General features: G+C 39.0%; 4 protein-coding genes across 4 annotated transcripts; all 4 read right to left on the bottom strand.

The window, feature by feature from the left end:
- Positions 1 to 5,658: 5,658 nt before the first annotated feature.
- On the bottom strand, positions 5,659 to 7,530 carry LOC110759371 (uncharacterized). The gene is made up of 4 exons (XM_088248279.1): positions 7,346 to 7,530; positions 7,085 to 7,211; positions 6,647 to 6,837; positions 5,659 to 6,454 (listed from the first exon to the last, which is right to left on the bottom strand). Exons 1-4 carry the CDS (start codon positions 7,352 to 7,354, stop codon positions 6,077 to 6,079), a joined length of 705 nt encoding a protein of 234 aa, XP_088104405.1. The 5' UTR covers positions 7,355 to 7,530; the 3' UTR covers positions 5,659 to 6,076.
- Positions 7,531 to 25,772: 18,242 nt separating this feature from the next.
- On the bottom strand, positions 25,773 to 33,977 carry LOC148296330 (uncharacterized). The gene is made up of 6 exons (XM_088248487.1): positions 33,968 to 33,977; positions 33,658 to 33,771; positions 33,049 to 33,144; positions 32,721 to 32,762; positions 32,155 to 32,585; positions 25,773 to 26,381 (listed from the first exon to the last, which is right to left on the bottom strand). The coding sequence occupies exons 1-6, from the start codon at positions 33,975 to 33,977 to the stop codon at positions 25,773 to 25,775; spliced, it is 1,302 nt and encodes a 433-aa protein (XP_088104613.1).
- A 2,188-nt stretch (positions 33,978 to 36,165) lies between these two features.
- On the bottom strand, positions 36,166 to 36,982 carry LOC148296329 (uncharacterized). The gene is made up of 3 exons (XM_088248486.1): positions 36,965 to 36,982; positions 36,790 to 36,870; positions 36,166 to 36,693 (listed from the first exon to the last, which is right to left on the bottom strand). Exons 1-3 carry the CDS (start codon positions 36,980 to 36,982, stop codon positions 36,166 to 36,168), a joined length of 627 nt encoding a protein of 208 aa, XP_088104612.1.
- Positions 36,983 to 43,267: 6,285 nt separating this feature from the next.
- Positions 43,268 to 44,673, bottom strand: LOC148296328 (uncharacterized). The gene is made up of 2 exons (XM_088248485.1): positions 43,448 to 44,673; positions 43,268 to 43,331 (listed from the first exon to the last, which is right to left on the bottom strand). Exons 1-2 carry the CDS (start codon positions 44,671 to 44,673, stop codon positions 43,268 to 43,270), a joined length of 1,290 nt encoding a protein of 429 aa, XP_088104611.1.
- Between the last annotated feature and the right edge of the window lie 19,580 nt (positions 44,674 to 64,253).

Raw genomic sequence — 64,253 nt, 5'->3', positions numbered from 1 at the left:
GTAGGGCTATATTTTAAGGTCATATCCATATTTTATTATTTTGAGAAAAACTACGGTAAAATCGTCATACATTCGACTACAATGTGAATAACAAAATAAGTAAAGAGAATAAAATTGTAGGAAATGGTTGAATGAAATGAGTGGGGAAAACATTTGACAAAAAAAACGACAGGGAAAAGTTGTGAATAAGTAGAGAATTTAAATATATTTAAAAGGTTAAAAGCAACAAAATAATAATAATTACGACTAGCAGACATCAGCATGCCTTTAATATCTACCTTTGGATCACAATGCACAAGATGTTCCCCTTCTCACGCCAACGCGTGATACTTTCTCGTATTTGGGCAACACGTGTTGGGTCTGCACACAAATTTGGCATGGGCGACAAGTGGCTTGGGAGGATGGCTAAAGGACTAAATATAGCTCTCAAAATTTGGCCAAAATTTTTTTGGCCCATAATTGAAGATGAATTTTGCATGTTTTGAGGGCTACATATGGCCATGGCTAGAGATGGCCTAACAAAGAAATTGTAATTCCTCTCCTAAGGCCCAATTTGGGATTTCTGTCACTTAAAAAAAAAAAAAAAAAAGAGTTTCTTTTGCTATGCTTTGAAAATAATTAGCTGTAAAATAAAGCAGCTCCATGTTTGGTAAACAATATTTTTAAAGTGTTGTTAGTGCAAAAAACAGTGTTAAAATCATTTGGTAAATTTTAATATAAAATTATTGTAACTGTGAATAATGACTAAAATAGACATGATGTTGAAAGTGTTATGTACTAATCATGTGGTGGTAGTGGTGGTGATGAAGTGGAGGTTGTGATGGTAATGAAGGTGGAGTTGGTGGTTGTGGTAGTGGTGGTGGTAGGATGGCGGTTGTGGAGGTGGTGGTGGTGGTGGTGGTGGTGGTGTTGGTTGTGGAGGTGGTGGTGGATGTGGAGGTTTTGGAGGAGGTGGTGGTTGTGGTGGTAGTGGTAGTGGTGGTGGAGGTGGAGGAAATGGTGGTGGAGGTGGTGTTGGTTGTGGTGGTGGTGGCGGTTACGGTGGTTGTGGAGGTAGTGAATGTGGTGATACAAATGATGAAGTTGGATGTGGAAGTGGAGGTGGTGTCATTTTTTAAAAGGCAAAACGTCACTTTTGGTCCCTGTGGTTTACCACTTTTACTACAAAGGTCCATGTGGTTTCAATTTGATCATTTTTGCCCCTATGTTTTCAATTTAAGCAATTCAAGTACAATCCCCAATTTTTGTCAAATTAGGTTACTTGTTGAGGGGCATTTAAGTCCAAAAACAAGAAAGACTTAAATAAAAAATATAAAGAAAAGAAGAAAAATATAAGGGGAAGAGAAGCTGTCAGCCACACCCACACCCACCCCCAGCAGCCCACACGCCAACCACCACACACGCCCCAATCTCCCCAACCCAGTAAACTCCACCACCTCGATCTTGATGCCATAGAAGAACTTGGCTGCTATTTGAAGGTCTCGGAGCCACCAGGGAAGTTGGAGACTACTATTTGGCACCGGACTTCTTCTATTTTGTTGTTGTTCTGATCATGCTCTTCAATTTGGTGGGGCTGTGATCAGAAGCGGAGCCACAGTGGGGTCAATGGGGTCGCGCGACCTCTTGGACGCCATGAAAATAAGCCTAGAGGTCCCTTGGAGCTGCTGGTGCGACCTCTTGGAGCTGCCCACCAAGTGGTCGACGAAATGACTGAGAGAAGAAGAGTCTGCAAGCTGAAGAAGAAGGAAGAAGAAGATGCGCTCGACTCTGTTTTTTTTTTTAAAACAACCTAGGCAAAACGACGTCGTTTTGGCCCAGGGAGAATTTTTTTAAATGACCTAGCCAAAACTACGTCGTTTTGGGCCAGGTCTGAAATTTTTTTAAAAAAAAGCAAAAGAGGGCTAGCATCCTCTCTCCAAAACAGACCCGATTCCTCCTTAAACAAACCCCCAATTTGTTTTGTTTTCTCCTTCAAGGCTCCAACCCTAAGTTCCCAACTCAATCCCCCTCCCTCAAACCCTCAACTCCATCTCCTCCCTTGCTGCGGCTAGTGGGGTGCATTTGTGTTTCCGTCGTTGTCGTCGTGTGATGGTGCCACCAGCTACTCTCTTTGTTTTTGCTGCTTATTGTGAAATTTCACAATTCAAGTAAGTTCTAAACCCTATGTTGCTATGTATGATATATTTAATTTAATTGAAACCCAATTCATATTCAACTTTATTTTGATTATATTGGTGGTTTGATTATATTGTGAGTTTTTATTTTCATTATTTTGTAATGTAGAATATATTTATTTTAATTGAAATCCAATTCATATTTATTTTGATTATATTGATATTTTGTTTATATTGTGAGTTTTTATTTTCATTAATTTGTATATGTAGAATATATTTAATTTAATTGAAATCCAATTCATAATTATTTTGATTGTGTTGATGGTTTGTTTATATTGTGAGTATTTATTTTGTATATGTAGAATTATTATGGAACGGTTTTTTAAGAGAAAGTCATCATCGGATTCGGGTAGTTCGGCCAATGTTGATAGTTCAAATAATGTTGGTAGTTCAAGAACTCCAAGTTCAAGAGAAAGTCAGTTAGATGGTGTTTTGGGTAATCTTCAAGCGGACCCTGGATTAAGAACTCGAATGATAGATTATGATGCTAATATGAGAGATGAGGTTCGAAGATCATATCTACTGATTGTTTATATTGAGAGAGATATTTTTACTTGTATTGAAAATGAAGCTATAATGCTACGTTTTCAAAATATGAAACCTCGTCGTTGACAATTATAGCTTGTAATGTTGTTTCCGTTATGAATTATGAATGAAATTACTATGATTTCATTTTCAATATTTTTTCCCACTTTTACACTAAGACCCCGTGTGGTAAGATTCCTGGCTCCGCCACTGGCTGTGATGGGTTCGTCTCTTTTTCTTTGATTACGTTGTGAAGCTTCCGACTTTTTGACATGAGAGGAAACTGAGGGCACTTCAATCGGTGCCTTTTGTATTCTTTTGCCATATATTTGTTTTGTATTTATCCACTTTTGTTGGCTTGGTTGCATGATTATAACATCTCTTTTCAATCTATTTAGTGTAAAAGAGCTTTATGATGTATGGGATGGGAGACATGTGATTTGTACAAACATGAGACTCGGAGACAAAAAGCCATGGATATATGACTCATATGGATTGTTTGGCTATTGTTGTTGTGATATTCTCTAAGAAACAAACAATTCATCAAAGAGTTTTTTTTTGGGTCAACCTAGAGAAAGAAAGAGTACTGAAAGAGAAATGGGAGATTGGAATCGAAAAAAAGAAAAACGAGAAGCAGTGGCGGACCTGTGCAGGCGCAAGGAGGTGCACCTGCACCTTCGCTCGCCGGAAAACTTCATAAGAGATGCTGGAGTTGCACCTCTGCTCAGACTAGAGACGCACGCAAGGTGTTCGATGAAATGCGCAAATGGCCTGGGCCTTGCGCTGCTGGTGCTGCATGCTGCGCGCAGCGCGCGCTTCTTATTTTTTTTAACAAAGCCTGGCCAAAACGACATCGTTTTGGACCAGGGTTTAAAAAAAAAAAAACAAAAAAAAAAACAAGGAACACGTTTATATGGACACGGGTTGATAATTTTGATTCGTACGAAGACAGAGATGAAGTTTTCTGTTTTGCAATCAATCTACGATCTTGTAGTCTGCCAGATTTCCCCCATTTTTGTGTGGCTAGGCAGTATAGCTATCTCTTCTTTATATGTAGTGTATCCAAGTATCTGATTTTACTGAAATCCAAGATTTAGGATCTTTGTCAAATATGGTGGTCACTCCATTTGTACTAGTTTCTTGTAAACATAAAGATATTGGTGACCCCTTCTGTTAGATTTTTAGTAAATATCGAAGCCTGATTTCAATTTTAAAGCTTGGGCAATATCACAAATATTCAACTTCCAAGATTTGATTTTCCAAGCTAGGCAGAACCCCCAGCGCTTATTTCCTAGTCATATCGTGCTCCCTCTCCTCCTTCTCAGCCGCCTCCGTGGCTGGCACCAGCCAACCAACATGGTAGAATTTGATAAACATATGGCAATACTACCTCTCCTCAACATCCCCTACTGTTGTGATTATATTTTTATGCTAAGTGTTTTGTGATGCTCACTCCTAAGTCAGTATGTTAAAGATGAACTGTTGGTGTGGATGATGACAGTGATAAATTGCACCTCCGCTGAAAAAATCCTGGGTCCGCCGCTGACGAGAAGGGAGAGATATGGCGATGGTGGAGTTGTACCAGGTTGAGGAGATGGCGGAGAGTGTGGTGGTTGACGTGTGGGCTGGTTGTGTGGCTGACGGCTTCTCTTCCCTTATCTTTTGCCTTTAAAAAAAAAAATCTCTCTTTCTTGTTTTTGGACTTAAATGCCCTTCAACAAGTAATAGCAGTTAACCCAATTTGACAGAAATTGGAGATTGGAATTGTATTGCTTAAATTGAAAGCCACAGGGATAAAAATGATCAAAATGAAACCACAAAAACCATAGTGGTAAAAGTGATAAACTACAGAGGCCAAAAGTGACGTTTTTCCTTTTTAAAATGAATGATAGCATTTTGAAAACTAAAAATATTTATTAAATGTTTATTTATTCTTCTTTTGAAAGCAGTTTTGAAAAGTAACCCAAAGCCTGCTTTTAAAAACTGCTGTCACTAGGCCATCACTTTTAAAATAATCAGGATATTTTATTTTTACCAAACACCTTCAACTAGGGGTGGGCACGGTACGGTATGGTACGGTATGGAGCCCGTACCGCTACCGATACCGGAAATTTAAATCGGTATGATACGGTATGGGATTATCGTTTGTCAAAATTCGTACCGTGCCAAATCAGTATCGGTACGGTATCGGTACCATTTCGGTACCAAAATAACACAACTAAAAAATGAACCAATTCAATATTCAACATATCCATTCACCAAAATAAGTGATGTCTAAGTTACAAATTCAAATATTCAACATATTCAATATCCAAATCCTAATCAACATATTCAATATCCGTCAACATATTCAATATCCAAATAAACCAAATCAATATTTATCCATCAACAGATTCATCAAATCAAAATGGTTAAAACTCATGCCTTATGGCTTACAAACCAAAATAGTTAAAATTATGGAGGAGAGTGAGGGTTTGGCTTTGGCGTTTGAGAGGCAAGTGAGAGACAGCGAGAGAATGAAAATAAATAAATTATATTTCAGTACTATTCGGTACTGTACGGTATTGACCAGTACCAAATACTTGATACCGCTACTATACCATACTCTATTCGTACGGTACGGTACGGTACCGAATATCTCCCCATCCCAAATGAAATGGTATGAAATCGGTATGGTACGGTTCAGTTAGGGTACGGTTTCGGTATTTCGGTTTTAGATGCCCACCCCTATCTTCAACTGCTTAACTTTAAAGTGAAGCAGTTTTTTGGTAAAAAGACAATCCAAACGGGCCAAAAAATGATTAATTGGCTCCATCAAGCCCTAAAAATCTGCGGGACCATGTCGCATAGGATTAAAAATTGGAACCTCACAACACAGTGCTTGCTTTGACTTTTATTTGTAACTTTGACCTCAACTATAATACTAGAATATTCAACAACAATAAAACTATATAAAAAATAAGATTAAATTTATTTATTTATTTATTTATTTATTTTTTATTAAGTAGAGGGACAAAGCCCCCAAGAAACAGACTACACACTGATCTAAACATACCAGCCTAGAATGAACAATTCCAAGCAAATCATCAACAAAATAAGCACTTGACCAACTAGGGGATGCTCAAACACGCACATCCCAAGATCCACTTCCAATTAGCCAATTGGTCAGGAACACCATTCTTCTCACGAAAAACATGTTGAAGGGCACAACTGGGAAACTGCTGCATAAGGTCACCACAGCTCCAAACCAAAGCAGCTAAGGGATGCAAAGCAAGCATAGAAGAATTATGACAGAGATTGACTGCAGTAGCTGAGTCCCTTTCAATAATGAGACTACCGATGCCTTTCTCAAAAATTATTTATATTTTTGACCCTATTCAAATGTAGAGTAGACGATGTGTGAGCAGTGCGACATAAGTGTAGATGTCCCTGGCCAAGTGGAACTTGTACATCACTAGTAAGCCCACTAGTAAGCCAAAGACTACTAAGCCAAAGACTACACAGTGCGGCGAAGATCGTTGTGCCCTATTTTGATAACCATATTCATGACGATATGCCGTTCTACCATATTCATGACGATATGCCGTTCTACGTGAAATTATTTTGCCACCATAAATGCCCTCGTCTTCCTCAATTCTCTTCTCATATCCAACAACACCGCCACCGTGGCCGTTGCCGTCGTTTCCATCGTTGCCTCCACCTTCGGTCCCTACCACACGCCTCCTAGGCTCCGAAACCACCGTCCTGAACGGAGCCTACACAAACCCATGCATGACCCGTTTAATTAATAAAAGCGATTAAATTTTGAAACATAAAAAAAAAAAAAAAAAAAAAAAAAAATATATATATATATATATATATATATATATATATATATATATATATTTTGAGACAGGTGCGTAGAACAAGACAGGCGCACGATAGGAACCAGTGCGCACTACACACACCTGTTTGGCTTTTTCGTCGTTGTCTGTTTTCTCAGGCTGCTTTTTCTTGGTGTCGCTGGCGTCGTCTTTGTTGACTTTGCTGTCCTTTTTGGGCTGGGGAGAGACGAGGTCGACCTTATTCTTGGTCTTGGTGGGGTCCACTTTTCCGACCACCGTCAGCGCTTGGCCCTCAGATTTCACCGACTCAGCGCCTGTGTTGCATACATATATAATACACACAACTTAAAAACCAACCCAGAAATGAAACAAAAAGTAGAAACAGAGCATCATCTGAATCAAATTCCTTTGGAATATTACTTTTTCCATGCACCAAAATAGAGAAAATAAAAAGAAGACAATTTCATGAGGAGTAAAGGGAGATCAGAATCTGTGAAGACAAAATTTGAAGGAAATCTGATAAACTGGGATGCTTTTTGAACTGGGGTTGAATGATTTTACCTTGAAAAGATTTGACCCATTTGACAATCTTAGAGGCGATGGAGCCGTCCTCCTTCTTCTCACCCCCGTCGTTGTTGTTGGTGTCGTTGTTCTTGTTCTTGTTCTCGACGCCATTGTTCTTCTTCTTCTGCATGAAACCCAAAAACAAACACCAAAACCCATTAATCAAACACAAACCCATCAAGCAAGCGCAAGCATATAGAGAGAAAATAAGGGCTAAACCAAAAGATAGAGAATCAGAGGCGGATGAATTGGTCTCACCTTGGCCATTGTGAGTTTTTTGTGAAATTTGTGAGTTGAGAGTAGGAAACGCGGTGAGGGTAGTGGATACTTAAAGCCGAGTGAGTTACAGGGTCCGTTGTTGTGTGACGCCGGAGGTAGGTTCACTTCCTCAACCGGTTTATGTGACGTCGACCTCAACTATAATACTAGAATATTCAACAACAATAAAACTATATAAAAAATAAGATTATATTAAACTATTATCATTATTATTTTTATTAAGTAGTGGGGCAAAGCCCCAAGAAACATATTACACATGTGCACTTACACATGTACGTAGAGTTTTAGGCATTTGCATTTACACATGTACGTAGAGGTGTGCGTCGGTGGTACGCGTAGATGAACGTTGACATCGGAGAGTGTGAGAAACTTCCTCGTAAGTTGTAATTTTGGTGGACGGTGGGCTCTGACTGATTCAAAAGTTGAGAACGCGCTTATTAAAAAACAAAAACATTATATATATTGTTTTTTTATATAAAAATATTAGGGAAAGCCCGCACTTGGCTAGGGCGACCAGGGCCTGGGCCCGAGGCGCAGAAAAAAATAAAGTTAAGCTATATATATATATATATATATATATATAATATATGTATACAACCAAAAACATAAAAGTCCTCATACAAAAGTAAAAATAACTAAAAGAACCAGGCGTGCGTCCTTCCCTCCTAAAAACGCGCGCTAAAAGACCATATATGCCAGTAAATATGTTGTTTTTAAATCCTTCCAATAGCCATGTATTCCATATTTCTCTCCGGCTGCACGTAAAACCCATATTTCTCTCTGGCAGCACGTGAAACCCATATTTCAATCAACTCATTGTCTCATTCATCAAATCAATTTGACAAAAGGACCCATTTTGTTTTGGGATGTTGGGATTTAATTTTGATTAATTTTTTTTTGGGACTTAATTTGTTTTGCAGGGAAAATGTGAGTTCCGGATTACCTCTTTTAAACACGAAATTAGATGTTATGCATTGTCCTTTTTTATTTGCTGAAGGATGAGAGTGATAGGACCCGCCCCGGACTCCTCGGAACCTGAGACGAATCCCATCGTAATTCTGGCATCTTACCGATGCCGGGCTCACTTACTAAGAACCGAGACTTTCTACCAAAAATTTCAGCAGAGTCTTCCCTGTAAATTTAACATTTCTCAAACTTCCAACCTGTTAGAAACACAAATTACAACCCAACTGCCAGCATGCATTAGACAAAACATAGTGTTTACAAACCATGGCCTCCGGCCTCACAATTCAAACCCTAACAGGGCAATAACAAAGCATATCTAACAGAGTTCGACATACAAGCAGAAAAGAAAGTTCAATGGGAAATAAAGAGTAAAGAAGCCCTACGAAGGCTCAGAGTATTGAAGCTCACGATTCAGAGGCACGCAACTCAGCTTTACTGCTCGATCCAGTCAACTACTGGCTGGGGGGCGCAAAACAGAAAATTGTGAGTGGACAAAACAAAGTTTAGTTCCATTTAAACCAAAATAATATAACCCTCCCGTTTAGAAAACCATGCATAAAACCAATGCATTCAAAACTGTCATATACATAATTATATAAAGTTTGCTCAAAACCAGAGCTAAATCCGAAATCCATAATGAAACTTACAAATCAACCCATCCAAGCCTTTCCTTAGAAATCTCAAATTAAACTCTCGAAACGCATGCCCAATGGCACGACGAGCGAGGAAGTATCCTCACTAAGAAACAAGAACAAATGAATAGCTATATATATGTAGATATGTAACTATGTATATATATAATATATATGTATATGACACATCTAGTTGTACCGGGGAAACAATCTAACTGGGGATTGTTTGACTAGTCCACATGGAAGAGTCCTCAATTGACCATGTGGCTAGGGAATGAGCTGTCCAACCGGAGGACTAACTCTCAGCTAGCACGTACGGACAAATCCTCAAGACCCGTATGCCTGTAATAGCCCTACGCGCGCATACTACCCAATTAAGGGTCTACAGCGACACCCCATTAAGGATGCCCCGGGTTCCGACATTTCCTAGTATCTCAATTGTCCATATCCAAGTTACAATCTAGGGGAGGTACATAGGGTAGTGCTTATAGCACTTCAAATTGACATTGTAATCTTACATCTCATAACAACCTTCCAAGTACCCCACACCTAATCCACAAAGATAGTACTTTCCCAAATATTTTATATATATATAACTCAAGATACTCAAATATGTCAAAACGCACATATATCACAAATACTTTATAAGGATAATAAATTCAACTATAAATTATAGGATGAATTTCAATAAACCATTAAATCCTTATGCATAAAAATTCCATCATAAAATCATGTTATTTATTTGAAAACAATGTCCACTCACAAGTAGTCCCACACTGCTTGATCCTGAGAGGATCTCATCTGCTGTGTACGCGTGGTTGGAGTACTTATTTCAGAATACGAGTACGAAATAAAAATCAAACGCTTCGAACGATGACTTTAAATTAAAATCCTAAATTTCCCGGGTTTCAAGTAAGCACGAGGAACGAGACGTTCCTAAGATCCAACTAAGGGTTTTGACTAATGGGATAGCCTCGGAAGACGCTCGGTCAACTGGGCAGTCAAACTTTCCAAATTGGTTCAACCGGGCCCATGGGACCCACGACCTCCGTGTTACGATCCAAAAGTTCTAAGGAGTTCCACAAGGTCTAGGATATACATCTTGCAAGTTTGGTCCAGATCGGACGGTCGGATCGCTCATGATTGCACGATTGAACGGTTATTATAAAACACAAACTTTAAGTTATTGAATCAGAACATCGAGGCTCCGATTCACGATCCGCGAATTCCTACACGATCCTAGAAATGTCTAGAACAACATAGATTAAATTGGGAGGGATCCAATGGTTCAAACCTATTGAGCCTGGATAACGCACGATATGCAAAATTCGTTCGAGGTTCAAACGATATCCGAATTGAGATCCGAGCACATGTACGCGCTTATGACAACACAAGGATCATTTAAGGATAAAGTGTGACCCCACCATGTTGCCCACGAGTCGAAAGCTCGTGGGTGGCTTGATAAAAAACTAGTGGTTGGAGAACTTCAAAATCAAAAGCCAAGATTCCTACCCTAGGTAAAAGACACCATTTGGAGCCACTTTTGTTCTTGGACCTACCCTAAAAAGTGGCCGAAACTGGCCGAAATTTCAATCTAAAAACTGGTCAAACTTAGGGTTCGAAATTGAGTTACCTACGCTAGGAATCATTCAAATCCTACCCAACCAACAGCTAGATCACGAAAAATAGGTGAGAAACCATACCTCACTTGTCGGAAACGGTGGCCGGAGGAAGGAGATCGAAGCCGGAGAAAAATCGTAAAAAATCGGCCTATTTTCTCTAGATTCCGGCAAGTACGGTGGGTGGAGATAGCTGGGCTTGGCAGGGAAAGAAAGATGGAGAGGTGGCGCGTCGAACCATTCCGTTCTCGTGGCCAGTGGTCAACGGTGGCAGTGGTTATGGCGGTTAGAGGGGTGATGGCTGAAGAAACAGTCGGGGGAGGGGGAGTCGCGAGAGAGAGAGAGAGAGAGAGAGAGAGAGAGAGAGAGAGAGAGAGAGAGAGAGAGAGAGAGAGGAGAGAGAGAGAGAGAGAGAGAGGGAGAGAGAGAAAGAGAGAGAGAGAGAGAGAGAGAGAGAGAGAGAGAGAGAGAAATGAGGGCTTCTCTGGTTTTTAATTAAAACCCAAATTTTAGCTTATTTATGATTGTGCCACTGAATGTTTTTATATCGTATCTTTCTCGTTACAACTCCGATTCAAGCCTACCGCATGTCTATGGACTCATCTCAGTATGACCTACGTAAAGATACCGCTCACTGCCCTAGAATCTTTCCGGATCAACAAATGACAACTTTACCCCTACCCCGAGGGCAAAATCATAAATTCATATTTAATTAAATTAAATTAATTAATGAATAATCTTATCTTGGGTCGGGATGTTACAAAGAATGGTTTTACTTTTATTGTTTTAAGTGTAAAATGGTATTTGAATAACGATTTCCTTAAATAAAAAAAAAGAATGATTCACTTGAAATTTATGTGAAGATTTACCAGATGAATTGTTCATATTCATTTGAAAGAATTAGTAGAAAATGAAAATGAATTGAAAATGAATGATGCAAAAAATGAGTTAATTTTTAATTTGCCAAAGCAAAAAATGACAGATTTACTTTTAGAAAAGTTTCATGTAAGAGAAACTAATTGCAATTTCCTTATGGATGAACACTGTGGGAGTGATTTTCGTCCCACAAGAATATTCACCTAAGGATTCCTTCTTCCTCTTTGCTTCTCTTTCTCCCTTTAAAACAATTCGGAGTAAAAGGACCACACCCAGGGGGTGTTGGCCAAAGACTCTTCGATGCCTAAGTTAGTTCGATTGATTCATAGAGAAACAATAGCTAAAAAGGGTACGGAGCTCTCGTGGGGAGAACTGGGTGACCGGAGTCGTGTGTTGGTTCTCGAGCGGGTTGGTGAGCATCGGTCGTCGTGTTCGTCACGCAGTTGTTCCTGAACTTGAGCTCCTTCTGGGCCCAACCTCAGAGTACGGCTTGCAGATGTCTGCGTCTAGTCAGCACAATCTCGTTCTCTCCCCTGCCCGTTTGTCCTTGTCTGACTGGCCTGGGACCTCTCAAACTGCTCATCGGCATGCTCGTGCGTCCTCATCTCCTCGTCACGGGGTCCAAGGTTAGGGCCTTGATTCAAGTTGATATGCCTAAGTAGCTGGCCAATCAAGTTGTTTTGATTGTCGACTTTCTGTGTGAGTTGATCAACCCGCGAGTTAAGGTCCACCTGACTGCGTGGGTCGGGAAGAGAGGTGTGCATTGGGCCTAATAGCATATGGGCTAGGGCTCCATTGGACGCGTACACAGGTGCATACGTCAAGTGTGGTTGCAGAGTGCTGCGTCGATTCAGCTGCACCAAAATGGATTCAGCTGCATCCTCAACTTGTGATACTCGTAAGTGCACGAGCCGTTCGGTAGTATAACATATGTAAGTGCGAGGTCGATTCCACAGGGATTGGTAATTGAATAATCCAATTCAGTTTTCCTACACAAAACAGAAAAATAAGAAAGAAAATAAATAAAACAAGAAAGAAAGAAAAGAAAATAACTCAAGCAGATAAGTTCCCAAGTTCAATTAGATTAACGGATTGATTCTAGATAAAGTATGATTAAGCCATGGTGTTTGGTCCTAACCTTGTATTCCTAATTCCCTAATTTGATAATCTGTTGTCTAACCTAAACTAAGCATTAGGAATCCATTAAGCATAGAAGAACATTTTAAACAACCAAGTATGTATCTAATCCCTGTTGTTGAATGTCCATACATACTCTTCCTATTCATAGTTGAATTCGAATTAAAGCATGGTGTCTACTCTTAATTCAAACCAAAATAGCTAACATGCAAGCCTAAATGGTGATCAATCATTCAAACTAGCATATTAACTTATAAGCATAATGAATAAGAACAAAAACCATAATTGAAACTTGGAAACTAATCAAACTTGAAACTAAAGAAAAGAATTTACATAACAATGAAAAGTAAAGTGGAACTAAGAAAACTTAAGGAGAATTTCAGCACAAAGATTTCATTACAACAATTGAAAATTAGAAAGAGAAACTAAGAGAATTTGAGGGAGAGAAGGGAGGGGAGCTCTAGAGAAGTGTTTGAGTGCTCCCCCCTTTGGAGTGTGTTTTGAAGCTTGAAGACTTCTCTATTTATAGGGCTAAGAAGGAGGAACATCATGATGAATTCCAACACCACCATTCCTCTTTTAATACAATCCATAACTCCCACTTCATCTTGTCTATGTTAGTGTGGTTGGAATCAATTCCATCCCATACTTCTTTTGCTGCACCTCAAGCTTTCTTCACATGGGATTTCAAAGGTGTTCAATTGTGGCTGCCTTTTGCTGCCAACCCATGTGGGTTTTCTTTTGGTTGCTGGAAAAAACGATTCTTCTGAACCAGGCTTGGTGTAGGAAGGCCTGAAGTTTTAATATGTAACCAATGGGGCTCCAATTTGGATATGTCATAATAGACACCCATTGGAACAACTTTTATAAATTATGTATTCCCATCTGAGTAATACAAGTGTACGTTTTGGGCCTTACAAGTTGACTGCAGAAAATAGACTGGAATGTATGGTGTGCATTTTGATGGGCCCACGGATTGGGCTTGACTTCATCAATTGATACGTTTTAGCAGTCCATCTTGCAGTTCAAAATCTCTTCTTTCCAACCACATATTAATTGGGCCAATACAAGTTGGGAGGAGGAAGTTAGGGCCGAAACAAATTGCTAACTCAATCTGCTCGTTTTTGCACCATTTTGCATCTTTTCCTATCCAAAGCCACCATTGCTACCTAAGGCCCAATGAACTGAATGATAAACAGAAAAGGGATTAAAAGCACAAGTTTAACTCAATAACATAACCAAATCATAAGCTAGAGAGGTACAAAATGATATACAATTATGAACTGATCACAGAGGTGGGAGAGAATGGATTTGCTCTAAGACTGGGACAACGACGAAGTTGCCGTGGGGCTGTGCAACAAATCAGCAGCTGAGTGGTGCGGCTGCTGCTGTGTTCTGACGGCAGGATGGCGCAGCGAAGCAGCTCCGGCCAACCAGCACTTGCGGCTGCAAGGTTGAGATAGAGAAACATTTTGACACATAACTAAGCAGATTTCCGTCTACCCAAGAAATAGAGCAAGAGATGGTAAATGAGACATTAGATGCTCAATCTTATGATAATGATGAGGCATTCACTTATGGAATTTGTTACCGTGGCTTATGTTTACTCTCTATGGCAAGAATGGTAAGTGAGTCACGTCCTTGCAACTGTTTTGTAAATGGGTGTATGGCTCCAGCACCAAGTGTCTAATGACCAAGTTCATATAACATACAAACATTAATTTGCTGAAAACTAGGTTATGGATGGATTTGTGCAGAACATGAATTGTTTCTCAAGATGCTGGCTGATAGGACACGTAATGAAAACGTTAAAAAGATGGTGTGTTTGTTCTTGGCATTGCTTACTTGCAGAACAACCAAAGCAAAATTGAGTACTTTGATAGCACAACACAAATAAAAGTGTTGTTTGTGTAATCTAGTAGGGGAAAAAGGACATTGTCTATTTAGCCTTATTCACGATTTGACCTCGACCGAGGTCTGTTGTCTGTCTTATTGGAAATTTGCCAATTGGTCCCTTTTGCAGTTGAGACCTGTTCAGATACTCTCAGGCTCAGCTCTAATTTTCCATATCCTTCTTTGTCTTCTTCAACTCCTCACCTTCCTTTTCAAAGCATATCTGTCCACCTCATCCCCAATACGCGGCGAAGCGTTGGTCCAGCCACGTGGATAATACTGATTGGCGATTGCTCATATGACTCCAGTTAAGTCTGAGTTGTCGTGACGTAAGGTGTTACAAGGGAAGTTAGGAAGGGGATGGATTGGGATGCCACGTCATCCTCCGATTGTTGTGTTGGTCTTCTTTCTTGTCAGGTATTCTTTTCGCCGAATGTCGTGATAGGCGTGCTCGGAAGAATACAGCAGTTGTTAGACCGACACCAACGCCCCGATTGTATCTTTTTGGCTCATACAGATACTATTTCAAAATTCAACAAAATTGAAAGTTGAATCAGGTTGACAAAAATCCAGCCCAGCCCTGTCTTGGGCTTAACTTACGGATTCTTTCTGATTCATGGGTTCTGCTTTGTAGGCGTGCCACTGTTGGTTACAAGACCAGTCCAACAGACCTGGTACGAGCGAATGTGATGGGTATTTTGTGAAGTTTGCGCCTTCTTTCAGGACCTTTGTTCAAGCCATTGTGCTTCAAGTGGGGTACTGGCCTGGATTGGTTCTTTTCTATGCCCCAGTTAAGAGGACTTTAATATTCTTTCTCTCGTGTATGTATCGGTCCTGGTTGGTGCGAGCAACACCTACCTAAGCAAGGGAAAAAGACAGAGTTCTTGGTTAATAAACACCTTGTGCGGGTTTATAAACCTAAATCTGAACTTGCATGTGAACTAACCATAAATTCGGGCCCAACTGGTTCATATCCCTCAAGCTTATAAGGCCTGATTCGGGCTAAAAACCTTTAATGATCTTACAACTTAAAATAAAATAGAAGTAGGAGAATGTTTAAATATCGCAAATATGCAGAGAAATGCAGATACAGGCATAACAGAGTTCTCCAGAAACGAGATCCATCCTTCTTATTTATTCAATTCTTAGATCAACGATAGGAACAATAAAGATCCATATTTACTGGTTACAAATTGTGAAATACATTATCACGGTGATCTAAGGTTATAGCCGGCTAGATTATACAAATTCAAATTGAACATTTTCAGAAGTTAGTCATACCATGGAGATGGCAGAGAAATAAAAAGATGGACACAGAAGTAGTCTGGCTATCTGAAATCCGAGCGAGTTTGACTGGAGTATCTTGAGTGCTTTTAGAGTGTTTTACAAGACGTTACGTCTGGTTTTTGGAGAGAGAGTCGTGTCTTTTGCTGATGATTTCTCCTTCAATTTATTGAGAATGGAGGTAGTTGAGTGGACCAGCAGCCAATTTGAAGTACCCACTTGCCATTGGTTTTGGTGAGTTGGTTGCTGAAAATACAAGTAAACCCAAAAAAGTTGCTAAGAGACTTTGATGTGATTTGACAGAAGTTGTCACTATTAGACTTAAAGAAATCCAAAGTATTAGTCCACTTGCCATTGATTGGTGAGTGACAGCCAAAAGTAGCTAACTAAAGGACAAAAAGAAATGTAGAGATAACGACCACCATCTCTACTTCTTTCTTTATTCATTCTTTAAGCCCACTTGCATATTATTTTATTCTTCTTTTAACCTTGATGTAGACTTTTCACGTGTATGTTGGGCTTTGGCTTTGTTTTAATATTCTTCATCACAAAGAATATTAAATTGTTTCCATCTACCATATCTTCACTTTATTCTTCTTTGAATCAACTCACTGGTGATGAAGTCCCTCCATTGATAAAGTGAAACTTGATTTGCAGCCACTGAGTTTCTTCTCTAAACATGCCTTGGTGCGTAATAAACTGGGAATGCTAGGTTGATCCAATTGCTGCCAATTTCGGATATGTTGTTCTCCACACAAGTAGGAACAACATTGATGAAGAACTTAATTCTATTTGAGCAATAGAAAATATGGTTTTAGCATGGTTACACCGGACTGGTCGTCACAGACTGCTCTAACGAACAGAAATCATGATTAATGCCCCGAAGATTCAATACTTGCACAAATGATTCCAAATTCGGATATGTTGTAGTAGACATCCAAATGAACAACATTCATGAAGAACGAATGTTCATTTGAGGACTGGAAGCTGGTCCGAATCGGGCCATAATTAGGCCCGAATTGCCACTGTTATCAGCTTTTGCTGTTGCTGGTATGCTTCTGGTGTTTGATGTCGCGAGGATTCCATATTTATCCAAATGATCCCAAATTTGGATATGTTACAGTAGACGTTCTAATGCAAAACTTTCATGAAGAAAGATAATTCATTAGAGCATTGGAATTAGGCCCGAATTGGGCCCGAATTAGGCCCAAATTGATGCTATAAGCTTTTGCTGGCGCTGTGCATCTGGTGTTTTCAGCTCTTAGGACTCCACATTTGTCCAAATAAACCCAAATTTGGATATGTTGCAGTAGACATAGAGATGAACAACTTTCGAGAAGGATGAAACTTGATTTGAGCGCTGAATTTGAATTTTGAGCCCACTCCATCTGACTGCAGCAATGCATGTCTAGCCATATTTTGGCCATTTTGATGTCCATGGAAAATTATCTACCATTTTAGGCAAAAATTCAATTTTTGGTACAAACATAAGCCCCTGAGTTTTCATGAATTTGGGCAAAATTTGTGAAAATTATAGCCCTTGAGAATTTTATCTCCTTGCTTCCTTGATCATGAACAAGCCATTGGATTTGGCCTTTTGATGTCCATGGAAAATTATCTACCATTTTAGGCAAAAATCCAATTTTTGGTACAAACATAAGCCCCCGAGTTTTCATGAATTTGGGCAAAATTTATGAAAATTATAGCCCTTGAGAATTTTATCTCCTTACTTCCTTGATCATGAACAAGTCACTGGATTTGGCCTTTTGATGTCCATGGAAAATTATCTACCATTTTATGCAAAAATCCAATTTGTGGTACAAACATGTTGAACTGCCCAGATAAGCCTTCTTCCAAACTACGTGGATGCCAAATATAATAATTGTAATTTAAAAAAAATTCATTTGTTTATAAAAACAACGGTCATTATGTGCATGCACATCAATTTCACGTGAAAATCTGCCCCCCTAATTTCTGCTGCGTTGAATCTAAATAGCTGGCTTTGCGTGACTACTGTATATATTTACCATTATGCCCTTGAAGGTCAATAGTAACACATCAGCTCATTAATACCATTCCTTTTGTTATGAACTCCAAAGGCAGGTTGTATAAATGTACTTGGTCATGAAAACCTATTCATGGATCGTTCTATGCTAGTGGTCAACTACAAATATCATACAAGAAAATCATTTATAGTACAGTTGAATGTACTAGAGATCTTTCTCGATTACATTGTAAGAAGTGCATTGATGTTGAACAAGCGAACTTGTAGATCGTGCTTATAAAATGAAAGGTGTACGTGCGGTTTGTGGTAGTTGTTATATTAGATTTGAATATTACCAATTTTTTTAGGTATTGTTTGTTTTGAAAAATGGGTTCTTTGAGAAAGTCAATCCTAGACACATTATTCTGGGATACCATAATATTCTCATTATAGTGTTGAAGAGATGATTCTTGTGTCTTCTTACCCCTATTACTACAATTAACGAAATTCGTGCTAGTAATATTGAAAAATGTACTTTTAAATAATATTGGAAGTTATTTGGTTGTTTTGTCATTCTTGATGGGTTCAACCATTCAGTTTTTTAAACTTTTCATTTTCATTTTCATTTATATAAATAATATTTTTTTAAGTGTAAATGGGTTTGAATTAAGATAGGGTAGAATAAAGATGTCGTAAAATATCTTGCAAATCCGAAAGAGATTCGGGGGTTAAGAAGGCATTAGTATTGTGCTGGCCAATGAACCTTCGCCAATAAGATTGTGCACCGTGGTGTGTTGATGAGAAGAGTTTATGTAGCAATGGGACCTTGTTTAGGTAGAAGTTAGAAATATAACTTGTTTGTAACTCAAATTCTATGAGAAAATCTAAGATTAAAGATCTTATGCCCTACATAGGCTCTTAACCCCTTCTCCAAGCTTGTTCCAAAATCAATGGCGGACCCAGGAATTTTTATAGGGGTAGGCTAAATAATTTTTTTTTGAGAGGAGATATATTATAAGCCTTTTTTTCTCCTGAAACAAAAATGTAAATAAAATTTTATAAATCAAACAAAGTCACATTACAAGCAAATATAACACAACAATTAAAATTGGAAATTGAATATATATATATAAAAAATAAAAAAATAAAGAGAAAAACTTACTGAGATTGAAGAACCCACTAAAGATAGGTTGGTACAATTTTTCAGAGGAGGAGAACTATTTCCTCTAGGCTCTCAAGGTTCAAATATGGCGTTTTGGGTGGCTAGAAGAATTTTTTTTATGTTTGCTCTCTGTGGGTGTAGCCCAATATCAATACGATTAGAATAGGTCAAGTTGGTAGAGCCTTAACGTGAGTTCTACTTCTAATCAATATGATTAAAATATCTTGCAAATCCGAAAGAGATTCGGGGGTTAAGAAGGCATCAGTATTGTGCTGTTCAACAAACCTTCGACCCTCGCGCCAATAAGATTGTGTACCGTGGTGTGTTGATGAGAAGAGTTTATGTAGCAATGGGCCCTTGTTTAGGTAGAAGTTAGAAATATAACTTGTTTGTAACTCAAATTCTATGAGAAAATCTAACATTAAAGATCTTATGCCCTACATAGGCTCTTAACCCCTTCTCCAAGCTTGTTCCAAAATAGGGATGACATCTTGAACATGTCCAAACTAGGATTCTATTCACTTCCCTTGTAGGAAAGTCAATCTAACTTGCCCTAAGTGAAGGGAACTTTTGAGTTTGCAGAGATCATTTGAACAAAAATACTATGTATAATCATAATTATGGCAATGGAGGCTTAGAAGTCAAACATGAGTTCAAACACAAGTCTTTTTGTAACGACCTATCTCGAGTTTTCATTTATTTAATTGCGTTCTAGCATGCTTTGACCAATAAGCCCTTGGTGATAGAAATTTTGGAAAAAAAATTTCGGAGTTTATTTGGATTAATATGATTTGGGGACCATTAGAAGTATGCAAGAAAACATTTAACGAGCCCGCATGATTTTTAAGTCAAAATATAGTTCAATGTTGCATGGCCGGTTTTGAGGCAGTGGGGAAACAACCAAGTAAACATATCGTGTGGATGAGAATAAGCCAGCTCAAGGACAAGCACCATGTTGGATTATTGCCCACATATGTTATGTGGCAGAATCCGATTGGACAACAGGTTTTCTAGATGTGCCACATCATCATGCCATGCCATCGTTGCCACATCATCATGCTACAACTCTTTCCCATAAATTTCTACTGTAGAACAGTTGATTTCATAGATCATTTGTTTAGGATTTGATTAAATGCATCTAGCTCCTGTTTTATAAATTTATGCTCACAGTAATAATTCTTCAGTCCCAGGATAATTTTTTTCGGCACTACATAATCTTTGCTTGTTTTTATTTCATTCAGAATGACAGGAGACAAGAATATACAAAAATATTGAACATCAACTAAAGTGCAGAACACAAAACATAGCAGGCACTACTAGGCAAAACAGAGCACTGCATCGAGAAGACGGAACGACTGGTTGGAAGCAAACTTGAAAAAGATCTGAGGCCAATGGAAACCAAGTTTGGCCATAGAATATGTAGTATACTCGGACGCCATGACTGTCAACTTGCGCAGCTGTGAACTACAAAATGGAGTTTTATATTTTATTCATCTTCACACAAACTAACTACTTAGACTTAATATTATTCAAATAATGTGATTGTGCTGAAATGGAAGATGGCATCCATTGCTCAAACAAAACAGTATGAAAACATTTTTCGGATAACGAAAACTTTTTCATTATAACGAAGCTAACTTCCTTACAATAATTCAACTAGAATTTCCTAATCACCAGAGACCTGCTCCTGAACAAATTTGCCTTAAGGTCCCAGCACAATTTTTGCCGAGCTTTGATAGACAAAAGGCCTAAGCTCTATTTTATCAATCTTATATGGACTAAAGGTCCTAGCTTAATTTTTGTCGAGCTCTTATGGACGAAAGGTCCAGGAAGTTCCAAGCTCAATTTTTGTAGAGCTCTAATGGACGAAAGGTCTAAGCTCAATTTATATTGAGCTCTGATGGTTGAAAGGTCTAAGCTCCATGTGTATCGAGCTCATATGCACGAAAGGTCCAGTCTCCATTTTTATCAAGCTCATATGGACGAAAAGTCCAATCTCAATTTTCTCTGAGCTCTGATGGGCGAAAGGAACAAGCTCATTTTTTGGCCAGCTTTGATGGACAGAAGGGCCCATCTCAATTTTTGTTAAGCTCTAATGGAAGAAAGGTCCAGGCTCCATGCTTATCGAGCTCATATGGACGAAAGGTCCAAGCTCAATTTCTGTCGAGCTCTGATGGACGAAAGGTCCAAGCTGAATTTATATCGAGCTCTGAAGGAGGAAAGGTCCAAGCTCCTTGTTTCTCAAACTCAAATGGATGAAAGGTCAATGCTCCATTTTTATTGAGCTCATATGGACAAAAGGTCCAAGCTCAATTTTCGTCAAGCTTTGATGGACGAAAGGTACAAGCTCATTTTTTGGCGAGCTCTAATGGACAAAAGGTCAAAGCTCTATTTTTATCGAGCTCATATGGACGAAAGGTCCAAGCTCAATTTTTTGTCAAGCGCATATGGGAAAAATGTCCCGGCTAAATTCTTGTCAAGCTCATATGGACGAGAGGTCCAAGCTCAAATTTTTATCACGCCTTGATGGACAAAAGGTCCAAGCTCAATTTCCTCAAGCGCATATGGGAAAAATGTCCTAGCTAAATTCTTGTCAAGCTCATATGGACGAGAGGTCCAAGCTCAAATTTTTATCGCACCTTGATGGACAGAAGGTCTAACCTCAACTCACCAAGCTCATGCTCAGGTTGGCGATGGTACCCACATCAAATCGCCAACCTCATGCTCAGGTCGGCATGAGACCCACCTCACTTCGCCAAGATCATGCTCAGGTTGTCAAATAACCAACCTCATATCGCCAAGCTCATGCTCAGCTTGGAATGGAACCAACATCAAATCACCAAGCTCATGCCCAGGTTGGCAAGGGACCAACCTCGAATTGCCAAGCTTTCAGGTTGGCAGAAGTCCTTGCCGAGCTGAGGCCCGGGTTGGCAAGAGTCTATCCTCAACATTTGTCGAGCTCAGGCTTAGATTGGTAAGAAAATCAACCACAAATTGCCAAGCTCAGCCTCATGTTGGTGGAAATCCGACCTCACGACCTGCCGAGCTTAGCCTCAAATTGGCGAAGGTCCGACCTTGAGACTCATCAACCTCAATTGAGCTTCCTTCACCAATGTCATCGTGATACGTGACATGTATACCATTAGTCCATTTACACATCAAGTTATATTTCTCCTTTGCACGACAAATTATTACTTTCTTCGCTACTGCCCAAGTCCTTTTGCCACACTTGTTTTTTATGGAGATTTGGGGACTCTTCATGGTGCCGATATGTTAGTTACTACAAAATTTATGATATGATTTAATATTGCTAGCTCGGCCAAATTATTAAAATGCAACTCCCCACACAGAACTCTCTTGTTTGGGGACTTAGGGGACTTCTGTTTGAGGTAAAATACATCTAGACCAAGCTCGGCTAAAGCACGATGACAGAGTTGAGTTTAGGCCCATATGGTAGGGATGAGCTCGATGTTAGTGGTCGAGCTGGGCTCGAGCCTGATCGCCATATATTTTTCCACCTTGACCCAGTTGGGCTTGTTGACCCATTGGTCCATGGGCTTGGGCCTAGTGTGCCTGAGGTTGACATCAATTGAGTTTACGTGGTGTTCACTCAAAGGACTCCTAGTCTTAAAGAAGCTATGATGTTTCGAGATCATCGAGACGCCTATATAAATAGATTCCTAGTCTGAGGAGGACAAGGTTGTTTTGGAGTCCTAATTCGAGGAGGGCTAGGTTGTTCTGGATGATATAAAAGACGGAGGAACCCTTCGTCAAAGGTATGCAATTCTAAGCACCAGAATCTATTGTGCAATCTACTCACAAACACCCGACTGACTTAAGCATCGAAGGGTCCTTGGTCGGAACCACACCGGTGTCACCCACTGTTAGCTTTTATGTTTTGCAGGTGTATGAGTCTTTTTGTTCCAGCAGCCTGACGAATGGGCTCAGGCTGCTGTAAGAAGAAAACGAACAAAACCTCCTGATGCCTGAGTTCAAGAACCAGACTCCCAAAAGAATTTTTAAAAGACTTGCTAAAGCCTTAGAAAAATACGTTTGGGTTCTTTTCACCAACAACCAGAAGAACGTATCGAATTTATTAGTGACTTAGCTTGAGGAGCTTGTGGCATGGGAGCTGAGCCTTCACAAGTTTAGCAATTTGAGAGAGAGAGATCAAAGCATGAATTTCTTTCCGAAAAGAAGGTTTAGAGTGGAAGAAGTGAAAATTAGGAGAGTTTTTATCTCGAAAAGAGAGAGAAACGATGGAAATAAAAGATGGGGTAAATTCCAGTTTGCTTAACAAAGCTTGGTCTTGCTCTGGAATGGTGTGTGTTTGCTGGGTAGAGGGAGCTTTCTTTTATAGGCGCTCAGGACTCTAATCCTATCAGTCTTCCATTCCCACCTTTCCTTCACTTCTCTCCATTCACTCTTTTTGGTGAAATCTCTTCCATTGGAGTGTAGCCCCCTTTGAGTTCCAAGGTTTTCTGTACAGCTAGGTCTCCTCATGGCGGTAAGGTGCCACTTGCTTTTTCCCTTGGTTTTTAAACTGGAGCTCGCAGAGGAAAGGAGAGAATGGATGAAGTCCTTTATCCAGTGGGTATTCCTTTTACGTACATGGATTTCCTTTGGTCCTTGATATGGTCCCTCGTTGACCACCTTGGAGTTCTGATAAGGGTGGAGCTCGATGCTGGATTTCTCATAAAGCGCTAGGCTGGGCCTTGTGCATAGTATTGGGTTATTGGCGTGTTATTTCCAACATTCAATGGGTTTTTGTCAAGCTGCTGGAAACAACCCCTTTGTTTTCATTTTGGGCTTTTTACTGATGTAGGCTTGTCTAAGTTTTGTAGCAAACTAGATATTCTCCTATGGCATTGGATTAATTTTCTCCCTCTCTCATGCTAACCCATGTATTTGGGCCCAGGGAATGGGCTTGAGTTTTAATGCTCCCAAGTGGCCTAAAACTGCCATTCCTTGGACCCTCAATGGGCCTCATGAGTGCTCGTACCCATCCATGCCACAACCTTCTCAGCAAGCCCCGGGTAATTACGTGGCTTGGGCCCACTTGAGCTCATAGCATGGCTTGATGGCATTGCGTGTTTATTTATCGTGCTTGCGCTTGAGTTTTATTGTGCTATAATAAGCCTGTGATTGGATCAAATAGCATCAAATGAGTGAATTATAAAGCCGTTGCATGCTTGCTTGGCGTGACACATGACCCACGGCTTAGGTAGGTGCGTCCTACACTTTCTCTTTATGCCTCGATTGGGGTTTCTTTTACAACCAATTATTTGTACCGGGCCAAGAATAAGCTTGGGCCTGGCCCTTGGATTTTTGGGCCTCAACAACAGGTTCTGGACGACGACTTGGTTGGTCACGCTGACCTAGACTGGAAGAATTGCCCGACCTCAATCTTGAAGAGGTTATCTTCTGTTGAATCAATTTGAGGGATCAACAATACATAAAATCAAGAAGCAAAACACAAGTATGGTTGGAAACGAAATAAGCATCCTCAAAATTAAAATATAGTTGTTCGGAAAATGTGTAAAAGGACTCGACCCTAGTAAGAGAATAGGCCATTACTACAAAAAGGAAGAAAAAATAAGGACAAGACGTCTTCTCTAGCTCACCCCCACTTTCCACCAACACCTGCTGCGATTGCTCGTCCCCTTGGCCCTGAGTTGCTCTTGCCTAGTCACGGCCTATGTCCATTAGTGTTGGGTTTTTAGCCTACTTAAATTTGGCATTAAAGGATTACATGTTTTTGCTTTAGCATAGGAATGTACAACAATTCACGCTCTGAATTTAACGTTTATTGGTTTTATTTTAGTTGACAGGACCCGCCCCGAATTCTCCCTCGAAATTCGTGGCGAACCTTGCTTTCCATCCGGCATCTAACTAATGTCGGACCCACTTTACTAAAAAACCCTATAGCCCCAATTTAAACTAATAGACGATTCGACTTCTACCGAAATTTCGGCAAAGTCTTCCTTATAACTAGAACATTACCCAATTTACAGTACTTGCAAACAAGTGCCAGAACAAACCCAACTTCCAACATGCATAAGGTAAGGGCACACACAACAGTTAAGACTATTCAAATGGGCTTCATGGCCTCTACCCAAACTCAAAACGAGCATGCAGAGCAACTAAAGATTAAGTTTACAACCCGAGAAAAATGAAAGTAGAGAAAGATAAAGGAGGAATTCCTACAGTGCGAACAACGGCGATGCCTAGACATGGTGGTCTCGACCTCGGATATCTAGAACCTGGGGGGCAAAAAACGAAAAATGTGAGTGGACGAAAACAAAGCGTTAAACATAATTTGTATTCAACATAAATAACCCCCTCTGTTTAAGAAAATAGTGCCCAAAACACCATGCAATAGATTTCTGCGGTAAACGCATGGAAATATCATCCAATACTAGAAAATATTTCAGTCCAGTAAAATTTCATATCATGACATACAATAAGGATTAAATTAACAAGTTTACATTGTTTATTTAAAATTTGGAGCGTGACAGGAAGGGACGGCCAGGTTACATATGCTAACAACTATATCACACTGGCCGTTAACCCTAAAACTGCATCTCTGTAAAAAGAACAATTAATGCATTAAAACCAACAACTCATTCACTCAAAAAAAACATTAGAAGGCTGGAGGAGGGGAGGGGAGAGATGCAAAGGGTTCTCCTACTCAACTATATCTTCATAATTGAAGAACAATTAAAATGACGAGGTTTTTGTAGTGAATACAAACAAGCTTCTTAGAAGTGATGACAACATTACGAAAGTAATATACAATTATTTCATTTCTAAATAAAAAAATAAAATATTTATTTCATTTACCGTCAAGAATTTATATCCACCGTTTCACTTTCTTGTCAAATATTCCTCCTCCATATGTAGAAATGAAAATCTCAACAAGAAGGGGAAATTGCATCCCAATAAATAAGGCGACTGGAATGCTGGCGAGGAAAATGATTGGGAGAACAATCTGTAATCTTTTATGAAGCATAAGGAAAAGGCCAGAACAAAAGGCAACCATCATGGTAGCGATGGAGATCAAGAGTGTTGAAAGGCCTATTATCATCTTTGTGGGTAAGGATTTGAGGAAATCATCTTCCGCATAACGTGATGTAAGGATTCCCAAAAACATTAGCACTGAAGTTATGGAAGAAAAGAGAGATATAGCATCTGAAACTATAAAAACGATAAACATCTTTTTATGTACGAATTCGGGAAAGCCGTCTCCATTGTTTCCACCAGGAACTGTGAAGGCTGCAGCAAACATGATGGTAATAGTGAGAGCACCTACAACTGTACAAGAAGTTGCTGTATCTTTCATCCACTTTTCTCCTTCTTCCTTCAATGTCTTCTGGTTCTGGGTAAATAGTTCATGGGGTCTCTTACCCTCTTTATTGAAAGCTCTGACTCCCGAGGGTAAAACTACAATACTCTTAACCTCCTGCATTTCATTAAACAGAACCTAAAGTTCGTTGTGGCTACCAGGTAATTAATTATAAAATCACTTCTTTTATGGAATGCAACATAATACAAGAAAGAAATACAAGAAGCATTGCTGACCACAATGTAATAAAAATTGTTTGATGCCAAACTGCATATGGTACCAAACTGAAATGAATCCTAAAAATATTTGAAACCTTAAATAGGTCCTTCCTTGTTCACTACTTTCCGAAATTGATAGAAGGAGGTGGCTTTGCAATGAGTAGTGTTTGGATTATGGGGAACTTGGAAGTGCAAAATTTTAATTCTCTTTTCTTTTAAGATTTGATGGCGAATCCTTGACTTGTAGCTTTCTCTTACGCCAATACTTCGAGTTAAAGAGGCTAAAGGTTCTACCCTACCTTTGGTGAATCCGTAGCCTGTGGTATGTAGGGCAGTGGAGGTTGTGGAAATCGACGGGGCGATTTTTAATCGATTTTGGTGGTGGTTTGCAAGTTCTTCTTGTGGTTGGTATGGTTGCATTGTGCGGCAGAGTGTGGGCTTGTTTAAGGCTGCTTGTGGGTTTGGTTGTTTTGTTTGTAGTGTTGGAAATTTGACTCACATTAAGGTTGCAAGTGATGGAGGCAGCGACCGGTCGCAAGGTTTGGGCGACCGGTCGTTTTGAAGCAGGTTCAATGTCTGAATCGAAAATGACGAGCGACCGGTCGCCAGCTATTTGCGACCGGTCGCCCTAGCACAGATTCAATGTGTTTCGACTCTGCCCAAAAGCGACCGGTCGCCAGTTCCTGGCGACCGGTCGCCCAAATCGTGCTGTGACGTTTTCTTACGTGTTTTCAACTGTGTTTTCGAGGGCTATCGCTTTCCACAAGATTTCAGAGGCTTAGTGGGTCACTTCTGAGGTAAAAGAGGGTTGACTACCTGCTGGATAGTTGGGAGAGCACTCATTGCCAATTGTTTGTCTTGCTTTGAAAGATTCACTCTCAATTTTCTGGTGTAGTGGAAGGTGGCTGAAGTGGGAGTTGTTTACTTGCATGATCTGATCTTTAGTCTAAGTGGGAGACTAAAGGAAGGAACGTGGATGACAAGATGGTGCCTTATCTTGTGTCCATTGGCTTGTGTAGGTAATGGGATGAAGTAAGATAACACAAGGGAGAAAACAAGTTGAATAAGAGGAAGTGGCTGAAGCAGAAACAAAGTGTGGTTAATCTCAAGGTGGTCAAGTAGCTGGGTGCTATTGTGTTCAAAGGAGGTTAACTCACCAAGGGAGAACGTGAGGGAGAGCAATCAGTTCAAGTTAGGAGCTGAGTTGGGGTCTTGAGAGTCTAGACACCAAAAGGGGGAAACACCAAGGGTTGTGAGAGTGTTCACAAGTGCATCAAAGTGTTGAGCAAGGGGTGTGAGAGAAACGAGAGCTTGGAGAGAGAATAGAGTTCTAAGGGGGTTTTTCTGTGTAAAACCAAAGTTGTAACTTATTCTTTCATGAAGTGAATTTCTCAAGGGGATCACCAAGAGGATGTAGGCAATTGCTGAACCTCTATAAATTCTTGTGTCACTTTATGCTTGGTTGTTGTCTCAAGAGTGTGTGTGTGATTCATCCATCATTGTGTGTGTCACAAAGTCCATCAACAACAAGATCATTAGGGGAGTGAGTGAAAGTGTTTGTCCATTTTTTCACAACAAGTGGTATCAGAGCTGTGTTGGAGCAGCAATTGCTAGTGTGTTGAAGATGGCAAGTGACAAGGAAGCTGAAGGTGGAAGTAGCTCTATGCATCCGAGGCTACCACAATCTGTCAGCATGAAGGTGGAGTTGAAGCCTTTCACAGGGAAGGAGAACTTCACACTTTGGCAAAGGAGGATGAAGTCAGCCCTTACACAACAAAATCTCAGTGTTGTCTTGGAAGGCAAAGAGAAGAAGCCGGTTACCATGACAGATGCGGAGTGGGGTGTGCTAGATGAGTTGGCTAGAGGAGCCATCGAGAACTTCATCTCCGATGAGGTGCTCATCAACGTGATGAAGGACACAGCGCAGCAAACATGGGAGAAGCTCGAAGAGATGTTTGCAGGGAAGTCGCTGACCAACAAGCTCTTCCTCAAGGAGGAACTCCTAAATCTTCGGATGGCGGAGGAAGGAAATCTAATGGAGCATTTGAGCAGCTTCAATAGATGTGTTGCTGACTTGCAAAGAATGGATGTGTTGTATAATACGGAGGATAAGGCACTCATGTTACTAACATCCTTGCCTCCGTCTTATAAGCATTTCCGAACTACACTTATGTTCGGGAAGAGTACTTTGAATTTTGAGGAGGTGGTGCAAGATGTGATGTCGCATCACAGGATGTCTCAACGTTCGGAGGAGAACTCTCAAGATGCTGGTTTGTTCGCAAGGAGTCGTTCAAGCAAGCAAGAAGGCAAGGGCAGCAAAAGGAATACTAAGTCCAAGGACAATGAAGGGTGCTTCGAGTGTGGATCTATGGATCATTGGAGACGAGATTGTCCGGTATGGAAGGAGAAGCTGAACAAGATGAAGAAAGCTGGAAGTTCAGCCCACGTGTGTGATGAGGACACATGTGATGAACTCTTGACGGTTACGGATGAAAGTAACGGGGAAGTCATGGCAAGTTCTTCGTGTAAGAATTCTTCTTCAAGTTGGATTTTAGATTCCGGGTGCTCATATCATGTGTGTGCAAATAAGTTGATGTTTGACACATATGAGGATAAGGATGCATGCAAGATTATGTTGGGAGACAAAACTACATGTGAAGTTTTGGGCATAGGGACTGTGAAGATCAAGTTGCAAGGTGGTGAAGTTTGGACTCTTAGTGAGGTAAGGTTTGTACCTGCACTAAGAACGAATCTAGTCTCTCTTGGTTCTTTGGATAGAGAAGGTTGTTCTTACAAGGCCAAAGGAGGGAAGCTCATGGTCACACAAGGTTCTGTGGTGGTTATGAGAGGGGAGATTCAACCAAACAACACATACAAGCTTTTGAGTGGTGCAGAGATTTGTACCAAGGAAAAGCAAGCAACAAGTCTTAATGTCAAGGAGCCGGTCCAACATAATGTAGCTGCAAGTGTGCTCAAGAGAAGTTGGGCAAGGAAGGTTAGTCAAGGTTGTATGACTAACGGTTCATCATCAAAGGTGCTTGATTTCAAAGCTGCAGAAAGTGAAGTCAAGATAAGAAATGATGGGGAGGATGTTGTTGAAGAGAAGCTTCTTGCCAAGGTGGTCATGGAAGGGACTCCATTTGAGGTGGAGCTTGACACAAGGGCTGAAGAAGGAGGGCAACAACAACAAACTCACAAAGGGGTTCTACTTGAGGTGGAGTCATCATCAATTGCAAGGTCCGGGCCCAAGGAATCCATCAAACCTTCCCTAGGTTTTGGATGGATGGACCAAGAAGATCCAACCACATTTCGGAGTGCTATAGGGAGCATGAAGCGGGAAAGTTGGAGAAGTGCATTGATGAAAAGAAATGTGTTCTTAAATCCAAGAGCAAGAGGTGCTAAATGGGGATTTAGTGAACAAAGGTTTGGTATGTGGTTTGCATATCAAGGGAAGTCCAAGATTCAAGGTACCAAGGAGGCAAGGAGCAATGAATTTGGCAAGGGGGAACTCTTTTCTGCACAAGAGGTCCATGTTACTCAAGTTTAGGCTTGGGTGGAGCACCTTCCACCAAAGGTGCATTGAGGCAAGAGGTGTATTGCCATGGTGGAGCTCTTGGAAATTACTAGAACGGTTTCTAAGAGGTTGAAGAGGTTCTAGAAGTCAACAATGGTTCACGGGGTGATTAATGGTTCGCCAAGGTGGAGATTGTTGGAAATTTGACTCACATTAAGGTTGCAAGTGATGGAGGCAGCGACCGGTCGCAAGGTTTGGGCGACCGGTCGTTTTGAAGCAGGTTCAATGTCTGAATCGAAAATGACGAGCGACCGGTCGCCAGCTATTTGCGACCGGTCGCCCTAGCACAGATTCAATGTGTTTCGACTCTGCCCAAAAGCGACCGGTCGCCAGTTCCTGGCGACCGGTCGCCCAAATCGTGCTGTGACGTTTTCTTACGTGTTTTCAACTGTGTTTTCGAGGGCTATCGCTTTCCACAAGATTTCAGAGGCTTAGTGGGTCACTTCTGAGGTAAAAGAGGGTTGACTACCTGCTGGATAGTTGGGAGAGCACTCATTGCCAATTGTTTGTCTTGCTTTGAAAGATTCACTCTCAATTTTCTGGTGTAGTGGAAGGTGGCTGAAGTGGGAGTTGTTTACTTGCATGATCTGATCTTTAGTCTAAGTGGGAGACTAAAGGAAGGAACGTGGATGACAAGATGGTGCCTTATCTTGTGTCCATTGGCTTGTGTAGGTAATGGGATGAAGTAAGATAACACAAGGGAGAAAACAAGTTGAATAAGAGGAAGTGGCTGAAGCAGAAACAAAGTGTGGTTAATCTCAAGGTGGTCAAGTAGCTGGGTGCTATTGTGTTCAAAGGAGGTTAACTCACCAAGGGAGAACGTGAGGGAGAGCAATCAGTTCAAGTTAGGAGCTGAGTTGGGGTCTTGAGAGTCTAGACACCAAAAGGGGGAAACACCAAGGGTTGTGAGAGTGTTCACAAGTGCATCAAAGTGTTGAGCAAGGGGTGTGAGAGAAACGAGAGCTTGGAGAGAGAATAGAGTTCTAAGGGGGTTTTTCTGTGTAAAACCAAAGTTGTAACTTATTCTTTCATGAAGTGAATTTCTCAAGGGGATCACCAAGAGGATGTAGGCAATTGCTGAACCTCTATAAATTCTTGTGTCACTTTATGCTTGGTTGTTGTCTCAAGAGTGTGTGTGTGATTCATCCATCATTGTGTGTGTCACAAAGTCCATCAACAACAAGATCATTAGGGGAGTGAGTGAAAGTGTTTGTCCATTTTTCACAACATGTAGATCATGCGTGGGGGCTAAGGCAGAAGCTACCCGAGATGGACTACAGATTTATGTGCAGGAGATGCTTATTAAAACTGATTCAAAGGTCATGGTTGACATAATTATTGAACGAGAAAAATTTGTCTCCTCAAATATAACAACCATCTGATCTGGGCATTTCTATTTCTAAAAGCAATACAGTTTTTTGTTTTTTTTTTTCAAATAATTCTAAAAGAGATTTAAAAAAAAAAAATTATTTGGCACCAAGTATAGAAAACAAGAGTGAAGGAAGAAGAAGATTTTGTTAGTGTATAAGCTATGAGCTAATTAAAGCTTAGCTTAAGCAATGCCTTGTAATCATGTGTGTATCCACTTTGGTAATTAAACCAAGTGTAGGGCCTTTATTGTAACTTGTCCAAGTGACATGTGGAGAGTGATCCATTATTTTAGTGAGATGAGAGGCTGAGATTGTTTTCACGTTGGAAGCATTGAGCACAGTGAGAGAGTTTTGCACAGTGAGAGAGTTTTGTAAGAAATACACATACATTCTCTGCTACTTGCAGAGCACAGTGAAATATAGAAGAAACCATTTTCTGAAATTGCTGAGTTATTACTTTTCTTTTCCTTTCTTCTTCAATAAGATAATACACTGAGAATATAAAACTTCAACAGATTTCAAAGATAAGCAAAAAATCTTGCTCATATCTACATGTCTGGGGGAAACTTTAGAGCTTTTGAAGTTACTACTCTATTTGTATATGTTTCTTCCACAACATACCGACCCATAATCACATTTATAAGCTGCCGCCCCAAGCACCTAACATCCCACAACTAGCTCTAAATACAATTAATTTACAAGAAAGATATAGAATGAAGATATCTAACCTTGAACCATTGTCTTTCTCTCTGCATTTGCAAGGCTGCACCTGAAATACAATCAAGTTTTTCCGTTGGAGATAGCATCCCTGCAAGATGTAGCATATCATTTCCAAAAGCATCTGAAAATGTTGCAATAAGATTTCTTTGACGAACCCCATATATAAGGCTATAAACTTTTTCCTGGCGACACTCAATTGAATAGTGAAATATGTTCCTTCCCATTGAATTGTTTTGCCACAATACATCCGGATCTACTTTACATAAACGAATAACGAACTCAATAATCCCTCTTCGGACAGCTTGGAATACTGCTTCATAGACAAGGCCATCTTCCCTTTCTTGGATATCTACATCTTTTACCGCTTTATTTAACATGTGGTCCAAAATACATAGCGAGCGATCATGGATCAATTTCATTTCACGTATGTGGTTGATCCCTAGGTTGATGTTGAAGAAAATGTTACAACCACTTTTTATAGAAATAAAATTAGTTGACAGTTTAAAAAGTGGATTAAAAAAAAATCAATGTGCAAAGACACCAACATATAAAGATGGAAATGAATGTTGCATACCTAAAAGGTTGTGGAGGGTAGAAGAAAGCCCCTGCAATAAACCTAAGTGTGCAATGCAGATTAAAAATCACAATATATTGGCACAAAGTTTTAATTCGTCAATTAGCATACTAGAACAATTTGATTATCTAATAATATATCATATTTTTCTCAACAAAAAATAAAAGTTCTTGTTTATGAGCATACTAGAACAATTTTCTTTCACCAGATTTCTTTTTGCGCCAAACTATGTCATGATCAACTTCTTATTAAAAAAAATGACAAGAATATATATAGAAAATGATTGCATTTTATTAAACCAAAGCTGGGGTTTCGAGATCTAGCAAACCTGAGAAACTGATTATTCTTTGGTTACCCAGTTCATTTTCTGGATTTTGAACATTTACACTAACATCAGGGATAGCAGGAGGCTGTATGTGTATACCTATCAAGAAAAGAGGACAAGTTTAGTCAATTAATTTTATTTTTTTGAGTAAAACTGAAGCTTTCATTAATTCAAAGAGAAGAAAACATATCATGTGATAGAAGAGGAATCACTCTCGGTGCCTCCTCAACCAAAGAGATGAAATTTGTACAGTTTAGTGCATACTTTTCAATGGAATGAGCTACTTGGTGATAAGAACTGTAGAGTTTGAATATTTAGATGATGTATTTTTCTCTTTAAGGAGGAATATATAAGGATTTACATGTGTGCTTTATAAGGAAATAAATACAATAAATAAAAAGGAATATATGCTAATAATACAAGGATATGTCAACTAAACTAAATAGGAAATAAATCACCTACTTAACTCATGTCAACAACCCTCAAGTTGGTGCATACACAATGCCAATATGCCCAACTTTGTAATTGAGTTATGAAATACTCATTCAGAAACAGCTTTTGTCAAGACATCCGCTAACTACTCTTTTGATTTTACAAAAGGCATGCAAATACTCTTGTTCTTAATCTTCTCTTTGATGAAGAAGCTATCGGCCTCAACATGTTTTGTCCAATCATGTTGAACTGGATTATGAGCAATATCAATTGCCAAGTTATTGTCACAAGTAACTAGACATCATAAGCTTTATATACATACAAAAATCTTCAAAAATGAACAAGTGTGCAATTTTCGGTGATTAAGTTGGTTCTTTGACGCTCATTCCATACTTTCAGTTTCAAATATCAGTTTTCTGATTGGTAGAAGACCTAGGGTTTGAATCTTGGTGAATCAAGACAATAGTCTTCATGTATAAAAAAAATAGACAATAAGTCATTTTCGGCTATGGAGATAGAGATTGGGAAACTACAAATAGACACTTGGTTGCAATGTGAAGAGCCGTCTCTCCTGTTGAATATCTTGCTCTTATTGCATTGGGATTTTGGCTAAGAAGCTCATTCGTTTTTTCCCAATTACCGATCTTAACAGCAGCAAAGAAAGGACGGAGCACATTGTTCTCATCTGTCAAGTATATTATATACATGTTTGGACATTAATTATTCGCATCTATTATATATCAAAATAACTCTAAACTAATATATGTTTGGCTGAATAAAAATAATTTGGAAATTAGAGGTTTATATGTATTCATATCAAGTCTTTGCAAGGACGGAGCACATTAACATTTGAGTATTCTTTGTTCTTTTTTTTAACGGTATACCTGGGGTGTTTGATGAGTTTGCGGACTGAACAGATCTCCATCGTTGTTGCTCGAACGTTTGGGCCAAAGTATCCCAAGCAATATTGGCTGAACTGATCTCCTTAATCACGGAAAGCCCTGTTAAAAACTGAAATTAACTTAAACGTAAAGGATGCTTGAACAGAGTATTTCGCAATGTTGAAGATACTGCAGTTTTCCTCTCTTATATATATGAAAAACAAAGCTTACAAAAAATAACAATCTCCACAATAACCACTAACACAACAACATCAGATTTTGTGGAGTTCAACTACCTTAAGCAACGGAAGCAAATTTGAACGTGGTAAACAGACTAAACCACAACTTCTATATTCTAGGACTCCAGCTTGACTTGGTCTCTTCATGGCCATGTCAGCTTTATTTAATTAAAACTAATTAAACTTAACAACTTTTAACACCCTCCCTTAAACTGATTTTTACGAAAAACAGTTTAAGAAAAACAATTCAGGATTTCTCCACCATCACATAATCATCTTCCTGTTCAATGCTTCGAAGTGAACAAACTCCCAACATGCTTCTCAGCTTCTCAAATGCAGGCTGCTTCAAAGGCTTAGTTAAGATGTCTGCAACCTGCTCCCCACTCTTGCAATATTCAAGTACAATCTTCCCATCACTACACAGATCACGCAGAAAATGAAAACGGACATCAATGTGTTTACTCCTCCCGTGCATGACTGGATTTCTTGATAGCTTGATAGTTGACATGTTGTCGCAGTAGATGGTCATTGGTCCCTTTTGAACATTACCAAGCACTTCAAATATTTTCCTGAGCCACATAGCTTGACAGGAGCTTGCAGCTGCTGCTACATACTCAGCTTCTGTTGAGGAAAGTGTCACAATCTGTTGCTTCTTTGAGGACCACGATATTGCACCAGAGTTGACACTACTAAATATCACTGTTTGCGCGACGAAGACAAATTTGTCGCGCAAAGTACAAAGTAGTCGCTCGAATAACAGCGCGACGAAATGACCGTCGCGCAAACTCAGTCGCGCGAAGTCCGTAAAGAAAGCCCTTGCGCGACAGAACATTGCTCATTTCGTCGCGCAACAAGCTCGTTGCACGAACAGTTCTGGGACGGCTACACTTCGTCGCGCAAACATTTTGCGCGACGATTATGTGTTCGTCGCTCAAAACTGTGCGACGATTTGCCGTCGTCGCACAGACATTTGAGAGGCGGCATAAGAATTGTCGCGCACCTTTATGCGCGATGAAAAAAAAATTGTCGCTCAAACCTGGTGCGACGAATTACCATCGTCGCACAGACATTTGAGAGGCAGCATAAGGGTCGTCGCTCAGCTTTATGCGCGTCGAAAAATAACTGTCGCACAAACCTGGCGCGACGATGAACTTTCGTCGCTCAGTCTTATGCGCGACGAAGAATAGATTGTCGAACAAACCCTGTGCGACAATGCCATTTGTCGCGCAAATATAGAGCGACAAAATTCTCGTCGTCGCGTTGCCTTTAGGGGACGACATTTTTCGTCGCGCAAACGTAAATATATTGTTTCTCCATTTAAATTATAATGGTTTGTATTTTCCTGTGGAAAATTTTGCGCGACGACATCACGGCATATGTTCGTCGCGCAAAAGAGTAATTAAATTATTATTTTTTTCTTTTTGGGGAAATTTTTGTTTGGTTTATTTATTTTTATAATTAAATGAAATGACAATAAAAAAATGTAATTAAGAGAAAGTTTTTGTTATAACATAATATAGAGTCAAATACAAGAAAAATGTTTCAAATGTCATAAAGAAAATAGAAAACTAATCAAACATTGTTTGATAATCTACTTGGTCTCCGATCTGGACATTGTCGACAGGGGCAGAGGTTTGATGGCCATGCTCGGGTTGGATGGGCTCAGAGGTGGATGAAGGAACAAAAGACGGTACGGGAATGCCGGACTGGGCGAGGGACTGTAAGAACGAATCCATCTGGGACATCCGGGCTTCAAGCTCGCCCATCTGGGCCACCTTTGCTTCAAGCTCGGCCATCTGGGCCACCCGGGCTTGAAGCTGGTCCATCTGGGACATCCGGGCTTCAAATTGGGCCATCATTGCTGTCATAGCACTGTTTGACTGGGACGATGAACGGGATCTAGGTTCCCGCCGCCGGGCATTCCCCATCCCTCGACAATATGTCCCTGGCCGCCTCCCGAGAGTCTGCTCCAAAGCCTCCGTCAAGATCTGAAACCCTGCATCTGGTGGAGGAGCCACGGACTCGAGCGGCGTATCGGGAGGAAGCTGAGAGGCGGACTCCTGAAGAACCAACTGGCTCTTCTCAATCATGGTCATCTATTTAACATAACATAAAATATTAATTAAAACATTCATATAATAAAGTTGAAACTTGAACGTGTAAGAGAATAATTATAATTAAAGACTACTTACATGAATGGACTCCGCCAACTCATTCCCAGGTCGAACATAAACGTCGCCAAAGACATCAATCTCTGGGAATTTGGACCCCTCCTAATTGAACAGGAGAAAAAAAAATTGTTAGTACAAAAAAAACAAATTAATATTAAATACATTAAAAAGTAAATAAAAATTATACAATTATTACCTGCCGCCGCGCCTCCATCCTATAGGAGAAGGGCCTGGCACCTGAATGGTGGAGAAGAGTCTTCTTCGCCCTATTGCCCTTATTTGCTTTGGCCATCTTCTGTTATACAAAAAATAAAGTATTTTAGTTGAAAATGAAATGAAAACAGAATTTTGAACTTAGTAAAAAAAAAATACCACATAATCTGCCCCCTGAAAATGACCACAGAGCCACTCCCAACTATCCTCCCGCCCCTCAAGCTCCTTCGGGCAACCCTCCAGAAGAGCAACCTGCGGATCATCATATGCTTGAAAATGGTGGTGCAGGTCGCTCTTCCACTGCTTGTACCTATCCGCAAACAGTCTATCGATATACCCGAACAAATCGTCGTTGAGATTCTCTAAATTGTAGTTGATCTGCAATAAATTAATTACATGCATTAAGTACTAGAAATATATAAAATTGGAAGGGAAAACAATTAAAAGGTAGGATACATACCGACAGCTGTCCACGCACCTCCATCTGCACCTCGTTAGGCATGGCCTTCCAAGACTTCCATTTCATCGGACAATGGGTCCGAATGACTGAACCAACATCGTGGGCCAATGAGCTATGTTGGTCCGCAGTAGGTGCAGCCCGATGACGCTCGTCGTATCTGATGTTGATACGACTGTTGGTCACCTGAGTGAGCTTCGCCGTACTCAACTGGAGACAAGGTCCCCGGGTGTTCTTCTTGGCTGCAAAGATATTTAAAATTAACGTTAATTAACAAATTATTAAAAAAAAATAATGGTACAGTTTATTGGTAGGTAAAGGAAATCTTTACCTGGTTGAGAACCCGACGCACCAGCAGCAGAGGTCGAAGTGGTGTCGATCAAGTGGGGAGGGCGATGACGCCGCCTGGCGCTAACAGGCTGCGCAACTGAGGACTCTGATGACGCCTGTGCATGGGAGACGTTCGGAACAGATGGGATCTCGTTCAACTGTGCTGGAGCAGTGACAGCTGACGTCGCAATCGGGGGAGGCAAACTATGAGGACTCGTCACCGTCTTACGACGTCTGATAAGGTTCGACATCTGCACAACTGATAAGGTCTTAAAATTAAAACATCCTTGCCTTAAAATGTTTGTTTATTTTTAAAAAAACAACCTCAACAACTAATCAACAGCAAATTCAATATTTAGCATACAAATACACAGAAACATGTATTCTTATAAAAAAAAAAATAATAAACAGATGCACATTGTTTTAAAGCAAACAAAACAAAAACAGATATATATTAAAAATAACATATGCACATTGTTTGCAAACAAAACAAAAACCTATATATATAAATAAATAAAAAACAGAAACAAATATTCATCTCAACAAAATGAACATCTAATTTGGTTAGTTGCACATATATTAAATCTGAAAAGCAATCCAAATACAAAAAACAGAAAATTACGAAAAGCAATCAAAATACAAAAAACAGAAAACATAAAATTGTGCTCCAATCAAATTTAAAATCTGAAACCAAACCAAATACAAAATCACAAATCCAACACTATTTCAACATTTCCAATAAAATCTGAAATCACAAATGCAAATCCAATACAAAAAGGAAATTGAAACGGAGCAATCCTAACCAACCACCAGACTAAGTAATGTAAACACTTACAAAATAAATATACAAATTCAAACAGCAGATTTCAGAAATTTAATCCTAACATATATTTTAATCCACAACTTTCAGAAGAAAAAAAAATTCCAAAAACTTGTAATTATAAATCGGGGCTAGAGTCGGGACTTTTACCGTATGGGTTTCGACGGTGGAGAGCGAGAGAGAAATCGAAGGGCCGTCGTCTGATGGAGGAGAGAGTGACTGAGAGCGGACGGAGGAGACAGGGACAGAGAGGAATGAGTGGGGATGGAGGATAGAGGGACTGAGAGGGATGAGTGGAGACGGAGGAGAGAGGGATGAGTGGGGACGGAGGAGAGAGCGGCTGAGAAGGATGAGGGGCGGGGTGAGGGGCGGGGCTGAGAGCTTGCAATAGAGACTGGGTGAGAGATTTGGGGGTGCGAAGGAGAGAGACCGGGTGAGAGATCAATGGGTTCGAAGGAGAGAGAGATAGAGGGGCTGAGAGGTTGAACGCGAGAGAGAGAGTGGCTGAGAGATTTGAGGGTTCGACGGATTTTAGGGTTCGAGGAGAGAGAGACAAAGGGGCTGAGAGAGGTTGAAGAAGAACAGAAATGCGCGTTTTTTTTCATAAAAGCTTCGCCGACTTGCGCGACGAAAGATGTAAAATGTCGCGCAAAGATAAATATCGCACTTTGCACGACGGATAAAATAACCTGTCGCGCAAAGAATTATTAATTCGCGGGATAAACTCCGCCAAAAATTTGGGCGACTTGCGCGACGACATTTTTTACAACGTCGCGCAAAGATAAACCCTAAACCCTAAACCCTAAACCCTAAACCCTGAAACATGGTCCAGAAACCCTTACTTACATTGCGCGACAGAAATAAGTCTAACCTGTCGCGCAAAGAATTTTTAATTCGCGGGATAAACTCCGCCAAAAATTTGGGCGACTTGCGCGACGACATTTTTTTCAACACGTCGCGCAAAGATAAACCCTAAACCCTGAAACCTGGCCCAGAAACCCTTACTTACATTGCGCGACGGAAATAACTTCATACGTCGCGCGCAGAGCTATTGCGCGACGGAAATAATGTTATTCGTCGCGCAAGAAAATCATGGAAATGTTAGTGAGTATATTGTTTTAATGGGGCTACGCATTCTACAATACTAGTTTCACCGATCCAACCGTCAAACTTGTTTGTTTATACTTAGAGATCGTACACGCCAAAAATTGAAAAAAATACACATTCATAGATAATGTTACCGGACCAAAATTTTCAACGGTTATAAACAAAAAATCACGATTTAACGGTTATTTTAACTCCGATTTTGATGATATTTTACGGATGCACTCCTTTACCGTATATAAATACAATTACTGAATTTGATCTTCATTGAAAAATATTTACACTAGTGGATACCACAACATCTTATGTTATATTTAACAAAAGTACATCAACAACTCTTAATGTTTGTGAATATATAGTAATTGGCTACATACGCATTCTACAAAACTATTTTCAACGATCCAACCGTCAAACCTGTTTCTTTAAACGTAGAGATCGTACTTAAAAAAAATTGGAAAAAATATACAGTCCTAGATGACATAACGGGACCACAATTTTCGACGGATATATTTGAAAAATCACGATTGAGCGGGTATTTTAACTCCGATGTTCAAGATTTTCTATGGGTGCACCCCTTTACTGTATATGAATACAATTACTGAAGTTGATCTTCATTTAAAATTATTTACACTAATAGATAGTTCGTTTAATTTCTTAACTATCATGCCATATAAAAGAAATAAAATTTCAAAACTTGGTTTGGGCGACGAATGAGCTCCTTGTTAGTCTCTGAAGGTTTGCGCAACGTATAATCATGTTCGTCGAGCAAAGATGATTTATCTAATTCGTAAATTTTTGTAATATTTGGAACAATGCGCGACCGATAAATCGTACTCGTCGCGCAAAGATGATTTTTAACATTATTATCACATATTTGCTTTTGCGCGACAACGATGTCCGTCCCGCAAAGAATGATTGTGCGATTTTGAAAATATTATCCGTCGCGCAAATGTAAAGACCGGTCGTCCAGCGTAGACGACCGGTCGTTTTTTCACAAATTGTAATTGCTCTTTTTCACTTCCAACCTATTTTGCGCGACGAATATATCCGTCCCTCCAAGTATGATTGTGCGACGCGAACTATTTCATTTCGTCGCGCCAATTTAACGACCGGTCGTTTAGTGACAACGACCGGTCGTTTTTGCACAGATTCTTTTTTTTTTTTTTAAAACTTCCAACCTATTTTGCGCGACGAATATATCCGTCCCTCCAAGTATGATTGTGCGACGCCAACAATTTAACTTCGTCGCGCGAATTTAACGACCGGTCGTCTAGTGTCGATGACCGGTCGTTTTTGCACAGATTCTAATTTTTTTTTTTACTTCCAACCTATTTTGCGCGACGAACATATCCGTCCCTCGAAGTATGATTGTGCGACGCCAACAATTTAATTTCGTCGCGCTAATTTAACGACCGGTCGTCTAGTGTCGACGACCAGTCGTTTTTGCACAGATTCTAATTTTTTTTTAAACTTCCAACCTATTTTGCGCGACGAACATATCCGTCCCTCTAAGTATGATTGTGCGACGCCGACTATTTAATTTCGTCGCGCCAATTTAACGACCGGTCGTTTAGTGTCGACGACCGGTCTTTTTTGCACAGATTCTAATTTTTTTTTTAAACTTCCAACCTTATTATGCGCGACGACAATATCCGTCCCCCAAAGTATGATTTCGTGACGACAACAATTGATGTCCGTCGCGCAAATTTAAAGACCGGTCGTTTAGTTTCGACGACCGGTCGTTTTTCCACAGATTCTAATTTTTTTTTTAACTTCCAACCTTATTATGCGCGACCAATATTTTCGTCCCGCAAAGTGTGATTGTGCGACGCGGACCAAATGTTCGTCTCGCAAAGTCAACGACCGGTGTGTAGACGACCGGTCGTTTTTTGACAGATTGTAATTGGCTGATTACCACTTATAACATCTGTTCAGTTTTGAATCCATAACTTCTTAACCATATGTCCAAATTTCATGTTATTTATACGGTTGGATTCATCACAGAAAAACAAAGAACGTAAAGCGGACCAAAAGTCAAAAACAGTTACGAAAATGAACAGAATTCAATAAAAGAAACGAAAAACGTTGCAAACACGTTACAAAGTTCCCCACATATATTGAAGGTTTGGATATACATTCCACAAATATTCGAACAATATTCAAACAAATATTTAAGGTTTGGATAATCATTTAATATGTTTTACATGGCAAGTCGCAAATATTTTACATTATTCATCATCTGAACTATAATAATCTTCGTTTTCGTCGCTATGATCACTGTCGGTCTCCCAATCATCCTCCTCATCTTCCTCCTCCTCCTCCTCCTCCTCCTCCTCCTCCTCAAGTACATCATCATCATTGTTCGGGCCCACGGTTGGATCGTATCGCGGAAGATAACCGAGGTCAATTGTAATTGACTGAATCGGTATTTCTCTTGGAGACACTCCTTCAAGCTGAAAAGGTTCCTGTACGACAATTGTATCTCGAAGTGTTTGTGCATCATGTTCCATGGAAGATTCGAAACGTTGGTCAGCAACGTCGACGTCGTTGTCAGATGGGTCTAGTTCTGGTATAGCATACACATTCCTCTGACCCATCTGCTGAACCACTTTCCACCCGCTCCCTGCTTTAGGGTCATCTAGATAGACAATCTGTTTTGCCATGGTTGCCAAAATGTAAGGGTCGTCATCATACCAAGTTCTGCTCATGTTCACAGATAATAACCCATGATCGATTTTAATACTTCCCTGCCTATTTTGGTTCGTATCAAACCATCGACACTTAAACATGATCACTTGGTATCGGTCTTTGTAAAGCAATTGCACGACAGTGGTGAGTTTGCCATAGAAATCAATGTCTGTACTTTCGCCTCCACCTGGAACATGGACACCGCTGTTTTGCGTACACAACTTGTCATCTCGTGCACTCACCAAAAACTTGACGCCGTTAACATGGCAACCCGAGAACAATTCAGCCCGAAGTGGGCCGAATGCTAAGTTATATAACTCTTCACTGTAAGTGGGGGAATTCTCTGATTTCAACTTGGTCACCTAATATTATTAAAAAAAAAATTCAATAGCATGGAAATGTTAGTTTGACAATTTCAAATACTACAATATATAGGTCAATTACAAAATACTTATAACTTACATATTGCAAGAACCATTTTGGAAATAATTCACGGTGTTTCTTGGAATACAAATGTGATGGATGTTCTCGCTTCATCATCTCTTCATGCTCATCTAAGTATGCCATTATCTCATCACAATTGTTCAATACGAACCAATGAGCTACCTCCATATCTTTCCTGGAAAATGACTCCCCTTGTACAAGATCTCCAAAGGATCGTGCGCTTTGAGAAAAAACAGAAAGTTGCTCATTTCTCACACCTTCGTCATTATTGCGCTGACGTCGATTGAAAGCCTTGTCCACATCTTTTAAATACATTCCACAGAAAGTCAGCGCCTCATATTGAACCCAAGCCTCTACAATTGATCCTTCGGGCTTCGCTCTGTTGCGTACGCTTCTTTTCAGCTCTCCGAGAAGCCTGCCAAAATATAATGAAAAGATGAAAATCAGGAAGTAGCAAGAATACGAACCAATGATGCATACAGAAATGATGCCAAGTTATATACCTTTCTATAGGATACATCCAGCGATAGTTGACTGGACCCCCAAGCAATGCCTCTTCTGGCAAGTGAACCATCACGTGGATCATACTTGTGAAGAAAGCCGGAGGGAATATAATCTCAAACTTGCATAGGACTTGGACAATGTCATCGCGCAACTGATGAATGTCTGTCTTTTGCAATGTCTTTGCCGTCAGTTGGGAAAAAAATATGGACAACAATATGATTGGCTTGACTACATCTTCCGGCAACAGGTGTCGAATCCCAACAGGAAGTAGGCGTTGCATAAACACATGGCAGTCATGACTCTTGAGTCCGGTAAATTTACCCTCGTCAACATTCACGCAACGTGCGATATTAGAAGCATACCCATCAAGAAACTTTACAGACGACACAAATTGTAGAAACTCTTTTTTGTCATTCGGTTTCATGGAAAAAAACGCAAGATCCCTTATAGCTTTATCATTGCCCCTTTTCAGCCATAAACCCCTTCGTATGCCCATTCTTTCTAAATCAAGACGACCTTTTATCGTGTCCTTTGTCTTGTCCTTGATATCTAGAATCGTTCCCATCAATGTGTCAAACACATTTTTCTCAACATGCATAACGTCGAGATTGTGCCTCAATTTTAGTTTCGACCAATATGGGAGCTCAAAAAACATAGACTTGTGCGTCCAGTTCATATGTGTAGCAGGTCTGGTTCGACTAACAGTTTTCCCGAACGGAGCAAAATCCAAATGGTTAAGCTGATCCAAGATCTGATCACCGGACGATTCTCTAGGTCTTGCACGATGCTCTTTGTTCCCGTCGAACTCTTTATCCTTTTCCCGCCACTCGTGATCCCATGGCAACCATCTTCGATGCCCAAGGTAACACACTTTTCCAGCGTGCCAACCAGAAGTCACATCTTCCTTGCATACAGGACATGCCATATAACCCTTTGCGCTCCATCCCGACACCATTGCATATGCGGGAAAATCATTCACAGTCCACATAACTGCCGCTCTCAAAGTGAACATCTTCCCAGTGGATTTATCGTACGTGCGCACACCGTTTGTCCATAAATCCTTGAGCTCATCAACCAACGGCCTTAAGTACACATCGATTGACCTGCCAGGATCCTCATTTATCAAAACAGTCATCATCATGTACTCTTTTTTCATGCATTTCCAAGGCGGCAAATTATATGGGAATACGAAAATCGGCCAAGTACTGTGATGTTGGTTTAGAACCCCGTACGGATTGAATCCGTCAGTGGCAAGTCCCAGCCTAACATTTCGGGGATCAGCAGCAAACTCGGGGAACGTTCGATCGAACTCTTTCCATGCCTCCCCATCTGCAGGATGCCGCATCACATCGTCGTCTACCCGTTTTTCCTTATGCCATCTCATGTCTGTGGCAGTATGCGTCGACATATACAATCGCTGCAATCTTGGTTTCAGGGGCAGATAACGCATGACTTTTTGTGGAACCTTAGTCATTCTATTCTGAGACTTCTGTTTGAACCTCGACTCATTGCATATAGGGCATGTATCCAATGATTCATACTCTTTGTAGAATAACATGCAATTGTTTTTGTAAGCGTGGATTTTTTCATAACCCAATCCAAGACCACTCAACATCTTCTGCGCCTGTCTGTGGTCTTTCGGCAAACAATTGTCCGTCGGAAGCATTCTCTTGAAAACCCCCAAAAAGTAATCGAAACTCAGGTTCGACATACGGTACTTTACTTTTCCATGCATTAGCTCCACAATGGCCGTCAGAACGGAAAAGCTCTCGCACCCCGGATATAACTCTTGGTTAGCATTTCTTAACAGTTTTTCATACTGTTCAAACTCTGCACTATCCGTTGGTGTAGGCACATCATCTTCCCCTTGCTGATTGCTGCTCGTCGATGCAAATGGAAAAGCATCATTTATAATATCCATGACTTGTTCATTAGGTTCCACAATAGGTTCAACATTGTCCACTCTTGTGGCCCTTGAAGACGAAGCAATGTCTAATTGTTCCCCGTGATGGTTCCAAGTGCTGTATGTCTCAATCATTCCATTCCTTACTAAATGAAATCGAACAGTTTCAATTGTCTCCCACAACATGTTGTTACACTTCCTACAAGGACACCGAATTCTAGTTGCACCCGGGTTGTGTGACCGTGCAAAGTGAATAAAGTCCTCGATTCCATCCAAGTATTCGTCTGCGCACCTGTTAGGGTTCTGTATCCACCTTATGCTCATAATTCCTGGAACCACAATCACAATACAACAATCATGTTGTATTCTTACAAAATCATAACGTCACCTTATGCCTCCGGTAAGGGCCCTATCCCATTCGGAAATGCATAGTCATGTCACGTAATTTACAACTACATGAGATTAGATTTCGACGTGGATGAATTTCGGCAGCATCTCGGTACAGTTCTTGAGGCGTGCCGTAGATATAAAATACCTACGTACCACCCGAAGAACGTACCGAGATGACACCGAAATCTCCACAATCGAAACCTAATCCTGTAGCTGTAAACTACGTGACACGACTATGCATTTCCAAACTGTCCAAAGTATGGGACAATTCAAGAATTAATTGGACCGTAGTCGTGGTTTACCCACCCATGCGCGGTCCAACTAACCTCGAACGGGAACTAAGCTTTACAAAAAAAAAATGTATGAACTTAATTTCAATTAACTTCGTACATCAACGTGCATAACTGAACAACATAATATAAATATAATTTCACAACACAATTTAAACATAATGTAATTAATTTTATATAATACCTTCGCAATCGTTCTCCACCAATCGCTAATCACATATAATATCCCTATATACAACGAAATTAATGGCGTTAGTATGAATTTACAGTAATATTTTTACACTAACGACAAAAAATACATAATCAATGAACTTACCGGAGGCAGAAATAGTTTAACTCATAAACGAAATGGGATTGATGCGTTTGCTTGGCATATGACGTTCGAGATAGAGGGAGAGAGTGGCTGAGGCAAGCTGCAATTTTTTTGCAGTTTGCCTCTGCCATGACTGAAACTGAATAAGTAATAAACGACGATTTTGCGCGACGGATGTATATTTTCGTCGCGCAAAACCGCAAGACATTGCGCGACAAATAACAATTTTCGTCGCATATTGTTCGACGCGCAAACGTATTTGCCGTCCCGCAAAATTCTTTCCCCGGCGCGCATGGTGATGCCGACATCCATTTTTGCACGACGGATTAAACATTAACCGTCGCGCATATATCCGTCGCTCAAATACAAATCGTCGTCGCGCAAGAATACAATGCATTCGCGCGACGATTATATCGTCGCGCAACGTTCGTTGCGCAATCATTTTGCGCCAAAGCGATAAACCCGCGGCTTTTTTCCCGCTGTTTTTTTGCGCAACGACGAAAATTGTGTTTGTCGCGCATTACACCCTAGCGCGACTAGAATTTCCGTCACTATTTGTTTCCCGCTATTTATTATGCGCGACGTATTATTTTGTTGTCGCGCTAAACATCATTGTGCGACGAATATATCATCGTCGCGCAAATAGTTGTCGCGCAAACGTGTTCATTTATACCATTTGAATATTTTGTCCCATTTCTAGATCTCTGAATATTTGTTATTTGCGATTTTTGGGGTATACAATCTCACAGTATATACAAACACGTTTAACTGTTGGATCGTTGAAAATAGTTTTGTAGAGTTGAATGAACACTTTTTAGTTTCAAAACATATTTCGCGCTGTTCTCTTTGTAGGGAAATTGATAACCCTGAAATTTATTCGTATGGAGGTTGATAACCATACAAAAAGATTCTCCTCAACCATTCCCATAATTAAAAGGGTATGAATGATGATCTTCACTAAAATCAATGAAAAACATATGATTTAGATGGCAAAATTAAAATTAAGGCTTAGGATTAATGGTTTTGTATATCGTACCTTGCGCGACGGATAGTGTTTTGTTGCGCAAAGATGTCATTTGCGACGAGTTTAGTCGTCGCGCAAGAATTAGGCGCCAGAATATTTGTTCGCGGTTTTTTCCCCTTGTTTTACGCGACGGTCGTTTTTCTGTCGCGCAAAGTTGTTTTGCGCGATGAAATGTATTGGTCGCTCTATTTTGCGCTACGCATATGATTGTCCATCACGCGATGACCTTTTATACGACGAAATTTGTTCGTCGCGCTATTTTGCGCTACGCATATGAGTGTCCGTCGCGCGAGGATCTTTTATGCGACGAAAGTTCTTCGTCGCTCTTGTTTGCGCTACCCATATGATTATCCGTCGCGCGATGATATTTTATGCGACGATTTGTCCTTCGTCGCGCAAACTATCGTCGCGCAAATAGAAAAATGTAGTAGTGTGAGCAGAAATGCGTGACCGGAAGTGCTCTTACGATCATCTATATCACCTCCATAGTCACTGTCTGTGTACCCAACAAAAACAGAACCATCTTCCCTTTTATAAAACACACCATAGTCAATTGTCCCCTTTACATACCTGAGAATTCTCTTTGCTGCATTGAGATGCATTTCAGTTGGCTTTTCCATATATCGGCTCACAAGACTCACTGCATACATGATGTCAGGCCTCGTGTATGTTAAGTACATTAGACTCCCAATTATCTGTTTATAGAAAGTGCTGTCAACCTCCTTTCCACCTTTGTCTTTGCATAGCTTTAAGCCGTGTTCAGCTGGAGTTCCAAATGGCTTGCAGTCATCCATCTGAAACCTTTTAAGAATATCCTGCGCATATTTTTTCTGGTAGATGAAATTACCAGCCGTAGTTTGAATGACTTCCAATCGAAGAAAATAGTGCATTAATCCCAGATCAGTCATTACAAACTCCATCATCATAGACTTCTTGAATTCATCAAACATATTAGCATCATTTCCAGTGAATATCAAGTCATCAACATACAAGCATACCATGAGTATTTTACCTCCTTCCTCAGTCTTAACATAAAGCGTGTGCTCAAAAGGACATTTGTGAAATCCAAGCTTAGCAAAGTGAGCATCTATGCGACTGTACCAAGCTCGAGGTGCTTGTTTCAATCCATAGAGTGCTTTCTTCAGTTTGAACACCTTCTCTTCTTCTCCTTTTCTCTCATAACCAGGTGGTTGATCAATATATACCTCCTCTTGCAGGTTGCCATGCAAGAATGCGGACTTCACGTCTAACTGAAAAATTGACCAGGAATTTTGGGCTGCAAGAGAAATCACTAACCTGATTGTGTCATGCCTCGCAACTGGGGCAAACACCTCTTTGTAATCAATGCCATGTTTCTGCTTGTAGCCCTTAGCTACCAAACGAGCTTTGTGCTTGTCAACTTCACCTTTTTCATTCAACTTTGTTCTAAATACCCATTTAACACCAATGGTTTTCTTTCCCTTTGGAAGATCAGTTAACTCCCAAGTTTGATTCTTCTCAATGGACTTGATTTCATTGTCCATTGCTTCCCTCCATTTCTCCTCTTTAACAGCCTCAGTATATGTAATTGGATCACTGTCCACAAGTAATGCAAAGTGAGCATTTTCATCATCAGAACTTGAATAACTTACATCATAGTCCATCATCCATGCTGGCCTCTTCCTTGAGTTTTCATCTCTCAGATTGTATCTCTCTTCTTCAAACTGTTGAGATGACTGATCTTCAGGTTGAGGTGGCTGCTGGGCTTGAGTGTCAGGAGCTGCTGCTACCTCTTCATTGTCTGAATCATCATTGACTGGAATTTGTTGTTGAACCGATCTGTTCTCAGACCAATTCCACATAGTATCTTCATCAAATATCACATCCCTGCTTTTCACTATCTTCTTTGTAACTGGATTGTACAGTTTATATGCTTTTGAGACTTCACTTACACCAAGAAAAACACATTTTTCACTTTTGTCATCCAACTTCTTTCTTTTCTCATCAGGGATGTGTGCATATGCTATGCACCCAAACACCCTAAAGTGATCAACAGCAGGCTTCAATCCACTCCAAGCTTCTTGAGGAGTCATATTCTTAACAGAAAATGTGAGACTTCTGTTTAAGATGTGAACTGACCATAGCACAGCTTCAGGCCAAAAATTCTTGGGAATTCTTCCTTTGACTAGCAGACTTCGAACCATGTTGAGAATGGTGCGATTTTTCCTCTCACTTACACCATTTTGTTGTGGTGTATAGGCAGTAGTCAACTGTCTCTTGATGCCTTTCTCTTTGCAAAATGCCTCAAACTCCTTCGAACAATACTCTCCCCCACAGTCAGTTCTTAGTGTTTTAATCTTCTTTTCTGATTCATTTTCAACTAGAGCTTTGAAGCTTTTGAATGCTTCAAATGCTTCTGATTTTTCCTGCAAGAAATAGATCCAAGTCTTTCTACTAAAATCATCAGTAAAGGAGATGAAATATTTCTTGTTACCATTTGAGATGGGATTTATTGGTCCACATAAATCAGAGTGAACCATCTCCAGGATTGATTGAGCCCTTGCTGCCTTGCCACTAGGAAAAGAGTCTCTTTTGTGCTTCCCAGTGATGCATTCTTCACACACCTTTGATGGAGGAGTTATCTCAGGTAAGCCAGTGACCATCCCTTTCTGGTGAAGTGTTCTCAAGCCATTAAAATTCAAATGGCCATATCTGTAGTGCCATCTCCATGGGTCATCTTCTTTGGCAAACAAACAAGCCTGCACAGTCTTGATTTTCAAAGGAAACAATCTGTTGGAAGACATTTTTACAACAGCAATGGAACCCCTTTTTGGATCGTATACTTCACACTCTCCTTTATAGATAGTAATCCTGTAACCTTTATCTTGTAGTTGACCAGCACTCAGCAAATTTGTCTTCAAATCAGGAATATAAAAAACATTTGAAATAGTTTCAATAAAGTCATTTTTGGTTCTGATTTGAATATCTCCCTTACCCATCACTTTCACTGTTGATTTGTCACCAAAACTTACTACCGTGTAAAAGCTTTCATCCAAATTGATAAAGGAAGACTTACATCCACTCATGTGATTGCTGCAGCCTGTGTCCACATACCATGTCTCCTGATCAGTTTCTGTCAGTGCATGAAAAGCCATCAAAAGTGTCTCTTCCTCTTTCTTTTTCTCCACAAAGTGTGACTTTTCTCCTTTTTCTTTTGGTAACTTCGTATAGCACTCATTCTTGTAGTGCCCAAAATTTCCACATCTATAGCACTCCACTTTTGACTTATCAAAGTGATATGCTCCTTTTTCTTCAGAGTCATCATCTCTTTTGAAACCATGAGATGACTTGCTATCATCTCTATGTCCAGACCGTCCACCACCTCGATGACCACGACCACCTCTTCCTCTACCACGTCCACCTCTTCCACGACCTCTTCCTCCTCTAGAACTTGAGGGCTCAGAAAAAGTGGAAGCTTTTAGAGCTGTTTGTTCTTCACTGGCAGTGGTGCGGTTAAGTCTTTGTTCATGCACTAACAAAGAGCTTTGTAGTTCATCAACTCGTAACTCAGCAACATTCTTTGCCTCCTCAATTGAACAGACAATGTAGTCAAATTTTGGAGTCAATGATCTCATAATCTTCTCCACAACTTTGACTTCTTCCATGGTGCCACCATTGGATCTCATCTTGCTTGCTATTCCCAGGGTTCTAGCAAAGAAATCAGTGATGGACTCTCCTGATTTCATTTGTAGATTTTCAAAATCCCTTGTTAGAGTTTGAAGCACTGCACGCTTCACCCTATCTGACCCTTCATATTTCTTCTTCAAAGAATCCCATATTTGTTTGGAGGTCTCCTTCTCGAGTATAGTCTCCAGGATGGATCTATCAAGTGCCTGAAAAAGGTAATTTTTCACCTTCAAGTTCTTCAGCTTCTGTTCAGCAACCCTCTTTTGTTGTTGTTCAGTCAACACAACTCCCTCTGCTGGGGCGTCAATTCCTGATTCCACAAGATTCCAGTACTCCTTTGACCTGAGAAAATTCTCCATCAGCATGCTCCAATGGTCGTAATGACCATCAAATCGTGGAATCGCTGGTTGAACATAACTCTCAGTGGCTTTGTCAGTTGCCATTGTTTCTTGCTGCTGCAAGACACAATCTTTCACTTTTTTCAAGTTTGTTCAGACCCAGAAGGGGCTTTGATACCAAATGTTAAAAACTGAAATTAACTTTAACGTAAAGGATGCTTGAACAGAGTATTTCGCAGTGTTGAAAATACTGCAGTTTTCCTCTCTTATATATATGAAAAACAAAGCTTACAAAAAATAACAATCTCCACAATAACCACTAACACAACAACAGCAGATTTTGTGGAGTTCAACTACCTTAAGCAACGGAAGCAAATTTGAACGTGGTAAACAGACTAAACCACAACTTCTATATTCTAGGACTCCAGCTTGACTTGGTCTCTTCATGGCCATGTCAGCTTTATTTAATTAAAACTAATTAAACTTAACAACTTTTAACAAGCCCGCGGCTCAGGTGGGAACATCTTGTTGCGAACCTCTATTTGGGGCTCCATCTCAGCCATTGAAGTGATTTCAACGGCTGAAGAGAAAAAACAAGCTCACACTAGAATCGGGTACGCTGCAGCTTCTCTTTTGCCGCTCGCGCCTTTTTTGGTTCATTCCTTACGCCATTTAATTATTTTATGAATTATAACTACAAACCCCCAAATCTCACAACACAAATACCCAAAAGGTCATAACTCCACCCAAAAACCAGATTAAAGAGAAAAATTGTTTTCATTTGTGCAAAATCTCACGACCCAAAATCTCTAAACTCCATTTCTCAACTTCTCAAATACCCATTTCTCAACTTCTCTGTGATCGAGTGTTGCCTCTGATATCAAAACCCTTTCTAGTCGCGCATTCCTTCCTTCCTCCTTCCTAATCGAGTGTTGCCTATGACATCAAAGAATCATCAGCGGTTTGTCCAAAATTAGCTGTCTCGACATCTGCATTTCTGAACTTCTCCCAAATCGACTTCTTATCTTTCAAAAGAAGCATCAGCCATTTCTATGGTAAGTGAACTGCAGCGAAAGCGAAATTTAAGAACTCTAAGATTATATTCCATCTGCCAACTTGTTGTAACTCTTCCTCTCATCAATTTTATCGCTAAATGGAGTTTATGGATATGGGTGTGTTTATCATAGTGTGAGTAGCGTTGATATGCGTATGTGTTGATCATATTGTGAGTATTATGGACATAGGTATCCGATTCTGTATCTGAATGTGTTGATAATAATGTGAGTAGTATGTATATGGGTATCATTTTTGTATCTTGCCAATAGGTGAGTAGTATGGATTTGGGTATCAGATTCTGTATTTGAATGTGTGGGTATCATTTTTGTATCTTGCTAATAGGTGAGTAGTATGGATTTGGGTACCAGATTTTGTATATAAATGCGTGGGTATTATTTTTGCATCTGGATAATAGGTGAGTAGTATGGATTTGGGTATCAGATTCTGTATTTGAAGGTGTTGATAATAGTGCGAATAGTATGGATATGGGTATCATTTTTGTATCTTTCTAGTAGGTGAGTAGTATGGATTTGGGTACCAGATTCTATATATGAATTGTTGAAAACAGTGAGTAGTATGGATTTATGAATTACTCATGCCTGAAATCTTTGTATTACTTTCAGTTCTCCTTTAGTATCCTAGCATGAAGACAACTATGCTAAGTTCAGTGTATACTGATGCTGCCATATGTTCCTCCCTATAAATTTCATTCATAGTGCCATGAATTCATCCTAACTGTTTTCTATTTGCTTTCTTTTCTACAGAGAAGCGTTGTTGACCAGCTAAAATCTGGGTTGGAAAATATACAGTAGGAGTAGGAAATCAAGGCCTAGCTGTTCAGAGTCCATTTATCCCCTTTCCACTGATCATTTCGGAACTCATTTATATCTCAAGGTACCATATATATATATATATTAGATATTTGATATGTATGTGTGTTTTACACCAGAGGCTAGAGGTTAAGAAAATGTCAAAAAATAACAAAGGCCAGTGCTTAATAATAATAATTCACACCAGAGGCCAGAGCTTTCTCTGTTTTCTTCATTTTAATAAGGGCGCTCAGATAGAGTTCCAATTTTGTTATGATGTAATGGATGCAGGACACTAATTTTCCCTTGTCAATTGCAATCCACCAAGCCAAACGTGTAGCTATATAAGTTGTTCTTTATCCACTATAGTGAATGAAATTACATGATATGCCATTGGTTATAAATGGAAAAATTCATACATAACATCCCTAAAATTCTGTTTTCTCCTCCATTTGTGCTCCATGAATCCAAAACTTTTTGTATTTAATTAATGGTATAGATATGGAAACCATATTTTTCAAACCCTAAAGAGCTAGAACGATTGAGTCATTTTTTTCTACATGTCTTACAGGTATGAGTTTTTCATTATGTATAGTACGTTATTCATATTTATTTTTTTGTAGAGTTCTTTGTCATGTATCCATGTTGCAGTATATCTACCATGAAGTAGGTCCTTACCTGTATTAGAGGTACATTGTTTCCAACTTTACCTGTTGGTTGGTATTGGGTTCAATAGGTATTTACCTGAAGTCGAGGCACATCAAATAGGTAATTTAATGTACCTAACATATAGGTTGCAAGAGTGAAACAGTGTAAAGCTAGGAACACCAACTCACGTTATACATTTTCATAATTTAATGAATACAATTATAAGGAAACTTTGGAATAAATCCAAATTAAATATGATAATTAATAGCCTGCAATAAGTATCTTATTTTGCCATTTTAAACCTTAGGGACATAACAGGAACGAAAAATTGGAATAAAAAAGGGGCAAATATATAAATATGACTTAAGACATCGAAAAAGGATCGATATGTTTGTGCATCCACTCCAGCATGCATGTGTGCAGTGTCAAGAATTTCTGTATTTATGTATTTATGTATTACATTGTAATGACTTTTTGTGGATGATTGAAAATATAGTTTGTTTGGTTTGAGACATAAGTGCAATGTATATATACAGTATAGTTTATAGTTTATATGTTTGATTGGGTGGATGTGTATTTTAGGACTAATGGTAGTTTGGAAAATATGGTAATAAATTTTAGATTTGATGCCTAGAGAGAGTGCCTAGAAAGGTGCAGTAGGAAACTATTACAATGCCAAGGATGGTTGTGACTTGTGGATGCCATTTATATTTTATGAAAAAAATACTCTTAAGTCTGAACCGTCCACCATCTATAAACAATTAAGTCCCATAATAGTGTGGATGTGTATCTGAATCTGTTGATAATAGTGTGAGTAGTATGGATATGGGTATAAATTTTGTATGTTTATGTGATCATAGTGTGAGTAGTATGGATATGGGTATGATTCCTGTATCTGAATGTGTTGATAATAGTGTGAATAGTATGGATTTTGGTATCATATGAGCATCTGAATGTGTTGATTGTAGTGTGAGCAGTATCGATATGGGTATCAAATTATGTATATGAATTTGTTGATAACAATGCCAGTAGTATAGATATGGGTATCATATGAGTATATTAATGTGTTGATTATAGTGTGAGTAGTATGAATTTGGATATCATATTAGTATCTTAATGTGTTGATTGTAGTGTGAGTAGTATAGATATGGGTAGATATTAACTTGGGTAAATGGTGTATGTTGCAGGTATAAAATGGAATATGGGTTTGAACTTTGTTTTCCAGAATCAAAGGTGTATTCGACGATGGTGAATAATTTGTGGGCGTCAAGTACTGTACTGTCTAATTTTACGTTGCAGTTCAATGATGAACATACGAGAAGATTTAGAGGGTCCTGCTTTGGGCACTTGATGGACCTAGATAAAATTCAATTTAGTGGTCAAATGGTGCATGGTCTGGCCCTTCGCCGTGTCGCTGGACTTAGTGTGAAGGACATGCAAGGCCTTAGTTATGCAATAGGGTCTAAAGTGGTTGCATCACATACTGACACTCAGAAGTGGATGAGATACTAGACTCTCCTTGGGTTGACACGTGTCCCCTTTCAAAAAAGATTTAATAAAATTTTGTTGTAAATTTGTTTAAAATATTAAAATAAATGGGAAAATACAAAAAATATATATATATGTATGTATTTTTCAGCACCAATACTTCGTATCTGAAGTCAAAAAAGTGGTTTACAATTGTTTTAAAATTAAAATTTGGGGATCATCTCTAAATGTGAATGATGCAAATGAGAACATAACTACACTTCGTAAACCCTAAGTTATTGTTTGTTTGATCACATAAGGACGGGATCAAAATTCGAACACAATGGAGAGATTTGAAGTACGTGATAGAAGGAAATGTCATACCGATCGCGACTTTATTTTTTGGGAATTTTTTGAATTATAATTGATTTTTAAATTAATTTTGAAGTAAAAAGAAATAGTTAATGAAGCATCGAAAACAAAGGGCAACCAAAATATTATATAATAGCAAACCTAGAGAATTTTGTTTGGGTTTGTCTGAATGAGTGAGTTTGAAAAGCGCGCCAACAAAATATTATTTATTCTCCAAATATCCCAAGTTCCCAACCTCCAAAATATTATATAATAGCAAACTTAGAGAATATTATTTGGGTTTGTCTGAATGAGTGAGTTTAAAGAGCGCACCAACATAATATTATTTATTCTCCAAATATCCTAACCTCCTAGGATAACACAAAATCATTTATATAATATGAAAAATAGATTGAGTGGATGAAGTACTTTATAATTGATAAATCTCCAACATATCCAAATCTGTCAACATTAATAAGAAGTTAATTTTGGCGGGAAAAAAGGTGATGACTTCTGTATTTGTACGCCATCACACTGCAAGCATTTGCTCAAAAAATCCCAAGACTTATAATGTCTTCACCTATCAAAATTCTCCCCATTCAAAACATTCTTATAAACACTCCACCACAAAAAAAAAAAAAATCCAAATTCGTTGTCACAGAGGAGGAATAAAGCTGCAGATGACGTTGAGGATGCAAGTGGTATCGAACAACCTAGATATGAGGCGCTGATGCTGGCAATTGGTGTTGCCAGAGTTCTGTAATTAATGATCAGCTTGGTTAGCAAGCCTTTCTCCTCTTGTATAAATTATGTTGCAAGTAATACAAAGGACATATAATTGAAACCAAAAACCTTTCTTCTGATACTCTGTTTAGCAAATTTTAACAGAAATTTAAAAAACAAAGCAGATGAGCTAGCAACATAACACAAGTAATGAAACGATGAGTTCGAATAAAATTAAACAAGAAAATGATTTTAATGTCTGAAAGTGGTTGCTAACCTCCGATGTCCGAGCATCAACAACAAAAACCATTTAAAATAACCTCTTAATGGAAATCCTCTTCTCCAAAAAAAAAAAGTTATCTTAATAAACTGCATTCACTTTTCCACAGGCATGGCCGATCTTTTCACTTCATTTTTAAAAAATAAACATATCATCAATTTCATCCCCAAGAGTCATCCAATAGCCAAGATTCTCATGCCTACATAATACACAGAAGCCATTGGAAATTTATCAAAACCGTGAACTAGATACAATGAACCAACAACAATATACCCATTTTTTCAGAAAAAATACAAAAAAATTAATCAAGAAACATTTAAAGAAAAAACAAATTGGCATTTAGGAATTGATACAAACCATGAGCGAGAGGGTTACTGGAACGAAGAGGGAGAAAGTAGACAAACCAACCTAGATTCTGCAAAAATAAAAATAAAACTTGAAACCCAAATACCAAATAAGTGATTGAATTCTAGAAATGGATACTTACAAAGCAATCATACTACTTCTTCTTGGAGACCATGTAGCCAGAGAGAGAGAGAGAGAGAGAGAGAGAGAGAGAGAGAGAGAGAGAGAGAGAGAGAGAGAGAGAGAGAGAGAGAGAGAGAGAGAGAGAGAGAGAGAGTGAGTGAGTGAGTGAGTGAGTGAGTGAGTGATAGATGAGGAGAGGGAGAGCAGAGAGTGGGTGTGAGAATTTTAAGGTTTGGGTCTGGAAAAGATATAAGGAGAGAGGAGGAGGGAAGTGGTTTCATTTTGGGGCTGAAAAGAGAAAAGAAGTGTGAATATTTTTAGGATGAAGGGAACAAGAGCGCGAAATTAGAATTTCGCCCAAAAAAAAAGAGCGCCAGCGAAAAAAAAGGGAGGAGAAATTAATGTCTATGACGCACATGCCATGTCATAGAAATTAATGTCCAAGACTCTGCCACGTGTCAATCTATTATATTTCATATTATTTGTCTACAATTTAATTTCTAAAATTCATAATAAATAAATTAAAAAAAAAAAAAAATACACGGAAAATTCCTATGAACATCTTGTGATATTCTCTTCTCCTTAAAGCTCCAAAATGCTAATTCTAAATTATAAAAATACAAATTAATAATAACAACTCAACTTTGTTCATAGATATAAATCAAAACATTCTATCACATACACTCTTGTTTCTTTGATCAAATGATTCTCATTAATTTAAATATATGAAATCATAATTTTAGATCTCCATAATCGAATACTGTGTCATAAGAAATTTGTTTTTATTTTTAGTATATTTTTCTGATTTTTATATAATTTTTTAAAGAATTGTTTAAGATAAAACACAATAAATTACAAAAACATGACACGTGTTACCATCTTATAAGGCCACACATGAGAAATACTCACAAGGTGCTCTAAAATTCGTAATAAAAAATTACAAATCGTAAAAATACACCGAAAATTCATATATTCTCTTCTCCTTAAAGCTCCAAAATTCTAATTTTGAATTATAAAAATACAAGCACAATGATATAAACTCAACTTTGTTCATAGACAAATCAAAACATTTTAATATGTAGAATCATAATTTTAGATCTCCATAATTAAATGCTACATCATAAGGAGTTTGTAACATATTTTAGTGTATTTTTCTCATTTGCATTTAATTTCTTATGAATTTGTTAAAGATAAAAACAATAAATAACAAGAAAATGACATGTGTCGCTATCTGATAGGGCCACATTTCTGAAACGCTGATGAAGTGGCTTTAAGAAGCTGACACGTGTCAATCTTAGACTATTTCATTTTATTTTTAAATGATTTAACTTCTGAAATTCACAATAAATAACTTAAAAATTAGAAACGTACAACAAACATTCATATGAACTCCTTGTGACATTCTCTTCACCGCAAAGCTCTAAAATTTTAATTTTGAATTATAAAAATATAAAGCAATAACAAAATCTCATCTTTTTTACTGATATTTTATTATTGTATTAATACAAATGATACACACGTTTGGAGACAACATTCATACTTTGGTGATATTTTTTATTTGATGTACCATAGGTAATTAAGTATCAATTTTTTTTTTCTAAGGATGAAAGTAGCTCGTCAGAAATATACAAGCAATTCCGACGACGCCAAAATGCCCTAGGAAATAGACAACTACTTCCGACAAAGAAAATAGTTCCTTAGAAATATACAAACAATTTTGACAATGCCAAAATGCCCTCGGAAATAGGCAATTACTTCCGACAAATATCTATGTTATCTATTTTTATTTAACGGATAAATCAATATCTATGTTATCTTTTTTTTTTCTTCCAGAATTAACAAATATCATGAAAAAAAAAGTATCCACTTTGTTTTTTTAAATTATAAAAATGTAATTTTATGACGTGTATTTTCATAAAATAAAATAAAATAGAATTATTTAATAATTAAACAACTTTTGAGGTTGCTATTTGTTGTTGAATGATAAGGGATTACTACACAATTGAATTATGTAATTTGGTCAATTTGATATTCCAAACAAAATTATACTATACTATGTGAAACTGATATCTATATACAAAAACAAACTATATTATGTGAAATTGATATCAATATATAAAGTAATGTTCTATTTCCATGTTGTGACCTTATTTTTGGATTGTCCATGTTCACAATTTCTCAACATATATACTAAATTTCTTATCAAGTACATACTATATTTCTAAGTTGTATGATGTATTCTTAATAATTTATCAAAGTCAAGTTTCCTTATATACTAAGATTGAGATCATTACTCTTCCACACTACAACTCTTCCTCCAATTATTAATTCAAATTTCCTAAACTCAAATTTGGACTTTCATACTTCATAGTCAAATATAATATCGCAAGGAGTTTGTATAAATTTTCGGTGTATTTTTCTGATTTTGTGAACTTTTTGTGAATTTTTAAAGATAAATATAAACAAAATGATACACTGATGACACGTGACTACGCGATAATGACACTGGTATGAAGCACTAACGATGCACCATTCAGGTGCTGCCACGTGATATTATCTTCCATTTATTACTATTTTTTAATGTTTTAACTTCAAAAATCATAACAAATTCATCAAAAAAACAGAAACATACGCCATAATATAAGCTTAAGATCATTACTCTTCCTCCAATTTTTACTTCAAATTTGTACAAAATATTTTAGTTTCCGCTTTTACCCAAGAATAACACAACATTAATTATTCATATTTACTCATCTCTCTTCCCGATTACTCTCTCCATCTTTTTTTCGACGTTGTCTTTCTCTTTCCCTCCAATCATCTTCTCTTCTCCAATTCCATAGTTTGACTGTCTATGGACCTCCATCACACAGAACGAAACAACCAGAGGAGATGAGACTTTTATCAATCAGAATTTCAATGGAATTCAGGAGACTTCATAGGTAAGGAAAATATTCTGTGCACACAAAACTTCTTTCAGCAACAGAAGAAAAAACAAGTGATTTTCTGCAACAACAAAATAATCCAGAAAATCTTCTTTTTTCTTATTCCTACAACAGTCAAAGGAAGACCCAAAAAAGGAGTGAACCCTGTAAGATGAAAAAAAAAAAAACAACTCCCTACAAAAAATGAAGTCTACAGAAACAAAGGGCAAATCAAAACCAAGAGAATCAATCATCATAACATTCAACCCGGACGAAAAATTCTCAAAGACAATAATATTCTTTCAGAAGACATCCGTCCTTGGGGTTTCGATTTTGGGATTTGGTCTTTGGGTTTAGATTTGGAATAAGAATGGGTGGGGGGGGGGAGACGAGAGAGGGAGGATGGTGGTGGGATGAGCTGGGGTTGGTGGCTGCCAAATCGTCGAATAAAGAGGGAATGGGATGGGGAGGGACTTGCAAAGAGGTAGACGTACAATAAGTAGCCCAACTCAGGTAGAGTTATTCACAGCACCAATGGGTAAATGGACTTCATCGTATGTTGTCATTTCATGGTTGTGTTCCTCCTTGAAGACTACCACGATGTACTTATTCTTCAAAGATGGCAACAAAACAGCAAGTTTAGCCAAGCAACAAGTTCGAACTCATCCTCACCTTCTTTTCTTACCACTAATATTGGTTGTCCTTTGTTTACAACATACAAATTATTTCCTTACTATCTCCCCTGTCACACTTGACATTTTGGTTGTAGAACAACTGATACAAATCCTGCTTTTAGTGCATACAGATTATATGTCTTCAACGCATCCTCAAGGGAATCAAATTCAAGTCCTAGTTTTGGTTTGAACTCAACACTAACTTCCGGTGTTACCTTTGCTCCAGACTCCATTTCACAATTCTTGCAATTTAACCCTGAAAATCATATCACCATCATAATAATATTGCCACATGCGTTCAAAGAGCATTCAAATTTATATTAACCACAATACTATATGCAAAATATAAACACAAAAATATCAAATTTTCAACAAATATCAAATAGACTATCAAACATTTCCTCCAGTATACTCAAATTAACAAATACTGGATATCAGTTACCTCCTAAGTGATTTTGGTCTTCAAATTTTTAACAAATATCAAATAGACTGTCAAACATTAGTAAATAATGAAGTCTGAAATGAAATAAGCTATGACGCATTAGTGAATACACGTGTTACACCTACGAAGCCTTTTGGAGCCTCTAGTGAAACCTTAAAAATAGCATAAATTATGCCCATATATTTGGTCAAAACATTTCCTCCAGTATACTGACAAATACAGGATATCAGTTACCTCCTAAGTGATTTTGATCCTCAAATTTTCCACAAATATCAAATAGACTATGCAGCATTAGTAAATAATGGAGTCTGAAACGAAATAATCTATGAACCCATTAGTGAATATAAATGCTACACCTATGGGGCCGTTTGGAGTTTCTAGTGAAACCTTAAACAACCTACATCCAAACTAGTGTAAATTATGCCCATTTACTTGGTCAAACATTTCCTCAAGTATATTGAAATTAACAAATACAGGGTATCAGTTACCTCCTAAGTGATTTTGATCTTCAAATTTTCAACAAATATCAAACCGACTATCAAACATTAGTAAATAATGGAGTCTGAAACGAAATAGGCTATGAACCATTTGGAGTCGCTAGTGAAACATTAAACAACCTACTCGAATTCAATCCAAATCATGCCTATATACTAAGAAATAAAGTTTCCTCCAGTGGAATTCACAAATACATGATATTGCTTACCTCGTAACTGATTTTGAGCTTCGAAATTTCAACAAATATGATAATGTCGTCAATTTAGAGCAGCACATCTACCCCCAAAAAAAGTTCAACCTTCCTCTCCTCAACAATTCCAACTCAACGCCAATTTCCAATTTGCTCCAACACTTTAAACCGACGACTCCAGAACCAGAGGGTCTCGAATCCTCAAGTATTCGAATTCAACGCCAGTTTCGACCGTGCTCAACGATTCTAACAAGGTGTCACGCTCACCAGTTTTTTGGTAACCATATGGATCCTCAAGGCTTCACGAATGCAAGGAACACAATCATCAAACCAGAAAAATGAAAACAAAAAAAAGAAAACAGAAAAAATAATTACAGTGCTACATGTGCTCTTCAGGATAATAGCTTGCTTTGTATGCTTTGAATGACCAAACCAGAAAATGAACAGCTGTTTTGGAGGGGTAGATGTGTTCACTGTTTTTCCAGAAATAGAATATCAAACCAGAAAAAAGAAGAAAACCATGTTCTTTGACAGAGTGACGAAGAGAGACACAAACAGACAGAGAGAACAAACTTTTTTTGGAGGGAGATATTGTGGTCTTCAAGAGCACAATACATCTGTTTTGGAGGGAGGAGGGCGCGTTCTAGTGGAACAGTTTCAGACATGTTCAATTACAATTGCTTTTGAGCAGCCGTTAGATTTGATCCAACAGTGTTCTCAAGAAGAAGTTTGCAAAAAGAAGTTCCCACCAGAGAATAGCCCATCACGGAAAACGCATCCGGCCCACACGAAATTTGGATCGCCTGTAAAGCCGCGGCAGTCTTCTTCTTCCAAGCGTGATCAGCTTCTTCTGGTACAGTAGGTTTAGCTGTAGCCTCCACTACGTCCCAAAGGTCTTGAGCCAGCAAGTAATTTTTAACCAACGCACTCCAATGCTCACATTGGCGGACCCAATGAAGGACAACTGTGGGCACTTGCCCACACTTACAAAAAAGTTGCAGCTGTATAATCCCACCCAAACTCATATTTTTTAATTTTTTTTAGGTCTTTCTTAGGTGGAGCCCCCACATGGCCTATCCAATACATACACTTTAAATTTAAAGTTTATATTAAAAAAGAAAAACCCTACGTTATAAAAGAAGAATAAAGATCTCACCAAGTACACTCATTCTGTAATTTTTTGGAGAACTTAGTCATCAAGTTCACTTTAAACCCAAATATTTTTTGTTTGACTATATATCGGTTGGATTTTTTTTTAAGCCCCCAGATGAATGGAAGTCTGGGTCCACCCGCCACTGAATGCTCATAGTTATCTTTGCAAAGAACATCAACAACGATTGCACCCGCAGGAACCAGGCCTTTCACCATTCTTAGTCCTGCCCAGGCTTGCTATTTTTTTTTTCTTTTAAATTTTGAAAAGAACATTCGCATAATTGGGGTTGAGCACATCTTAATAATAAATTTCTGACATTTCTTCTGTTTCTTATCCTTATCCTTTTCCTTGTCTTAGCTGGCAAAAGTTGTTTTTTTTCTCATGATCTGGGCAATAGTTGGCTATGCGATAGGGACAGCCAACCAAGGCATCGGTGTGTTATGACTTATAAGTCTCCCTCCTCTTTTCAAACAAAAAATAATTGGGTACACACTTGGATTTAGGGAAGCAAAATAGTGCGATATTTAAATTGTAAGAGCACTTCCACTTATTTACCATGACAAAGGGCAAGGAGAGGCAAGGGCTGTTACTATTTACATGAATAGTGGCAGCTCTTGCAAAAAGCAAGGTGTGTTTCCACCCATTGCCATGGTAAAGGGCAAATATTATTCACTTTTAGTTTTTTATTTTATTTTTTTACCTAAACAATTAATTTAGAGAATATTTTCGGATGCCACATGTCATTTTTTATTGGCTTATTATCATAAAACGTCCCTGACGTTTGCGAAATTATCACATTGCATCCCTAATGTTTTTTTGTATCATTAATGGTCCCTAACGTTAATACATGTACTCTTAAATAGTCCTTCTGTCAAAAGAACCGTTAAATCTAGGGGTATAATCGTCAAATCAATCCAAAATTATATTTTTTTTTTCTTCCCTTCTCTCTCTCTGTTTCTCTTTTTTTTTCTCCTCTCTTTCCTCCTCTTTTCTTTTCTTTTCCTTCGCTGTTTCTTCTTTTCTCTCCCTTTTTTTTTTCTTCTTTCCTTCTTTGTTCCTCATTTTTCTTCTTTCCTTCTTTCTCTTTTTTTTCTTTTCTCTTTTTTCTTTTTTCTCTTTTTTCTTCCTCTTTCCTTCTCTCGGGGTGGTGATTTGGGTGGCTAGAGTGCTGGGTTGGTGGGCTGTGGAATGGGGCAGGGAGAGAGTTGCAGAGAAAGTACATAGAGGGGGTGGTTATGGAGGTCGAGGTGGTGGTTTGGGTGGCTAGAGTGGATGGGTTGGTGGGCTGTGGGAGGGGGCAGGGAGAGAGTTGCAGACAGAGTGG

Source organism: Prunus avium, chromosome 2 (assembly GCF_965620075.1).
Source record: "Prunus avium chromosome 2, drPruAviu1.hap1.1, whole genome shotgun sequence".
NCBI classification, from domain to species: Eukaryota; Viridiplantae; Streptophyta; class Magnoliopsida; order Rosales; family Rosaceae; genus Prunus; species Prunus avium.
The sequence above is the reverse complement of the archived record's forward strand: the minus strand, read 5'-3'. Positions and strand labels throughout refer to the sequence as shown.

Bases quoted from the DNA above. Each gene is read 5' to 3' on its own strand.
- LOC148296330 (XM_088248487.1), bottom strand. The intron at 32,763-33,048 runs GTTTGCTAGATC...TTGCACACTTAG, and splicing joins AAGAATAATCAGTTTCTCAG to GTTTATTGCAGGGGCTTTCT. The intron at 32,586-32,720 runs GTATGCAACATT...ACATCAACCTAG, and splicing joins TACCCTCCACAACCTTTTAG to GGATCAACCACATACGTGAA.
- LOC110759371 (XM_088248279.1), bottom strand. The intron at 6,838-7,084 runs GTAAAATCATTC...TATGCAACACAG, and splicing joins ATGGGTCAAATCTTTTCAAG to GCGCTGAGTCGGTGAAATCT. The intron at 6,455-6,646 runs GTGTGTGTAGTG...GGGTTTGTGTAG, and splicing joins ACGACGAAAAAGCCAAACAG to GCTCCGTTCAGGACGGTGGT.
- LOC148296329 (XM_088248486.1), bottom strand. The intron at 36,694-36,789 runs GTAAGTAGTCTT...TATGTTAAATAG, and splicing joins AGTTGGCGGAGTCCATTCAT to ATGACCATGATTGAGAAGAG.
- LOC148296328 (XM_088248485.1), bottom strand. From the start codon at position 44,673: ATGCGGCATCCTGCAGATGGGGAGGCATGGAAAGAGTTCGATCGAACG. The intron at 43,332-43,447 runs GTTTGAGATTAT...TGTATCCTATAG, and splicing joins ATTGTCCAAGTCCTATGCAA to AAAGGTATATAACTTGGCAT.